At 36.4% G+C, this 72,089-nt stretch overlaps 4 protein-coding genes and 2 non-coding genes across 8 annotated transcripts; all 6 read left to right on the top strand.

Moving 5' to 3' along the window:
• Positions 1-31,576: 31,576 nt before the first annotated feature.
• On the top strand, positions 31,577-35,128 carry LOC142606658 (uncharacterized). 3 transcript variants are annotated; one of them, XR_012839143.1, is made up of 4 exons: positions 32,687-32,753; positions 33,022-33,094; positions 33,906-34,046; positions 34,248-35,128. XR_012839143.1 is itself a non-coding variant. In XM_075777984.1 (3 exons), exons 2-3 carry the CDS (start codon positions 32,669-32,671, stop codon positions 33,096-33,098), a joined length of 162 nt encoding a protein of 53 aa, XP_075634099.1. In that variant the 5' UTR covers positions 31,577-31,689; positions 32,658-32,668. The 3 variants fall into 3 exon arrangements, 1 of the variants encoding a protein (XP_075634099.1); XM_075777984.1 differs by lacking the exons at positions 33,906-34,046; positions 34,248-35,128 and adding an exon at positions 31,577-31,689 and having other exon boundaries at positions 32,658-32,753; positions 33,022-33,098; XR_012839142.1 differs by lacking the exon at positions 34,248-35,128 and having other exon boundaries at positions 33,906-34,225.
• Positions 35,129-39,309: 4,181 nt separating this feature from the next.
• On the top strand, positions 39,310-39,966 carry LOC142605970 (uncharacterized). Its single transcript, XM_075777394.1, has one exon. It carries the CDS (start codon positions 39,310-39,312, stop codon positions 39,964-39,966), a length of 657 nt encoding a protein of 218 aa, XP_075633509.1.
• Positions 39,967-44,631: 4,665 nt separating this feature from the next.
• Positions 44,632-44,714, top strand: LOC142608482 (small nucleolar RNA SNORD25). The gene has a single exon (XR_012839511.1). It is a non-coding gene; the product is annotated as a small nucleolar RNA SNORD25 (small nucleolar RNA).
• A 99-nt stretch (positions 44,715-44,813) lies between these two features.
• LOC142608513 (small nucleolar RNA snoR136) lies at positions 44,814-44,958 on the top strand. The gene has a single exon (XR_012839539.1). It is a non-coding gene; the product is annotated as a small nucleolar RNA snoR136 (small nucleolar RNA).
• Positions 44,959-54,428: 9,470 nt separating this feature from the next.
• Positions 54,429-59,923, top strand: LOC142606592 (glutamine--tRNA ligase). The gene is given in 10 exon segments (XM_075777900.1): positions 54,429-54,525; positions 54,625-54,724; positions 54,800-54,895; positions 55,285-55,385; positions 55,468-55,573; positions 55,706-55,795; positions 55,896-55,946; positions 56,384-58,359; positions 58,712-58,843; positions 59,388-59,923. Coding segments are annotated over 8 exon segments (726 nt in total). The 5' UTR covers positions 54,429-54,442; the 3' UTR covers positions 56,483-58,359; positions 58,712-58,843; positions 59,388-59,923.
• Positions 58,215-59,533, top strand: LOC142605969 (dihydrofolate synthetase-like). The gene is made up of 3 exons (XM_075777393.1): positions 58,215-58,359; positions 58,712-58,843; positions 59,388-59,533. Exons 1-3 carry the CDS (start codon positions 58,215-58,217, stop codon positions 59,531-59,533), a joined length of 423 nt encoding a protein of 140 aa, XP_075633508.1.
• Positions 59,924-72,089: the final 12,166 nt, after the last annotated feature.

Here is a 72,089-nt window from a genome sequence, read left to right as displayed (position 1 = left end):
CTTGGCAGCATCCATAAATCAGATTCCCATCAAGGGTGCTTTCGTAAATCTCATCCCACTAAGCACTCTACAAGCAGCAAGAATTTTGAAGAGGAAAATCCAAGGATGCCCAATGGAAGTGATAGGATTCGAGAGAAGAGGCGAGTACAGCGCAGACCACATTCAACTATGGGTGAAAGTAGGTCCAATAGCCTCCCTAGCCCACTTCCATGTGGTGAAAACGGAAGTTCTGTACTATGTGCTTATGGGAAGACCATGGTTACATAAGCACCGATTAGTCCCCTCTACTTATCATCAGTGCGTGAAGGGAAGGCTGAATAGCAAAATGATACGCATAGTAGCAAACCCATCACCATTTGAGTAGGCAAAAGCTCATTTAGTAGAAACTATGTTTTACGATCAGTGGGCACCATCCGGGGTGAGCTCAGTATCAAAACCGCGAATGTTGGGAAATTCAGACTCCGGTTGATAGAATTAACAAGTTTTAAATCCAAGTTGTCAATTAGATTTATTATGCATAAAACTTGTTAAAACAAACAAACATCAATATCATGTCAAAATCATATGCAGCGGAAAAGTAAATAAGACAAGATATGATGACCTAGGAAAACTAATGAAACCAACTAGTTTTACAGTAAAAAACCTGGGGGGAAACCTTCCAGAAAAGCAATCCACTGTAGTAAAGAGAAGTTTCAAATCTAGTACAAAACCTTTGTCCCTAGACTCTACAATCCCCGTAGATGAACTCACAGCAGAAATCTTCTACCGCTTCAGAACCTCTGAACTCTTCAATATATGAACGCCACCCTATGATGCACGGATCCCAGTACGTGACTAACTCCTTTGTACGAATCACAATACGTGACTTACTCACCAACTTGAGAAAGAAGAATGTTGGCTGCAAAGTTCTTCACTTCATCAACAATGAAGATCAAGGAGCACTTGGTTACAAAACCCTAAGGCGCAAAGACGCAGTAGCTTTTTTTAGAGAGAATAAGGGTTTGGTCACCTTTTGCATATGTTTTCCTTATATTCTCTCATGTGACGACCTCTAAAATAAGCTTTATATATGTCTAGAGTTGTGAGAAAAGAAACCCTACACAAATACATAAACATGGGTCGAAAATCAGATATGGAAATCTGAATTCCCGTAACCTCGATAGATCCTCGATCAATCGAGCAGCTGTCGAGCTTCATTCATGAAATCTCGATAGATAGCTATCTGTCGAGAAGGTGTCGAGCAGCTGTCCGCAGGTTTCCAGCGGGTGTCCAACTATCTGTCCAGTTTTAGTAAACACATTTTCTTCACTTGTTTCTTGGTCCAATCTTCATGGCTTTAATACTAGACTTGAGTAACATGTTCTTTGAAGTATTAAACACATCCTAGATCTACCCAAATACAAGTAAAGTGCATTTTGTCAAAGGATTAGCCAACTACATAAAATATGTCCTTAACAACGAAGAACCTTCGTACCTAGGTGGGAGGACATCCGAGGTGATCTAGAACCTGATCTGAGGAAGTTGCTATCGCAGAAGAAGAAAAGGAAGGAAGCACCCACTGAGGAGTCAGATGACACACCACAATGTGTTAGGGTCCGAGGCCTTGATGACAGGATTGTATACAAATTATGAAGGTACGCGAGGCCCACATGTGATATGCAAGCGGGCTCCAAGCAAGAGTGGCAGCATAAAAGCTTGGTGTGCTACATGGCGCAAGAGGGTTCGGAGGAAGGAATCAGTGAAGAAAGAGGGAAGGAAATTGTGATGGAAAAGGATGTACAGATTAGAAATTAACCTTGGGCCTAACCCACAGGAACCAAGGCCCATCTCAATCAGTTCAAGACTGTCAGAAAAGGAGAAATCAGAATTGATATTGTTGCTGAAAGAATTCAAAGATGTTTTTGCATGCGATTACAACTAAATTCCATGATTGGATCCTGGGCTAGTAGTACACACATTGAATGTGGACCCCGAGGCCAAGCCAGTGGCCCAACCAGCCAGGGTTTTCCACACTAAGATAGAAGAGCAGATAGTTAAGGAGGTGCAAAAACTGCTGGCGCAGGATCTTTAGGCCCTTCCAACACCCACACTGGTTGTTCAACATAGTGCTAATGAAGAAGAAGAACGGGTAGATAAGGTGTTGCGTAGACAAGAATCTCAACAAGGTCTGCCCAAAGGATGAGTTCCCATTACCAAACATGAATTTGCTAATAGATTCTGCGGCGGGGAGCGCCATGTTTTTATTCATGGACGGATTCAGTGAGTATAATCAGATCAGGATGACGCTGAGAGATGCGGAGAAAACTGCTTTTAGAACACCCATAGGCAATTTTTACTATACTATGATGCCTTTTAGGTTAAAAAATGCAGGCGCAACTTACCAACAGACGATGACAACTATATTTCACGATATGATGCACTGAGAATTGGAAGACTATGTGGATGATATAGTCGTGAAGTCAAGGAAGCAAGAAGAGCATGTCCAAACATTGAGAAGAGTATTTGAAAGATATAGATTTTTTAAACTGAGGATGAATCCCCTCAAGTTTGCATTTGGGGTGTCCTCTGGGAAATTCCTAGGTTTCTTGGTTCACAATAGAGGGATAGATGTGGACCCGGCCAAAGCTACGGCCATAGCGACCATGAAATCACTAGCCACAGTGAAGGAATTGAAGAGTTTTTTAGGGAAGGTCTCATACATTCAAAGGTTCATTCCTGGCTTAGCATCAATTATTTCTAATTTTGCCAGATTGCTTAAGAAGGGGCACAGCTTTGAGTGAAGAGAAGCACAGCAGACGGCCTTCAAAATGCTACAGCAGATTATGATGAACCTCTCTACTGTGCAAGCCCCAATCTACAAAAACCATTGCTGCACTACTTAGCTACCAATTTGTATGATATAGGTGCGTTAATCGCCCAAAAGGATGGAGGTGACACAGAGCAACCAGTTTATTACATCAACCGCACCCTGAAGGACGCAGAGATATACTACCCAAGAGTAGAAAGAGCATGCTTGGCCATATTATACACTTCATAAAGGCTACGTCATTATTTCTTGGCCTATGAGGTATGACTGATGACTAAGTCCCATGCAACCAAAGTCTTACTGCGGCAACCAATTCTTTCTAGGAGGATATCCTAGTGTTTACTCTAGTTGTCACAGTACGAACTGAAGGCAGGAACACCCAAAGCAGTAAAGAGCCAGACCATAGTAGAATCGTTGGCGCAGTTTTCAGGGGAAGAAGAATTCCTACTGGACGATGAAGTCCTAAGAGAGGTAGCCATGGCAGAAGAAGTCAGAGAGCAGTGGGTGATGAATTTTGACAGGTCTTCTACCACCCAATCAAGAGGAGTGAGAGTAGTTTTGTATCATGAAGAGGACAAGGTTGTGGCGTTTTCATTCAAATTAGAATTCCCCTATTCAAACAATACGGTGAAATATGAGGTCTATCTAACCGGGCTAGTCACGACCCTTGAAATAGGGGACAAGCATCTAAAAGTTATGGGCGATTTGAACTTGGTAGTCTGCCAGGCCAATGGAAGCTTCTCCTTGAAAGAACCCAGCTTAGCTCCGTACAAAACAATGGCCCAAAAGATGGAAGAAAATTTTTTAACGTTTGAAATAGAGCATGCCCCAAGGAATGAGAACCGATATGCTGATGGGCTGGCCGCGTTAGGCTCACAAATAATGTTTGAAGGAGATAGCACCAGGATAGAAGTCAGCAAGAGGAAGGAGTCTATTGTTGAGATGTTGAAAGAAAGGTTCCAAGAGGAACAATGTGAAGAAGATTGGAGAATTCCTATAAAGGAAGCCTTGATGAAGGAAGAAGATGTGGCAGAATTGAAGGCGCTAAAAGTCTACGCTTTGGTAAAAGGAGGATTATACTGCAGGATGCCAACTGGGGTCCTGTCGAGGTACGTAGGACAAGAAGAGGCCCGAAGAAAGTTGAAAGAAGTATATGATAAGACCTATAGATTCTACTCAGAAGTCAATCTTTACTGCAGACTCCAAAGGGCGGGTTTTTATTGGCTAAGTATGGGCAAAGACGCAAATCAAGTCCAAACCTAATGTGAAGCCTGCCAGCTTGTAGTAAATAGGGGGGAAAGTTACGCTGTATTTGTCAGTGAAGATTGGAGGAGTCCATTCATACAGTACTTGACAGAAGGTATCCTGCCACAAAAGCACAATGAAAAATACAAGCTTAAAAGGTTGGCAACAAGATACTTTTTGCATGACGGAGTCCTTTTCTAAAAAAAATATGATGGAGACCCACTACGATGTTTGGGTTCTGAGGAAGTGAGTGAGATGATGAAGGAAGTACACATAGGAGAGTGTGAGGAACCAAGGGAAGAAAAAGTTGTATAGGTGTCTGCTACAAATGGGTTACTACTGGCCCACCATGAAAAGAGACACAGTAGAATTTGTGAAAAAATGTCACAGTTGCCAAGTGCAAGCTAATTTGATTCACACTCATCCGTAGAACCTACACAGCATGGTCACCCCATGGCCCTTTCACACTTAGGGGTTCAATTTGGTGGGACCACTTAATCCACCATTGCACAGATACATATGGATCACGGTAGCTACAGAGTACTTCACCAAATGGGTAGAGGTAGTGCCACTTCGTAAAGCTACGGGAGAAGCAGTAGTAAACTTCATCAAGGAGAACATAATTGTCAGGTTTGGAGCACCCCATAGGATTATCAATGACAATGACACACCCTTTGTCAACAATGATGTAAGGAAGATGCTGAAGTTCTATCAAGTCAAGCACCACTAGTCATCGTCCTATTACCCTCAAGGGAATGGGCAGGCAAAGGCGATGAACAAGACTCTCATAAAAATTATCAGCGAAATGAGCCAAGAGTATACGGGAGGATGGGCGACGCATCTGCCAGACACTCTTTGAGCTTACACAAATTCACCAAAGTCAGCCATAGGGTTTTCACCCTTCTCTTTAGTCTACGGAATGGAGGTAATAAGCCCAGCAAAATTGATGACTTCCTCTTTAAGGGTTATTTCGATGCAAAAGAATGAAAATGAGAAGGGAGTCTTTGTGGCAGAAAGGTGTGAGGACTTGGAAAGGCTTGAAAAAAAGTAGGGAAAAGGCCTAAAAGCGTAGCCGCAAATACAAACAAAGGATGACTGAAGTCTATGGCAGAATGACTAAAGAAAGAGTGTTTACAGAAGGATAGCTTGTGTTAAAGGCAACAGACCACGTCAGGCGAGGTATGGCACGACCATCTAAGTTTTCACCAAAATGGGAGGGACCCCTTGTGATAAGAGAAGCACATGCAAGCGGGTATTATCGTTTGACCAAGATGGATGGCAGAGATCTAATGGATCCCATCAATGGCAAGCGGCTAAAATGTTATTATGCTTAAAAGAAAGAGTTATGTAGTTATCCCTTTTGTTTAAGAGTCTTATGTTTCCTTTTCCTTCAAGTGACTATGTCACAAGGCAATATTGTAGCATGCTTTTATTTTGAATGTAATGAAAAATTATGAAGTATTAGAAAACATATTGTATTATAGTCATAGCAATAGCAAAAGCAATAGCAAGCGTAGCATCATAGTTACAAACCCAAACTATGGTAATCATATCAGACTTACCAAATAAGTACTATAGGAAAACATAAAATGTACTACAAAGGGGGATGAGGGAAAAAAAACAAAGGGGAAACTACCTAATCAACGAAGCCCAGGAATAAGAGACTAATCTCCAAAGCAGCTAAATCCACCAATGCTAGAAAGAAGGCGCTCACGACGACCCTCCAAGTCCGCCACCTCCTTCCTCAAAGCCTCAATGTGTATATCAATAGCATCAACAGCAGGCTGAACCTTCTTCATAAAAAAGGTTGGGGCAACCTCACGGAGGTGGTCAAGAATGAACTCCATAGCAAAATCCACGCTAACAAGTTCCTGTACCGCAACTCTCCATTGCGGGATCCTCTCGGTGGAAATAGTGTCAACAAAGTTGTGCATGATATTGTTCATCACGCTCCCCAACAACTTCAAAAAGTGCTCCCTAGTGGAACGGCCAAGGCGAAATCCCTGCATAAAGTCACCACGGCTACTATAGACTGCCTCCAAGTGGGAAACACAATCCTCAGGAACTCTGAAGCCAGGGAAGTCAATGTAGGGAGACCCAGAGCCCCAAAAGTCCGCGGGATTGAGGTTATTGACCTCAGACTGATCAAAGCAAGTAAAGAAGGCTGCAACCTCGCTAACAGGGTCTGGAACTATGGCAGAACTGCTGCCCACCTCAAACTGAGAAGGAACAGTGAGAACTGAACCTGATAAGGAACATGCAACGCAGTGTGAGAAACCATGTAGTAAGAAGGACGAACTCATAATGAAGAAATGAAGAAAAGGATGAGAGGAAGAAAGCATACCTTGACTTGTGAGAATGGGGGCTGTGGGAATGGCAAAAACTAGTGCTGGTGCTAAAGGTGTAGCAAAAACTGGTATTGAAGGCGCAATAGAAACGAGTGTTGTAGGTAATACAAAAAGAGTAACCGTAGGCAATGCCATGCCTGCTGCAATCCCTGGTCCCTCAAAAGTCTTTGTGATCAGAAGAATATACGTACAAAATAAATGGAGATTACATCAAGAGGTTACGCAAATAAATATAAAAGGAAGAAAAAGACAATGATAAAGACTGAAGACAAAAAGAAAAAAAAAAACTTAACAAAATACGAGAGATCCATACCCATGGTCTCTACCTAATGCCCACCACCCTCCTCTTCCTCGTCAGAATCAAAGATCCTTTTCTTTACGATGGGTTCGTCATCAGAATCCTCAAGAACTCCTCTAATCCCTCATAAGACAAGTTTGCATTAGGCCCATGTGTAGCAGAGCTAGGAATGAAAGAAGGGGTAATCACCAAAGACAAGCCGTCCTTCACGGCCTGAGATAAATCCGCGAAAGGATCACTCGTGGAGATGACAAGAGGAGTAGAAGGAAAGGCAATCGGAGAGGCAGGTCCCTCTTGGGAAATAGGAGTCTCAGCAGGAATAGGAGCAAGCTCACTAACTCTCTTAGTATGAGTACCCTCATATATGGGTACCAGCTCGGCAGAAGGGGTAGGAGTCTCAGCAAGAACCCCCTGCGCAGTAGTAGGAGTAGCAGAAGTGATGGCATTTGCCACCACATCGGCTCTGTCAAAGAAGCCCTCCATAGGTGTGCCCATGGCAGCAGAAATCTCCCCAGTTGTGGAGTGATAGATAGAGACGGGCTCGGACTCGACCTGAAGAACACGGGCCATAAGAGAAAATAAGAGAGAGAGAGAGAGAGGAATGCATGATAAATGGCGATGCAAATGTACATATATACATATAAAGAGAAGAGGAGAGAGGAACATGACACATAATGATGACACATTGCAATGGGAGACGCATAAAAAAAAAGGGAAAAAGAGAGACATACCTCCACCTCGGAATCATCAAGCAATATAGGACGAGTGGCAAATGTATCCTCTTTGTGCTTAGATTGCAAGAGAAATGAAAAGACAAGAAGAAGTGAATGAGTCAACAAGTATATGGGGTTAGCTGCAAAAAAGCCCTATACGAAAAATAACAAAGATGAAGTAAAATTAGAGATAACATACTCTCCTCTTAGTAGTAGTGGATGCAGGAGGAGGGGATGTCTTCTTCTTGCTGCCTCGAGTCCTGCTAGAAGGAGAAGCATCAGCAGATGGCCGTGGAGCAGCAGGCCTAGACTTGCCTACAGTGGGGCACCTGCTAGAACGAGTACGAGTAGAAGGAGGCAGAGAACTCTCTAAAACTATGTTGCCTATGGGAGGAAGGTCACCCTTGAAAGGCACTATGTTAGAACAGGTCTCAGAGGAGTCATCACCCTTCCTGGCAGACTTGGGTTTGGCGGACTGAGGTGCAAAACTTTTCTTCACAAGCACGAGGGTGTTTGTCACTTTCACTCTCTTCTCCCAACCCATGGGATAATCACCAGCATACCAAACCAGCCTCTTTCCTCCTCAACCCACTCAAAAATGGCAGACCGATTTTGCTTCTTAGCATACGCCACCACAGATTTGGTGGAAACAAGCAACCGGGGGTTTGGAGAGATAACTGCACTAAGGCTATCAAGGGGAATGAGAGAGAACCCATGGCTTCCCAACAACTCCTACTCAAACAAGGTCATCACAGCCTGCAAGTACCCATGCATGGCAGCAGTACAAATACCCTCCCTCTGTGAACCTGGAATGGTGACTGCACTAAAACGCCTACTCCAAAACTCAAAGGTAGTATGCCACAGAAATGGCCGAACAAAAGTAGGGTACTCCATGAGGGCAGAAAAGTCGTCAGGAATATCCTAGTCTAGCCTAAACTACCTCCTCACCCTATCAGCAGAATAGTGCACAAATCTAACACCCTCATCAGCCAAATAAGGCAACTACCCAGCATTAGTGGCCGCCAAGTAAGTGATACCCCTCTCCTTAAAGCCAGTCAATGGGGTAGTGGTCCCAACAATGTCAACAAAGGGACCCATCACAGAATTAGCAAACATGAAACCTATGCCTAAACTCCTATATGCTCTCCAAGAAAACCCAACCTCCTTATCAAAAAACTCAACGATAGGATGCCCAATTGGCTTCAAACCAACCCAACGAAAGGCCGACGGAAAATCAGACTCAAATTGACTGCAAAAATCAGTAATAACTCTCGGGCATGACTGGTACTTCTCCTTGGCAAAGCAAATAGGCCTACACTTTGCCAAATGTCTAGCACAGCACTCATACAACAGATGCTGTAAAATAGTATTATGAACCAAGGAAGTAACTATATGGTAGAAACCTGCCTACTCCTCATCACTCCGCAGGATATCTAACTGAACATACAGATGCCCTAGAAACGTGGGTGCTAATGGCAGACTTACCCTAGCAGATATCTTAATGGCTAACTGAAAATACAAAGGCTTCACAGCATAGTGAGGATGAGAGCCAAAGATGAACTTACAGAGCCAAAATGTGACAAAGGCTGCACAGCGAGTAGCAACAGAAGCGTTGGAGAAGGATCTGAGCCAGTGTGATAACTTCACATTGCCACTCATCCCCTTCCTCAACTTGGCCTCCGCGGCCTGCTCTTCCTCAAAAAGCTCCTAAGTATCGAGGTTAACATCGCAAAAAATGGGCAGAAGCAACTGGTTTGCCACATCCTCTAAATTCACAATAATCTCACCGCAGGAGAGAAAAAAAGGTGTGAGCCGTAGTGCACCATTGGTGGACCAAATGGCAAAGGTTGAAGAGGTCCCTGTAGTTAGACAAGCATCGTGACGAAACAATGGCCTTCAATACACCGGCCCGCTGCAGCGCCTCTATGAAAACATTGTCAAACAACTCTTTGTCCACCCATTCCTTCCTACCCGAAGCGGTGTCTGACTGGAATTCAAAGAGAATGGGCACAGGAAGCACAATGCCTTGACGAATAATGAGATCGGGGGTCAAAGAGGCCAACGGAGCCCAAGAAGTGTCCGTGTTGCGATGGCAAAGAGCAAGCCATACACAGCCCGGCGGCGGTGGCATGTACTCACCAGTGACTTTCGAAAAATGGGCATGGGTACTGTAACATGGGTCTATGAGAGGAGCGCACTCACTATCAGGATCGCATTGTGCCTCATCCTCATCGAAACGGTCCGATTTGGAATAGAAAGCCTCTTCGCCTACACCTCGCATAACAGGATCATCGAAAGCAACCTCTTTTTCCTTACGGGGGGAAGGACTTTAGCTTTTCGCCGGCATCATGATGGAGTTGTTGATAGGAGTGAATGGGTGATAGTGTTTGAAAGAGAAGACACGGTGAAGAAAAGGAAAAGGGGAAAGTTTTGTTTGGAATGTGAAGAGAACCTCTCTTAAGTACCAACGTCATTAACACTGACAAGAAAGGATGTGATGAGTTAGCCATTGGATAAGGGATGGAATTAATGAAGCGGGGGCTGAATTTCAGAATAATTGCTAAACAAGGCAATGCGAAGAGACAACATTGTTCATGGCAAGAAGAAAGAAAGAAATATAATAATAAGGGGCCCACTATTCGAAAAAGCCCACGAAGGAAAAGAAGTAGGGAAGACAACAAGGAGAAAAGAGTCTTTCGTTCGCATATGAACCACAGGAGCTCATCATATGCTTAGGGGGCTAAATGTTAATGCTCATTTTGGGAAAGTCTAGCAGCAGAAAGAAGCCCAATTATATGGGCAAGAAGAGAGTTAATGGATTGAGAGAAAGAAACTCATCAAGCTCGAATGGTAGAAATGATGGGTTTTGGGCCCATAAAGTAAACAAATGGGCCTTGGAAAAGAAAATGAGCCAACGGGAGCCCAAAGGAAGAAGCAGTAAACCCATGGGCATTATGTGATGTAGAAAAATGAGAATGGGCCATACCAGGTCTGATGTAATGAAGTAATAAAGTAAGGGGTTTGTGAAAAGCCCATGAACCCCAAGGATGAAGAATATAGTAATTGGGCTAGGGAAGCCCAAAAGGAGTTAGTAAAAGCCCATGGGAATGTAGAGTTAAAAATGGACCAAAAACGTCCAAGGAAGGAAAATGGGCCGAAGATGCCCAACAAGGAAGAAATGGGCCAAATGAGCCCACAAGCAATTTAATGGGTCCAAGAAGCCCAAAGTAGCATGAGTATGAATCTAATTATCATACTGGGTCATTAAAACCAATTGAGAGAAGAACGTACAGTAGGCCCAAAAGAGGCCCGGCAGACGCAGGTCGAATAACACCACAGCAGGAACGATAGAGTGATATGGCAAAAATGACAATAAAGGTTACAGAAGGAGCAAAGAATGGGCTCAAGAAGGGAGAACCCACAATCAAACAAGGCCCAGCCCTTAAAGGAGCAAGCCAACAAAAAACGGAAAATCAAAAGATAGTTCACACCATAGGAGGCCAAGGATGAGCAGCAAAATGCACAGATGAACCTCCAGACCATGGCAAACGCATAAGCAGCAGTATAGCTTTTGATGTACATAGAAGAGAAGCACACGTAAGGCCTAGGCACTACCAACCTGCACCCAGCCAATACAGGGGTGGTGGGTCATGGGTCAAAGGTAAGAGGGGGTATGGTCTGGCAGTGGGGAGAAAGAGAAAGCCTATTTTGGGGTTCCCGCTCAAACTCTTTTGGGGGAAATGTCTTGCTAAGATGACATACCACCTAAAAGAGGGAGGATGAGCTGGGACCACTAGGTGCATACCATGAGTGATAGCAAGAAAGAATACCCACACTGTGGAGGATAAGAATGCCACGATGAATAAGCAAACAAAACAATTTTCTTTGTCTAGTAATGGGTAGTGGCACAGCCAACACAGGTAAGTGGTGGTGGCTGGGCAGCTGACAAATTAGTGGGTGATCGGGAAGGACACCCAAATCTATACAAAAACAGTTAAAGGCTAAAATGGTAAAAACCAATCAAGGCAGGCAGTGTATATAGGGCTCTTGCTATGCACAGTAGAGGGGACAATCACAACAGTAGGAATCACTAGGAGAAAATCACAGTATCACCATCGCCACAACACTACACAAGTAAACACTAAGAAAGAAAAGAAAAACAAGAACCAGAGAATAAGGAAGAAAAACAGAGAGTGTAGTACAGTAGGCATGCACCAGTAGGCTAATCCCTTCTCTCCCTCTAAAAGGCCTACTCTCTATTGAGGAAAAATAGATACTTTTGGGCACAAGCCATTCAAGTCCGTTTTCTCAAAGTGAGTAACTTTTGTGGCAGGATTCTCCTGAGAGGTTATTCACATTGAGGAAGTGGTTTCCCTCCTTGATCTTAATCCATAACATAATTTAATATGGCAGACTGACTTTTTTTCTTCTTTGATTTGATTACCATTATTAATTCCCTCCTTATTTCTGCCATTCCTTTTATGAGGTGTTCCCTGTTGTTGCGTTCTTCATTTTAATTAAGGATTCTTTATTTACTTTGTCTAACAACAAACGCGTGTCCTTTATTACTTATTATTACATTCTGCCTGTCATAGCTTTGTTGTAATGACTACACTTGCCATGAGCATGTGATCGAAGTTTCTGCCAAAAATGGGGCATAGTTTGTGCACAAGCCAGACCAGGATAAGTTGCAATTGAACCGGTCCTGACTCTCCTACCCAAAATAGTTGGGCCTCAATACAGCAGGAGATAGCCCAGCCCAACATTTCAAAAAATGCCCACCACACCCTCCTTTAAGAATATGGAAATGGAACCAATAATTTAGAAATATACTAAAATAGCGATAATTAGTGTTTATTTAAATTATTGGATACGTGATATAATCCAATTTACTCTGGTTAAACTCAAAAACAAATCAATACTTAGATGATGGATTCATGATGTAATATCCAATCAATAATGGCTTCCCACTATTTAATAATGTTAGATTTATGTTTCTCTTTAGATTAGATATGCTTATGTCGTGTGGAGCAAGTTGAGCCGATAAAAGCAATGTATATATGGGTGGAATCCAGGGAAGGAATCCACTTTTACTTTAGTTTAAATATATAATTAATTAATTGATTAATTAAAATGAAATCTCGATTATGAATTTAAATTAGATTCAATCCAACATTCTTTAGTGGGAGGGTGCCCCTATCAGGTCACGCCCTAGGGGGTAAGCCACATATGGTCGCCCCCGCCCCCCCCCCCCCCTTTTGGTTCATCAAAAAATTAGATTTTAGTTGCATTCCAATTTTGTGTCATGTGTCCTAATTATAATTTTTTTTAAATTCATTTGTGCATATATTAGAAATATAAAAATTCTCATATTTATGGGTTTTTGAATATTCTTAGTTATACCCATGCATATACATGAGTTGTATTTAAATTTTATTTCTTATTAGCATGTAACCCACACTATGTGTGGCTAAAATTCTACATGCACTAAGATTTGCTGATCATTTACCTCAGAGGAAAAAAAAAAAGATTTGTAGATCATATGTTTAGCTATAGTATTTTAATATTTTTAGGTTGTATTTTTTATTTTAATCTCTTTCTACTATAGCTTATATTTTACTTAAACCATGATAATTTCATGTAATTTTTGTTAACATTTATTTTGAATATTCTACCACATAGTTTCAAGGAAGTGTTTTGATCCTAACTAACCTATATATACTTACAATTTGGTTAATAATAAATATTTATAATTTTTTTGTATTAAAATGAAACTTATCAATTGCCCATATAGTGTTTCCAACATATCACATAGTCCATAAAATGCACATATTATCCGAAGATCAACTTTAAGGTAGTTTAGATCACATAGGTATTAATACCCCAAAAAAAAGGTTAGATTAGATGTTTGATTTTTTTTTTAATATGGTTCATTTACTATGAGACTCTTCATTTTTTTTCAACAAATAATTAATTTGGCACAAAAATTAAAAATCTTAATTTAGACACATGGCGTAAAATTGGACCTTAATTGAAATTCAATTTAGAATCTAATTGAATTTTTTCTTGGCTTTAATTTTATCTAAGGCAGTCATTTAGCATTTTACTAGCCTTTTGGTATAGTTTATTTTGGTACGATGATTTGGCTAAGTTGTACTCAGGAAAAAATGTGACCATCACTAAGTTTGCATGCCATGACAGCTCCTTTGAAAAAGTATTAGGATTCTATTTATTTATTTATTTTTCAGATTAAATATTAAAAATATAAAAATGTATCTAGTGCCACATAACTTAAAATTTAAATAATGTGACACTATGTTCATTGTTAGGCCTAAAAGGGTCTATCAAGTTTTAATCCTACTTAACTTCTAAGCCCAATCCTACCTAATGTGCAAGCAAAGGTATTACAATTCTACTTGTATGACAAATGTTGTAACCCTAGTTTAATGTATGGTTATTTTAGAGTTTAACCTACTACAAATATCCTACTATGAGTTCATTCTAATGCATAGAATTTAATAGTATACATGTAGTCATCAAGCGCTTTTTATTGTGGAGGTAGGCCTCTAAAACTGAACTATATTAATATTTTCTCTTCTTCTTTGAATCTCCTTTATTTCATCTTTCATATTTTGTAATACACTTTTTCTTGGTATCAAATGCCTTTTCTAGCATGGCATTAGAGCTTTATTTTGTCTTTTATACAAACATTGTCTAATGACACAAAGTCGAGTCTCCTCAATAATGCCAGAGCAACCTTATTCCATGACTGTACATATCAGACAAAGAAATTAAGTCCCTATAAATGACTTTATCAATCCACTAGCTGGGAATTTAAGCAAGCATGCGCTAGATATGGATAATTTATTTCTTACAATCAATTTAATACTCTGATCTCTCATATAGATTAAGGTAGGTTATTCTGATCTCTCATATAAAGGTGGACTCAATAAGTAAGGTTCACAATTATATAAGAGGAGGATTTAATTTACCGAGTACCCTAAATAATTTCGCCTCTAAATTGCTTGGAGTATTCAATCTTGTGTTATGATTATGTATTATGTAATTATATATAATAGAATTAGATTTCTAAAATACTCCTCTCTATGGGTTGTACAAGACCAAATTAATAGATAGACACATACACCTAAACTCAATTTATGCATCTTGAGAAAGCCGAAACATGTTTTGATGACAACTATGAATTTAATCTGCATTAAGAAGAGTCTTAAAATAGTTTCACCAGTAGTCTTAAGTAACTTACATTGAAAATTTTAAAACAAAACAATGTTACATGTAATGTAATCAGCAGCTTCTTCATGACTGACTTTGCCATCTTTTATGTGAAATCAATAATTGAAGTGGCAATTTGGAAACTGTAGCAATCATCTAGTTTATCACAATTCCAGCACTTAGCACGCGATGACTTGCAATAGTGGTTATGTATGCGACAATTCTTATGAGACACAAGAGTTATTTAATTGCGTGGGAATGCATTATTGTATTGTTTTCATTTTATATCTTTGGCTTTAAAGAGGAATAGATTGAAAACGAAACCATTTTTATTATATATAATGACTTGAGAGGGATGGGAAAAAAAGTTGATAATGTAAGAACGATCACCTCCTTCTAAAGTGTCAATTAAAAGAACAGTTTAGTTTTGTTAGGTCGGCAAGGTCCAATTAGACTCGTTCTGCATTTAGACTAGTCAGACCACTCGGTCTATAATAATACCAATTGCTATTTGCTATAATGGCGTGCGGCGACACGATGACGTTGCGTGTGTTATGTACTTAATAAGTGACACGGAACTGTACAGACCACCAATCTTTCTCATCTTTCTTTTTCTTCTACTTGTCTTTAAGGTCCTTACCCTTAATTTCTTCTCAAAAAAAAAGTCTTTACCCTTAACCATATTTTCCATCTTGTTGACAAAGACATGAAGATGGAGATTCTTCAATTATTATCTCTTTCCAATTCCATGTGATTTCGATGCCAATTTAGTTTTCTTAATTCTTTAATGCTATCTAGTCATAACCCCATTTGCCTTTTTTTAATTCATAGATGACAAATCTTTTTTCTTTCTTTCATCTTTGGAGTAAAAAAAATAGTCCAAAACTTATCTTTGATTGCCAATATTGGGATCCTCTCTTCTATAATATAATAAAGGGAAATGCTAACAGATGCTCTTAGGGTAACGGTTAACAATCCATTTAAAAAAAGTTTTATAAGAAAAAAAAATTTTAATGTTTTGACAACTTTTTTCATTTTCTATAAAAGTAGTGTTAAAACTTTTCTAAAATAAATTATTAACCATTACTCTAAAGGCATTCATTGGCATGACCCTATGATATATTATCTAAAGCATCCCACTAAGAATACATTGATAGTGTCACCTTTTACGGGTTTAGTTGTCTCCTGTCCAGTGCAGTGTGTACCGAGTTTGTTGTTGGAGAGGTTGAAAGTTGAAACGAGGATCAGAAGCATCTTTGTGGGGTTCCAAATGCACAACTCTAGTATGCGTTTGGATTGAAATAAAAAATTAAAATTATTTCACTATTTAACTTATTTTTGTTACTATTCATAGGTCTCATTACACTTTTTGTATTTCAACAAATTTTTACCTTTATTACAGTACTTTCAGCAATAATTTTTTAGTTTCAACAAAATAAGTGATATCTAAACACACCCCTAGTTTTAACTTTTAAGAAGGTAAATGGGCGTTTTTCATTTTTTATTTTTTATTTTTAAATTTCTTACAAAAGTGGGCAAGAGATATTCAAACTATAATTCTCTGACATTAATAAAAAGTTAGTAATTACTAATTCTACTAAACTCAACTGAATTATAAGAATTTTTTTTTGGTGTCAAAAGAGCATAGATAGATTAAGGCTGTGTTTGATTCGGCTATAAATAAACTTGGGAAAATGTTTTACTCCCTTGATGGTGTTTGGGCAAACATGAAAATTTGGTCAAACTGAAAATAAATTCAATTGACCAGAAAATATGGTGACGTGGAGTGTAATATGTTTTACACTTCCTAATTACCTTCGAATCATTTTCCACTCTCTTCACATCGCATATCTGCTAGTCGAAGGAAAAAGAGAGAACTTACCCATAGCTCCACCTCCACTGCAGCCTCATGCCTCCTCTCACTAGACCATCATTGTCGTCATCGTCGTCGCTCACCATTGCTCCACCGTGACCCACCCATGAACTGATCAAACCACCTTGACCCACCCACAAACAAACCAATCAAACCACTGTGCCCACCCACCCACTAACAACAACCACCGTGACTAGATCGGATCACCTTTGCTTCAACAAGGCCTTTAGAACTCACCGCCGATCTCATCGTCATTGCTTCTCTCTCTCTCAAGCTCATCGTCGCTGCTTCTTTTTCTCAACCTCGTTGCCACCGCCGCCGCCTCAACCCTCTATTTTTTTTCTCTCAAATCTCTCTCTATATCACGATCTATTGTTGGGTTTGTGCCATAGAGATTTTCGTTTTGTTTTGTTGTTTCTTTGGGTTTATATATTGGGATTTTTATTATAATATTTGTTTGGAAACTGAGAAAAATGTGAGAAATTGGTAAAAAAAACATTTTTTAGATCATTTTCAAGAACACAAACAAACACATAAAAATATTTTCCAAAAGATTTTTAGAATGTAACCAAACACCTAAAAGCATTTTCCTTTTCCAAAAACATTTTCAATTGAAATTATTTTACACTCTAAAAATATTTTACATTGAACAAAACACAACCTAAGTGAAAGTAGAAATGATTCTGTTTCACACATTTATTGCTCTGTCAAGAGACAGTTGGTCATCTACTACAGTCGGTGGGTAATAAAAAAAAATATAAAGAAGCGAAAAGAGAGGTGTCAAATTTAGCTAATACATTAACACACCGGTTAGTTTCTCCAAAGATATGCCCAATCCAAGTCTTTTGAATGATCTTTAATAGTTTCTTGCAATTAATGAGAAGGGATTCTAATAGAAGGTTAGCAGGGAATTATCCATTAGTTGCACAATAGATAGAGCATCAAGTCCAATAATCAAGCTAGTGTTTCCTGGAGTTGACGCCAAAATCAATCCATCTCAAAAAGCCCACAGTTCAGCTATATGCAGCTAGTGGTAGGCCTAACCTCTAGATAAACCCCTGACCCAATCCTGATTGTTGTTACGGATGAGGCCTCCACCACCGATACTGCCTACGTTTCTAATGGCAGATCCATCCGTGTTGAGAGAGAATCAACTCAAGGGGGGGTTTTGCCAAGACACATGGACAATAGCCTTAGTTTTCATGATCATTGTTACGGATGAGGCCTCCACCACCAATACTGCCTACGTTTCTAATGGCGGATCCATCCGTGTTGAGAGAGAAAATCAACTCAAGGGGGGGTTTTGCCAAGACACATGGACAATAGCCTTAGTTTAAGGGATTATGGACAATAGCCTTTGTTTCGTGAATTATAAGACTTTTTCTTTTCTTTTCTTGAGAAATGAATTATAAGACTCTTGATGTCATATATCTATATATATATATATACACACAATTACCCATGTAATGTACAAAAAAAAGCTTAACATAGTATGAATAACAAAAAAATTTAATAGAATTTAGTTGCGGTAGAATTATAAATGTTTTGAAATTGAGGTAATAAATTTTTTACTAAATTATACTATTTTTTTTGAGAAGGTAAATTAAACTATCTTAACAACTAACAAAATAAACTATTTTAATAATTAATGAGAGAGCCACTAGTGGGCTATAGTTAGTTCAACTAGAAAAGTTTTTTGTAATTGAATAAAAGATTTGAGTTTGTATCTCGCTTAAGCTAAAAATTAATTAGTGTCTTACCTTGATGATAAAATCGTGAAGCAGATGTCATAAGTTGAAATTCTATTGTATCTATCTAGAGAGAGCGAGAGAGAGAGAGAGAAAGCCACTAGATAACAACAATTAAGCTTTGGTTTCTTTTCAAAAAAAATTGATGTTATTTGGCACAATCGCATGATAATTAAATAGGATATCTTTATGATCCAACTTTTGTTTTTTAAATAAAAGAATATGTGTGGTAATCCGACTATGAAATATGTGCGGTAATCCAACTATGAAAGTGCAAGACTGAGAAATGATTTGGGAATAAAATAGATTTTTTTTTTTTTTTTTTAAGTTTCACTCAAGTGAAATTAGGAATGAAAGGATAGTTGAACTTTATGCTGAGAATTTTTAGAGTTACTAAAAAGTTCGCTGGATCAATATCACAAACAAATTAACACAATTATGCACAAAAAAGATTTTTAACTGCTAGTAACTATTTAACAATTTTTTTTAGGAGTTCTCTTCATTAGTGACCTTTAAAAAAATTTTTAATTATTGTTATCTATTCATTGCTTACGTACACAATCATATTCAGTTTTTTACTACGATTTTTACACATATTCCAAAGACCAATGCCATCCAGTTGGCTGAGTGACCCCACTGTAGACTCTAGGATCATCATCACTGTATAATATATATATGCAACAAAACATAATATTTTTTAATAGGGACCATATAAATATGAGATTATTACAATTATGTCACTACCTAGTGAAGTACATTTTGTTCATTATCAATTCTAAACTTTTTTTTTTCACAATCCGATGCTTAGAGTGAAAGGATATAAACCCTAAATCTCTCATCAGGTGCAACAAGGTTCTTGGCAAGTCCAAAACTTAAAAAAGAAGAAGTTATAATAAGTTTAACAATTAATCATAAAATTTAATATAAGTTGGAGCATTATTGCCAACCCCTTTATTGAGCATCATATATTCATATGGATGGTATTGTTATAGGTGTTATGTGTCAGGTTCATATAAGGATAAGATTTTCATTTTTCCTTGTGTGTGTGTGTGTGTGTGTGTGTGTGTGGGGGGGGGGGTTGTTAGGGAAGGCACTCAAGAAGGATGAGAATCATGAGATCGTTACTCATTTTTCTCTTTCTCGGTTTGGTTTGGCTGTTGTGTTTTTGTTTTTATTCTTGTTGTTGTCGTTGTTGTTTTGGGTTTGGCGGACATGCCTGCTGATAGAATGCCGGCCCGATTTGGATTGCTGTATCATTGGGCTTAAAAACCAGGCCTAATGCTTATTTATTCTACATGGTGTAAAAGCCCAGAACATGTCAATAAGAACCTTTTTTTTGTTTTTTTTTTTTTTGCTAAAATATTATGGTAAAATTCAGTTTAAAGCATTCACAATGGAAAATGTCATCCTATCCTATTTTATCATCCCAAAAAATTATTTTATCAATTATATCATACCATTTTACAATACACTCAACATTCCAACTTTTATTTTCCTATTCTACTCATTAAAATAATATATATCACTCATTAAAATAATCTATATATATATATATATATATATATAACCGAAACTTCTAAAACTCTCATAATTTTCCATGTTAGCACAATATTTAAATAAAATTAGCATTTTATTTAAATAAAATTATTTTTATTTAGTTCAAACTTAACTAAGAGTGAAATTCTATCTCTCTAACAAGTCCAACTTAAACTCAAATTCAAACGTTGATAATCTATATAAACACAAAAATTATGATAGGATTAAAAAAAAAAAGACTAACGTTGAAAAAAAAAAAAAACTCACGTTGATAATTGTGAGTTTGGTTTTTGGGTTGAAATTTTTACTAATTTTTTTTTTTCTATTGTACATGGCAGATAAATCATCTATTTTTTTGGAGAAAAACAAAGATGCAACCTATGTCTTTCAGCCTAGGCAACAATAAATTTTTATTTGGTATGTTATATATAAATTTGTTGAATTTGGTTTCGTTTTGAAGTAGAATTTGGAGATTTTATAAATTTTGAAATTTTAAGTCTGGGGGTTTTTGGTATTTGCATCTCAGTAGGTTGATCTTAATTCTTCACTTTAAATGCTTTTTATTTAGGTTCAGGTGATTTTTTTTTTCTTATCAAAAGCAATAATTTTTGGTTGATTAATTATTTGTTTGGATTAATTTCAATTAATTATTTGTTTGGATTCAACATAAAGAAAATGGAATAGGTATTATAATTTTGATATTGTTCCATGTTTTCAAATGTCTATATTGTTATTATTACGAGAAAGTTATATTACTACTCAAATTTGAAATTTGGTGTGTCTTGCTCATATCATGGTCTTTGTTTATATATTTGCAATTTATATTAGTTTTGAGTGTGTGTGTGTATAACTATTGGGAGTTTTGCTTTATTAATTTAAGAACTGTACATTATTTTATAGGCTTCGATAACTATGCACTTATAACTCAATAACGGTCAATATTAGATAACACCTTTAAACTATGGAAAAGTATGAAAGTTAAATATTTCTTCATTTTTTTTATAAAAAAAATGCTAACTAGCAAAATGTCTATTTACTCATTGTTAGATTTTTTTTTTTTTTTCAAAGTCAATAATTTTTCCTTGCATCACACGGGTTAGCGACTAGTATAATATATTCCAATACAACTCTCTCTCTTTCTTCTCCCCCATCTCTCTTCCACTTTATCAATTAAAATATATTATAATTTTTACTAAAGTACTACAGTGTCATCCTAAATGTAGGATGGCACTGTAGCACAATTGCAAAAAATTTTGCAATTGTAAGATTTTACAAGTTCGGCTGCTAGGCTCTTTTTGTGCCTTTATGCTAAATTTTCCCTACTTATACCATTTACAATAGCCAATGGGAATGGTCTTAATATTTACACTTTATTTTAATTTGGTCCCTAATGTTTCAAATGTGTCAAAATAGTTCATAACGTTTTGATATTTGAATCAAATAGTCCTTATTCGTTAAGTGATAGATGTAAAATATTTATATGGCAAACGGTAGTATTAAAATATTACTAATTTTTATGCCACCTATATGCCACAAGGGCTAATTAAAAAAACTATTTTTTTTTAAATTAAGAAACAAAAAAAAGACAATTCTTTTTTTTTTCTTTTCACTTGAATTACATATCTTATTTCAAATCTGAAAAACTTTATTGTCTAAAGACTAAAACTGAACTACTACATTAAAGTCACTAAAGCTTCTTCAATCACAATACAATCCAAATCTAGATACCATCACAGACCAAGTAAGAGCATTAGCATTAGTCTTTGTAAAATATTTCGTCTATTTTAGCATAAAAACCTACTTTTTCTATTTTACATAGTCACTTTTCAAAAACACCCACATCAATTTATCTATTATACACTCCTGTTTTATTTAAATAATATTTTTTATTCATTTTTTATTAATGCTTTACTTATCTAATCTCCACATCTCTCTCTTCCCCACGTCTCTCTCTCAACTCCACCTCTCTTTCCCCTTAACTCTTTGCCTCTCTCGTATCCCAAACCCATACGGTCATACACACGAAGGCAATAGCGGTAGATCCAGCAATAGATTTGGCGGCAGCAGTGGCAGATCTGGCGTTTGTCATTGGGTTTTTCATATGGGTTTCCGTTAGTTTTGATTTTGATTTGATGGTGGATGGGCTTTCTAGTGGTGGTTTTGGTTGATGGGTGGTTCTCTCTTCTTCCTCTTCTTCAAGTGGGCTGTTGTGAAATGGGTTGCGGCGGTGGCAGTGGTGGTGGTCCTGGGTGGTTCTTTTCTTCCTTTTATTCTTCATCTGCGTTATTGTGAAAGTTGGGGAAGACAAGGATTCTGACAAGAGAAGCAATGAGAGAAAAAAAAAAAAGAATAAATTAATGTTATACATAGCTGCATTAACTGTGCATATTTGCACAGCTACTGTAGCAAATGTGTATATTTACACATTTATACATCCACTGATGCAGACAGTTTTGAGACCAAATTGTGTAAATTTCACAACTTTTTCTACTTTAGAAGCACTGATGTGGATGCTCTAATAAAACAAATATACTTCTGTGAGCGACCGCGACCAGACCCGCCCATTTTTCCTCAAACTGGGCCTAGCCAACGCAAACAGGTGGGATCGTGAATCTCAAAATGTCGAGTTCACTGTAAAATGTACTCCCCCCCTAGATTGAGAGTTTTATATGGAGTCGCCATTTATTTAATTTAAATAAAAAAATAAGAAAACCTTCTATATAAAAAATGCTTCTGTTGTATTATTATATATGACAATTCACATCAATTTTGTAACAAAATTGACAATGCTTTTTTGGTCTTAGATACAACCTAAGAAAAGTTAATTACATTGCTTTATTTCCTAGTTACATTCTAAAAAATGTAAAATTGCATATACAAGAGCATAGTCTAGAATCCCTGATCTTGGTTCGGAGGCTAATTTATGAGATGGGAAGGGATTAAGCAAGCATCTCGCCCGGTAAAACCGGTCTCTTAGGTTAAGGTGGCCAATATCATGTCATGTCAAACAAATACAAACAATATGTCATATATACATGTTAATTTGCAAGAATTGTAAACAAATATGTGTTGGAGAATTTGACATAAAGAAAAACAAAAAGTGAAACTTGTTAGATAACAATTTAAATGTAAAGAAAGCATGAAGGTAATGACATGTTCATCCAAGAAATTAATTTAAACAAAGAATTCCTAGCCTAGACATGTTCATCTAAGCATGTGAAGGAAAACAAATACGTCATATTATTTGTCATCAACATAATTGCAAAAGAAAATTTATTTTTAGACCTACCAATTATCCAAGCAATCATGAGAAGAACAAAGAAAATCACCTAGACATGTTCATCCAAGTATTTAAGCGAAAACCATAGTGTTAATTAGACCTGTTCATCAAAGCATTCAAAAAAAAAAAGAGAAACAACTACCTAGACATGTTCATCTAAGCATGTTATGAAAAGCAAATAATAACCTAGAAGTGTTCATCCAAGCATGTAAAGGAAAACAAAGAATTGTCATGCTATTTGTCATCCACACAATTGCAAAGAGAAAAAACAAAACATTTAAGCGTATTTGATCATCTAAGCAATTATGAAAAAAAGTAAAGAAAAATCCCTTAGACATGTTCATCTAGAGAAAATCAAAATACTTATACATGTTCATTTAAGCATTTAAAAAAAGTAAAACAACTACCTAGACATGTTCATCTAAGCATTCAAGAGAAAGTTGTGCTTTAGCCTAGAAGTGTTCATCTAAGCATTCAAGAGAAAATTGTGTATTAGCCTAGAAGTGTTCATCTAAGCATGTAAAAGGAATATCAATGAGACATATAGGCATGTTCATCCAAGCATATCATGAAAGGAACAAATAATGACTTGGAAGTATTTATTCAAGCATGTGCAAAAACTTAAAAAACACAATTAACTACTTACCAGCAATCATAAATTAAAAGGGGAAGTGACCACTTAAAGGGCTAGAGAGAAAGCATGGAAGTACTAAACTACAACCAAAGTCAGAACAATGGTTGCACAACAGCTTTTCTTTTCTGCTTTCTCACTAGCTCTCCAGAGGGAATCAGGTCCAGAAAATGGAAGAGGTCTTCTCCATTTATAGGGGAAGGGATGGCTTAGCTTTCAAGCTAAGTTATTAGCTTTCTTCTGAAGCTAAGGGAGGAGATAAACCTGTTTGGATAAGCTGGAATGGATTTGGTGTTGAACCCCATTTAAATTTTGAAAGGAAGTTGAAAATGATGCTGAACTTGTGTTATCTTCTGCACCTGTTTCATATTTTGGCTCAAACTTTCTGCTCAAACTTCCAATTGATTCGGGATTGGCATTTTTTGAAAGGAAATTCAATTCTCTACAACTTTTCCAGAAATAGAGAACCAAATTTCAACGTTTTCCAGGCCAAAAATGCGATTCAATTTACTGCTAAAATAGTAACGTTTTTTGAGCATTTTTCTGTTTTTTGAAATTTTTCATAGAATGTATCTGTTTCTATTTCAACTTGTTTTTCAAAAGCTTTCTTTTGAAGATAAGGGAGGGGATTAGCCTATTAGATAAGCTTGAACAGATTTGATGTTGATCCCCATTTGAAATTTTGAAAGAAGCTTAAAGATGATGCTCTGAATTTGTGTTATCTTCTGCACCTATTTTGTATTTTAGCTATAACTTTTTGTTCAAAATTTCTTTTGATTCAATATTGGTTTTTTTTTTAAAGGAAATTCAATTCTCTACAACTTTTCCAGAAATAGAGAAAATCAAATTTCAACGTTTTTCTAGCCAAAAATGAGATTCAAGTTTATGCTAAGAATAATGTCTTTTTGAGCTTCTTTTTTAATTTTTTCATGGATCATATCTTTTTCTCTCTCCAATTTTTTTTTAAAAGAGCAAATAAGATGCCATAAAGGAAAATTTTTTTTTTCTTAAAAAAATGAAGTAAAATGAAATCCAATAAAAAAATCACACTTAATTAATTTTAAATTAATTCTTGTGAAAACCAATCAAAATTAAGTGTTTAAAATAGGACGTGATTGGGTCCATAGTATAAGTGAGCCATGATCATTGAAAATTGTTTGTATGATAACTTTTGATCAGGTAGTCCAATCAAAGCCCATGACATACCATTATGATTGTTAAAACATCAACATTTGTTTTGTATCACAAATTTGAAGATCTACCTGTTGGTTAAATGCAAGTTGTAAAATGAGGTGTCTACAACTTCAAGGATGCAAAATCAAATCAATATTCTAAAACCAAGAATTCGGTTAGATCAAAACATAAAACTATATCTTTTGAAACATAAAACTATTCCTTTTGAGAACTTAGCATCATGCTCCTCCTTCCTAGTTCCTTCCATCTTCAATTACTATAGAGAAAGATACCATCTATGGCTCTAGTGAGCGGTGCTCCTCTCCCCACCCAGATCATTTGTCCTTTCTCTCCCTCTTTGGGTCACACATTGTCTCTTAGTAGTTCTGTTTGTCCTTCTCTTGGGTCAGTCTGCCACAAATTGATGGTTAGCTAGGCTTTTTTTCTTTCTTGCGTTGTCTTCGGAACTCAATGGCGCCGTGAAGCCTCTCTATCAAGTCCTTCTAATGGCATTGTGCAATCATGGTGAGGGTTTTGGGTTCTGCGTATTTAGTATTTACGACGCTACTGGGTTGGATCTTGCAGAGCAGAGATGGATTGGAACTTTGTTGGGTTCTTTAGTCTGCTCGCAAAAACTAGTTGTTTGATTTTGTGTTGGTGTTCATTGGGTATTTAGTTAGATTCTTGCTTATAATGTTTCTCTGAGAGATTGTATTGGGTTAAATTTTTTGTTGTAATTGTTATTTTTATTTTCTAGTAATAAAATGCATGCAGATTTCATTGCAAAAAAAATGAAATCAAATTAGTTTTGAATGGGTTTTTTTGATTTGAAATCATATTAGTTTTTTTATTAAGTGAATGAACAAAAAAAAAAATGAATCTTCTTTAATTTAAAGAAAAAGTAGATTTTTTAAAAAAAAATTAAGGCCATGTGGCATATAGGTGGCATTAAAATTAACATTTTAATATCACTGTTAGCCATATAAGTATTTTTCATTCATCACTTAACTGTAAGAACCATTTTGACTCATATATTAAAAAATTGTCGATGACTCTTTTTTCTTGCCACGTGGCATTACTTCATTGAACCCACACCACATCAATATATTATTGATTTTTTTTGGGTAAATCTATTTAAAACCGAAAAGAAGCTCATATCTCATTTAACTACATGAAATGGACTCACATGGCCCACACCATCTTCACTTCAAGAGGTGGATTCATGGTCCACATTTCCTTTCCATCAATTGAGCTCATAACCCACGACATCATCAACATCAATATACGGATCGGGCTCAAGCAATGAATCAAAGCTCATGACCCATATTACCTCTCTAATATTCATGGAAAGCGGCTTCTCCAACAAAAGTACAAAAGCTTATATTTACGCAAAATGACAACAAAGCCCAAGATACGTCATCTCGTCTTCGGCTTATGATCCAAGCTCATGAGTCTCTTTTGAGAAACTTTGGGAGTCGTGGTTTGGAGGGCCAAGAGGCATGTTCAATAAAGCTCCAATAGTTTAAAATTAATAAAAGAAACATATTACTTGGCGTGTCTTTTCCAGCTCCCTGAACTGTAACGAGTCAGTGTGTAGCGGGTAACATATGGTAAGCCTCTCTTATTACATAGCACTTAAAATGATAAAACTCCCCATTACTCTTTTCCTAAAACTTAATATTCATCATATGACAAACACTCAAAAACTCCAGTCATCTAAATGCTAACCCGAATAACTATTCATTCAATCTTCAGCTGTTCCTATATGAATTTGGAAATCTAACCATATTATTTCACATAAAGTACATTACTATTTTCAGCTAAAATTCAACTCAAACACATGGCTAAATATAGTTGACTATCTTTAATCTTTAAATATAAAATATTCATGATATCTTCAATACCCAGCTATCATCTGCCATAATCAGACCAAATATTCCCTTGCCAACTGCCAAACCAGAGCATTAAATGCTCTTCTTGCTCATCAAGATTAAGTCACAACACAATAAGAATTTGACTAGATCTCTGAAGTTTCATTAACTATCAATCAATCATTCTATTATTTATTAAAAATGTATTGTAGTAGAATCATGGACCAAAAATATAAATACCTAAAAGTAGAAACATTTCCAGCAGAACACCAACAGTGTCTTTAGCACTTGACACTTAGCCGAAAATGACATCACCAGTCATTTAATCCTCAATTCTAGTAGTCAGCTGCTATACCCAAAATAGCAAAATATTCTTAAAAGAGATCTTACCATTTTCAGCTAAATCCAATAAATAAATTTTGAATATTCTCTCCAGCAGCTTGAAATCATCCAGCTAGCCTCATCTACTTTAGCTCCGAGCAACAACTATCTTATGACAGCTGTGACAGCTTTTTTCAGACAACTGTCACAGCTTTTTCAGAACAGATGGGACAGCTGACCCAACATTCTTAACATTATTGAATTTTCTTATTTGGCTAAAAACCAAAACCAACCAAAGAAACTATCTTTTTCTTGCTAAAATTATTTTCTTTTTTGTTGGTCTTTCCTCTAGCTGATATTATCCAAAACAGCAAAAACCCCTTAAAGTTGAACATACCATTTTTGGCCAAATCATATGATGGATTTTTCAAAGATTTATTATTGATTGAGACAGATTTTGGATGAGATTCTTTGGTAAGTACCCCCTTAAACCCAGTTATAAATAAAACCCCTCATTAATACACTAAAGCACGCCAATAGAGTTGAACTAACCTTTCATAACTTCTCTATTTTCTCTCGCTCTCTCCAATTATCTTCTTAGCTCTTTAATGAGGTTATGAGTTTTGAAGTTCTTAGTACTCATGTTAGTAACTTAGCTCATAAATACCCCTCATACAATTACTTATAAACACATATCCATCCCCCAGCTGAAAATCCCAACAACATTGCTAAATACACTATTACACACCAACACCATTAATCATCTTATGCTCATTCTCTCACTCTCTATATTTAGAAAATACATCTATCTTACTGCTCATATCTACAAACACCTAAACACATTTTCATACTCTTTTCTTACAAAATTTTTCCTCATAGAAAGCAACACAAGCCATCACTATAATCTTTCCAGTAGCTCTAACACAATTCATTTACCATCTTACATATCTCTCATACTCTCACAAAGTACATATCTCACAAAATACCCACACATATCTCTCATATATCTTACAAATTACATCTCTCACAAATAATACATACATATTCCTCATATATATTACAAACTTATCTCTCACCAAATACCCATACTTATTACTCATACAAATTACAAATATTACATCCCACAAAACATCTAAATCTTTTACTATCTCCATACTTCTCAAGAGATATCAAATACTTATACTAAAAGCCCTTCTCATGGAAGTTATAAACTTCTAATACTAAAGTTCTTCTTCTAGAAGGCACAACTTCTTACAAAAGCCCTTCTCATGAAAGACACGAATCTAACTTACATAAAGTCATTCTCTTAAAAGGTACAAAGACTTCATATTGAAGCCCTTCTCATAACTTCTAATAACTAAAAGAGTATTATCACGGGAAAATTCATTTAAGTGTATGATAAAGGGGACAAACTAAATCAACATCTACACACAGCTGGACATACTCTCTCTCCCTCTAGTTGCACTCATTTTCCCCTTCAATCTTGAAGTCATCAAGGAAAGACTTATTGTGACATACTGTCTCTCCACCGCTGGAGTCATTCTGCTAAAATATTATCAACTCATTGATGCTATACAGCTGGAGTTACAAACCATACAAAGATAATTCACTACATTTCCATATCTCTAAATTTACATTATTGAATAGTTGATAATTTCACCTTTAAATATATATTACTCTATTTCAACTACTACTACAACTATTAATCAAATCTATTATATCAAACACATATTATTTATTTATTCAACCATTATCATGATTCTTAGATTTTGGGCTTTACCCATTTTGTAGGCCTAAGTTCCAGACGCAACTCCCCATACAAATTTGGGTCTAGTAAGGTCACCCCTTCAGCAGACAACATGTGGCTGCGCAACGAAAAACAGCCCCAACAAAGCTTAAGAACTATTTTGACACATTTGAAACATTAAAGACCAAATTGAAATATAGTGTAAACGTTAAGGAATAAATATGTAGTTTACCCAAATATTATTTTCCTCCCTAAAGTTTAGACAAAAAAAATATATATATTTTAGCTTTTTATTTATTTATTGAACTTACTCAAGTCATAATTAATATGGGATAGATGATCCAAAGAGAAAGAAAAAAATTATAGATAATTTTCTATAAAATAATTTTTTCTCATTTATGAATCAATAATGTTACAAACGCAATAAATTTTACAACTCTTTTATGAACTTATTAAAATAGCAAATTGTGATTAGCATGACATTAATTTTAATGGACTACCACTAACATTATAATTAACATGTCACCTTTAAAATTATAAAAATATTGTGAAATTTTAGTGTTATTATGGTTATTGTTTATTATGAATTGATAAGCAATATTGTATCCACAAATTAAACATGAATTGTGTCGGGGTAGGTTTTGCGACAAAGGCCGAGAATGTAGAAATAAGCCCAAAAAATCCCTTTGGTTTCGTTAAATTCGTATGTTGTTGGAAAGTCAAGCCCAAAATTCACAATGCGGGATACACAATGGCTAATGGTGTTTTATGGAAAGAGAAACCAAAACAAAGTGAAACACAAGAAAGTGTGTAAAAATATGACTCAGAATTTTCAACCCGTAGTCAACAAGAGGGGGAAATTAAGGGAGGTCCCAAGTAAGGAAAGGAGAGTTCCCCTGTACTAGCACTTTCACCTCTAGGCTTTCAAATCGTCCAAATACTGGGTAGCTGATTGGGCTTTTGTATCAAAGTTTTGGGTTTTGTAGGGAAAACGTTCTCCTTTCTCTTGTGGGCTAGTGATGAATATTTATATCAAGCTTTAGGGGATGCTTTTGACCATTTTTTAGTTGGGAGGAAGGCCTTTGACCTTTTAGATGATATTTCTATGATTTAGTGTATTATGTTTTATGCTTAGGAGCAGTGGCATAGTCAGGAATTTATCTTTGGAGGGCTATATATATATATATATATATATATATATATATATATATATATATATATATTTTTTTTTTTTTTTTTTTTTTGTATGAAATGTAAAATAGTAATATACAATACTTCATAACTCAATTTTTTCCCTTTTATTTGTTGAGATAATTGTTAAAATACCTATGTGTTCATTTTAAAGATAATTAATGTTTAATTATTGTAATTTGTTGACACATATATTTATAGATTGTATTTTAGTTAAATGAAAATTTTATTTATTTTTAGATTTTCTTAAATATGTATGTATATTATTAGGTATGGGTGGCCAAAATGATAAGGTATTTGAAAACTATCAAATTATTTGAGATATTTTTAAAAAAAATTATTGTTTTAAAAAATTTTGGGGGGGCCCAGGCTCCCCTTGGCCATCAAGTGGTTCCGCCACTACTTATGAGGGGGTTTGGTTGCTTTTTACATGATTTTGGAAACAAAATTGCTTCCTCTGCATGGCTACCGTTTTTGGTCTTTGCAGACCTTGGAAAACTACATTTGGGTGGCTGAGTGGGCTAGGCTATTAAGTTTTTTTTAGACTTAGCTATGCTTTGATGTGGAAAATGGAGTTGTGCTGAAAATTAGGGGCATGGTCAGCTAGAGCATGGAGCCAATTCTAGGGTAGAAATTTTTGATACTAGACCTCCTTCATGGGCCCTAAATGCCCCCAGCATCCCTAGCCCGCTTTGTGGTACATACGGACTAGGCCCATGTAAAGGGATTTCCCAACTATTTGCATGGGCTTGGGCCATGCAACGAAGTAAAATACAATTGATAAGATACATTGATCGAATCTGCTAAGCAATTGAGCTTAGCCGTTCTGTCAAACCATAAAATTTGTTGCCAAAATGACTATTAACAAATTGATAAACACAATAAATTAATCACGTCTCTTTTGTCCACGAGGTATACTATATTTTCTATAACCAAGTGAATAACTTAAACCTTTTTTTCAATGGAGTTAAACTATAAAATTTACGATCTTATTTGTAGCCTTGAACAAATGAATCTAGACTCTATATGTTGATTGATTATATATGTTGTAGATATTTATGTCCCAAAAGTTTCAAATCAATTGTAGGTCCATATAAGTAGAACACGTGAACTTTTTCTTTTTTTGAGAAATTAATTATGAGTTAGTAAAAGATTAGCTTAAAGTTATCTAATATATAATATATAAACTCTTTATTGTATTCAATGTAAACACAAGTTCTATAGTCAAGATTAAAAAACCTTCTCCCCTCTTCCTATGTGTGTGTGTTAAAAATACTTAGAATTCTCAAAAGAAAAAATAGTGAGTTAATCCCTCATTGAAAAATGAGTGTGAATAAAAGAAGTTTAAAGCTTGAGTTATGTATCTAAAAGTTATGTCATTTTTTTTTAAAAATCTTCTCTTCTCTCAAAAAAAAAAAAAATTCTATAGTCAAGATGTAGCCGTGAATTAATTCACAAATGTAGCCGTCAAACTAATTATGAATTGTTACGGCGAGATTTAATGGTAGCCGCCGCTATATTTACTTTAAAAGGCAAAACGACAATGGTAGTACACAACGAAACAAAGCTACAAAAGCCTAAAATCTCTGCTAGGTGTGAGAGGAAAAAAAATAGTGAGTAAACTAAATTGTCGCGTGGAAGAGGTGGACTAAACTAACTGAATAGTTCATTTCAGGTACGAACCCAAACCCTAGCTCCTTGTTTACTGTCTACGGATTTCGATTATGGGTTGCTCCTAAACTAGTTGTAAATTATCCAATTGCTTTTTAGAGAGAGCTGACCATTTCACCAAGAGAAATGGTGAAATCCCAATAAGTTCATTTGTTGGAAATTTTCTCTTTCAATGAATATAATATAAGCTATTGCTCAATAAGCTTAATGAACCCAAACCCAATTATAAAGTAGCTGTAAAAACCATAAAATGGAAGTACTTTGAATTTGCTTGATCTGTTGTGTTGTCTATTATCAAACGGTTGCTGTTGCTAGTTCTTTTAACAATCTCTCTCAGGAAAGGAAACTGAATGGGAATCTAACCAATTAGGCCCAACCATGTAGATAATGTATAGGTTAAGGGATTTTGATAATCCATGATACCATAGCTCACCAGGTTTGGTTTCTGTTGAAGCTCTAGTACCTACACTCCACTCAGTTTCTAGTGCTATAGAAAGCATTGAGATAGCCTGTGATTGATGTTGATGATCAAAATTTATTTCATGGGAGTCTTTGATCATACTGTAAACGTGGATGCAGTTGACAACTGTTGGGTTTTTACGTTGACCCAATTTTGCGCCCTGCCCAGATTTTGTGCACAGAAAAGTTTTAGCAAGCCTGGTGTTGCTGACTTGTACCTCTCTCATCATTTTAGAATCATTAAAAAGACATAGGAAAAAATTCTTTGGGATTTAAGATATCTATTTTATAGACGTCTCTCTCTCTCTCTCTCTCTCACAACAAACAAGACTTTGTCCAACCTTAAACCTAAGCTCTTTTTCCTTTATCCCCACAGATTGTGAAACTTCTAGATTGCAATCAGCTTTTTCCCCCCCTCTAATTTTTTTGTGAAATTTAATTTCTTCAATTTGTTGATTCAATTTTGCTCATGTCTATCTTATTTTGATTCTAGATATATGCCCATTTTTGTAGGTTTCAGAACTATGAACTGGATTCAGCGCAAACTCTATCTTTACAATGTTACTTTTGGGCTCTACATGTTGGATTGGTGGGAGCGTTATCTTTTCAGTATCCTCCATTGCACCATTCTCCTTAAGGATCCAATCTCCTTGATATATGTCTCTAATACCTTATGTCATGGATATTGTTATTTTACATACTATTTTGACATTTGTGAAGCCAATTATGAGCTAAACAAATAGTAGTATAATTTTGTTTTGAGTCAAAATTCAAAACTAAGAGTTAAGGTTAATTTACAGAGTTAATAACTACTGTTGGTTTTATCTGCCACCATTCCATCGTCAACCAGCACTTGTGAATTCCTAAATTGTACCAGATACTTTGATCATCATGTTGATGTGGTTCATTCTTTACAATGGATCACGATATGTAACTGAGTTCTGCAAGAGGTAACTTAAGAACCTTTATTTTTTCTCATGAAGCGATAACTTATATAGCATTTTATTATTGGATATAGTCACTATGTACTTTGTGACGCACTTTTGGACAAGTAAGGATATGAAATATTTTCCATATCATTACTTAGGGGTGTAAGGAATACAGCTTATACTTTAAGCTACACTTTTGAGATATTGGAAAGAGATGGAATTTGTACTAAAACAATCCATTTTTTGATGAACGAAATTTTATAGCACCTCTGCATGCATTCATTTTATACATGGAGATCTCAAAATAACTGCTTCTGAATGGTTCTGCATGTCAAAGTGTTTGGTCATGGGTCCTTTTTGTGTGCTGCTTGTCATGCACATGCATGTGGCATATTTGCCTACCTTTGTTTTCATACATGCTTGAAAGAGCTGATTGCCAAAATTAAAAAAGGAACTTGCAGGTTGTAATTTTAATTGTAGATTGGAGACAATGTTTGGCTGCTTTGTACTGGTATTGTTGCAACGAATAAAACGATGGTGGGATTTGGGCCTTGTTTTCTGGCCTGAACCACAATGTGGTATGTTCTGTTATTAGTCGGCCGACTCAACCCACAATCAGTGTGTATTGTTAATCTACTGCCTGTAGAGCTAATCCTCAATTCTTTTTCTTTTGTTTTTTTATTTTTATTGGCTGACTTGTGTCTGCTATTGAGTCATTGAACCCCATGTTGGAGATTTCTAAATCTCTCTGTCTCTAAAGTAATCTAGTTTACTTATAAATTATGTAAAAAACAAGTGCATTTTCTTAATTTTTCTGTAACTTTTATATCAGGCTTCTAGGGTGAGGACCTGAACTGGAATCAACTTGAAGGATGACAAACAAGGATGTATTGTGGAAGATTTAATGTTGCTGCAGCATATCCCACTCTGATTGGAATCACTTGGGAGTATCTTAAGTTGTAAAGACAACCGTGTATGTCCTCAATGTACTTAATAAAACAAAAAAACTATCCTTTATGTATTTTACACCCTTGTCATAAGGATTTCAGACCATTTTCTATTGTTTTATAGCAGTTTCCCTCTCATAAGGATTTTTAACCGGTTTAGATTGTTGAAAATGTTCTCATGAATAATATTCTTTATTTTTGGTCACTGAATGAAAATACTTCTTTAGGAAAGTGGAAAACAAGCATACATGCATCAACAACAGAAGCATTCCTCCCCAACATTCAGCAACTGAAAATGGGAGCCTATCTACCAAGAGGGAACCTTCAAATTTCAAACTAAAGGCTCACTTAGTCATTTGATGACAGCTTTATTGGCTTCCCTATAACACCGAGAAAAATTACACAAAACAAACTCTTTCACCAGGTTGAATACATCCTCCAAAATAATCTGCAGAAACCATGGTCGCTTGAGGGATATCTGCTGTGTTCAAATTTGCGAGTTGAGGGATATCTGCTGTGTTCAATTTTGCGAGCTAAAATGGACACAACCCGCATAATCTCTATCAGGTTTGTTCCACGAGACCACTCGGTTCTGCTGAAACCACTGTTGTAGTAAATAGTAATGCCCCAATATATAGCTTTTCTTCTCAACTTATATATATTTGTAAGACTGTTTGTTTTCTCCTCCCTAATCCTCTGGCATCTGCCCGGATATTTTCTCTAGTTGCATTTGTCTTTCTTGACTTTCTTCCCAAAAGAAAATGAAGAAAAGCGAAGACCAGGAAAGACCAAACTAGCATTGATCAATATATATTTTTGAGATGTAGCATTAATCAATATTGTTAACGCTTTTCGCAATGCCTCAGCCAAAATATAAAAGCATAAATTTAATAGATAGACCATGAAAGTTGAAATATTATTATTTGAACTTCGAAACACTTACAATAAAACTTTGAGTTGCAAGCTTGGAGTCGATCTAGAATTGAAGGTGAGGAAATGAGAGAGAAAGAAAGAAGGAAGGTTATAAGAGATTTTATTTAGAAAATATTGTCCTGTCTTCTTTCTAGGAGAAATACACTTCTTATTTATTTCTTGGAACTCTCTGTAATATTCATGGTCATTGCTTGTCTTGTTGACTTCTTTAGACTTTGTTGTCATCATTTTGTCTTTAATTTCCTTTTGGTCATGAGAGGCATGATTATCTTTTTGAATCACTTTTAAAGTTACTGTTGACACTATGTTTTGTTTTTGCTCTTTGATAACTTGATCTTTGAATCATTTTGGATGGATGTTTTATTTTTAATCGGTGAATGCATAGCTTACATTTTCAACTTTACTAGATTCTTTTTGCTTTTATACTATAATCTATTAAAAGAACTCGATTAATCGCAAAATATGAAGAGAAATAAGTACATAATGGCAATCTGTTCTTTGATCTATTCAACAACCCTCCGAGATGGGCTTCTACTAGCCGAAGACCTTGGAATTGTTAACTTAATTGTTGAGCTTGACTCCAGTGTAGTGGTTCAAATTTACACTTAATTCCTCATTCAAGGCTCTTATGGAAAACCATCGGATGTGGTGGAATAATTGCTGGCCCTTAATACGGTCCAACACATTTGTAACATCCTAACTTCTTCTTCTTCTTCTTTTTTCTTTTTTTTTGCTCTTGATGATAGCTCTTTATCATCAGACCAAGACACCAATCAATTAACTTATGGCATTCGCTCCTGATGATAGCTCTTTATCATCAAACCAAGACACCAATCAATTTTTGGTGTAGGCGGGGATTGAACTCCAGATCTCTTATACAACCATCAGAGATTTTACTAGTTGAGCTAACTGAAACTTACGTTACATACTAACTTATTAATATCTAATCAACTATCTCCTTATTTAGCCACACAAAAAAAAAAAAAGTAATTTGCTCCAAGGTGGCAAGGACCAAGTACTTATTTTGATTCTTCCAAAAAAAAAGAAGTTCTTATTTTGATGGACTATACTTCCAGTTGCCTGGAATTTTCTTTTAGCCCGTCTTTAATCAAATTTTGAAGGTTGTGTTGTGTAAGGTTGTAGTGGTACAGCATGAAGATTTGGTAAATTTAAAGACGCTAATTTCACTCCTTATTTTGTCCAATTCTATTCTTCTTCTTCTTTTTCTTCTTCTTTTTTTTTTTTTTAAAAAATTATTATTTAGAGTGTCCAATTCTATTGTATATTTGTATTCTTAAAAAGTTCAAAACCAAAAAACCTCTACCTCTACTTCCAGTGGCCCAAATGGGCCAGCTTAAATGGGCACCTAAAGTGAATAAGTTGGACTGGGATTTTCAATTACGGACGCCCTTCCTTTTTGTATAAAGCTCAAGTTTGTCAAAATGAATTTTAATTGAAGAGAGTTTTGTTGGATAAAACTTACATCCATACCAATTTTTGGACGAATTAAGTGTCTGATTTGGCAAAGATTATTTTTGCCAACTTATTTTACTATTCAGCTTATTTTTGCCATTATTTATGAGTTTCACTGCACTTTTTAGTACTATTTATAGGTCTCACTGTACTATTTTAACTAATTTTTACTTTTATCTATAGTACCTTCAGCAAAAAGTTTCTAATTTTAACAATATAAGTGGATCACAAACCGACCCTAAGTTATGTTTAATACTTCCATCAAACCCATTTGACTCATGCTCTGCACATGTTTCTAGTACATAGGTCTCAAAACCGTAGCCAGACTCTGTTAATTGCTTTTATTGATGCATATGCAATTGACTTGAGCACGACACAAATCCTGGAGGGGGCGTGCGGGGGGTTGGGTGGGCCAGTGGGGAATCCAGGAGAGGGGGGGAATAAACAAAAAGGCACATAAAAATAAAAATAAAAATAAAAGGGTAGACAAAACATAAGAAGGAGGAGCAATCGGCGATGTGGAATATTTGCCACTTGTTTTTTTTTTAGTAGTTTTTTGTACAGGCCAATGTTTTTTTGGGCTAAAAATGCTTGAACTTCAGCCAATACGTCTGATATAGTCTGCTTTCTTTAATATTTTTAATGGTACATTTCAGGGGGGGTTTTCTATATCGGTTCATCTACCAATACAAGCTACAAAATTACAAAAAATAAATGCGAAAATACTATTTTGGTTCCTACATTTTGAAACCATTGTCAATTTGGCTCCTACATTTTGGTAGCAATCAATATGGTCCTTGTTATTTTCAACTTCCAGTCAATTTGATACCTATTGTTAACTCATTAACGAAAAATGTTTAGATGACAAACAATTTGCATGATTGGCGACATATGGCTAACATAATAATATTAACCAAATAATTTAACATCAAAAATTCACATAAGCATTTTAATGAAAAATTAAAAAAAAAAAGGACATGTCAGATAAACAAAATCTAAAATAAAAATTAAAAGAAAAAAATTAAAGAATTTTTTTTTTGTTGTAAATCCTCAATTTCTTCTATTTTCTTTTGTATTCTTGCACTTTCTTAGATACCAAACACAGTACCCAGCAACACAACAATCACAAAAAATTCCTCTATATCTTGAACAAATACCAAACACAGAAAACGTAAAGAAACTGCAAAAAACTTGTATAAGAAATAATTCAATAAAATTGTCCAAGCTATGAAAAGACTCATTCCTTAAAACCCAAGCACCGAAAAGATTCAATACAAACTATATAGTACATTATTGAATATTCTGAAGTTGACCCAAATCCTAAAGCATTAAATTGAAACAATTTGAGAAAAGTTTCGATTTTTGTAACGTTACTGGTCTCACTCCAAATAACAGAAGTCATAGAATCATTCCCAATGCCTTGCACTTCGATTAGACAATGCACACCAACAGACAGCCCGAATCAAATTCAAATGGCTTTTTTCCTTCAAATTCTTTGCATCAACGAAATCCACAATGGAGGTTGATTCGCCTTTGTCCTCAGCCCAAGCATGTCGCACCGCCACAGTTTAGCCTTGTTTAATTGTTGGGTTTTCTTGCCATCGTTTGCGGCTGCAACAATCTGAAGTTGCCCTTTCTCTCTTTGACTTTGGGGTGAGGGTTTGTGCAAGTGATGTGGATTTTGTTTTGTTAGGTTGTACTTAAGAATTTGGGTGCATGGTAAGGGGCCAGGGTGAATCTATGTAGCCTAATATTATTGTTTTTCCAGATTGTTGTGTTTCTGGGTAAGCTTTTGGTAGCTAAGAAACTGGAAGAGTACAAAAGAAATCTAAAAAAACTGAGAAATTTTGTTTTGAATTCTTCTTCTTTTTTCAATTAATTTTTTCAGATTTTTTTATTTGACATGGCTTTTTTTATCTTTAAAATGCTTGTGTGGATTATGTTTAATTATTGAGAAATTTTATGTCCACAACATTTTCACAACATTTTTACAACAAATCCCAAGTGGCAGGTTGTTACTAGTTATTATTATTGGGGCAAAAAAGTAATCTTTTTGTTAGGATCAAATTTGAACTAATAACAACTAACCATCTATGATTTGTTATGAAAATGTTGTGGATGTAGCATCTCTCTTAGTTATTTGATTTATATTATTATGTTAGCCACGTGTACATCAATAATACAAACCGCTTGTCACCTAAGTATTTTTCGTTAGTGAGTTAACGGTAAAGACTAAATTGACTGGAAGTTGAAAATAACAAAAACCATGTTGACTGCTACTAAAATGTAGGGACCAAAATGATATTTCCGCCAAAAATAAATGGGTTGCAAGCTTGTGAAAGCTTTCACATTTAGCAACCCCATTTAACTAATATCTTCTTTTTATGGTTGACCACTTGTTTTAAAGGGAATTGACATGTGTTGTTAATTCAATAAACAATGCCTTTGTGATGAGTTTGAAAGAATGATGAGGAATTTTTGGTGGGGGCAAAAAAATCAAGAGTCGAAAATCGCTTGGATTAGTTGGAGAAAGATGTGCAAGCCAAAATCTCTTGGGGGTTTGGGGTTTCGAAATTTGCAAGCTTTCAGTCTTGCCCTTCTAGCTAAGCAAGCTTGAAGAATTCTCACAAATCCAAGTTCACAGGCAGCTCGCATTCTCAAGGCAAAATACTTTCCCTATTGTAATGTGCTTAATGCTAGCTTAGGTAGCAAACCCTCCTATACCTGGAGGAGTATTATAATAGCTTTGAGGTCCTTAGAATGGGCACTCACTAGAGAGTTGGGAATGGTCGAAGGATATTTATCTGGGATGATAAGTGGCTTCCAACCCCCTCAACCTTTAAAGTCATTACCCCCCCCCCTCGGATCACTAATGACTACCCCATGGTCTCCTCTCTCATTAACCCGGTCACCAGGTGGTGGAAGGCCGATTCTGTTAGAGCTCTCTTCCTCCCTTTCGAAGCAGACACTATTCTCAAGATTCCCTTGAGCTTTAATCTGCATGATGACAATATTATTTGCATTGGGAATAGAAAAGGAGAATTTTATGTTAAAAGTGCTTATTTTATTGCTGTCAATCTCCTAGAATCGTCTGAGGCTGTTGAGTGCTCTTCAGGTGACCCTAATTCCGCTCTTTGGAAGAATCTTTGGAAGTTAGAACTCCCAGAAAAATTCAAAATATTTTCTTGGAGAGCTTATTTAAATGGCCTACCAATATTGGTCAATATGCAATTAAGGGGTCTGTGCACAAACTACACTTGCCCGGTCTGTGATGAGGAAGTGGAATGCTTAACACATAGTTTAATCACTTGTGACTTTGCCCTCTCAGTTTTGGCCCTTTGGCAAGACTGCCCTTTTAGTTTGCTGCTGGAAACCCGAGACTTCAAAGATCTTGCATTCCATTTTCTAGCGAATTCCCCACAGCAGCACCTGTTGCTTTTCTTTGCCATTTCCTGGGCAAACTGGGATAATAGGAATCTGCAATTCCATGATGAAGGTCGCCTTCGCCCCTTCAAAATTGGGAGATGGCTCAAAGATTAGTTGATGACTTCCACGGCGCCATCAAGATGGATTTCCCCCCTAAACCTTCCAATTCTACAGGCTGGTCTAGCCCATCTCCTGGAGTGTTTAAAGTAAATGTTGATAGGGCATGTTCCCTTGATATAGGAATGAGTTCAGGGGTTGGGGTGGTCATTAGAGATGTGTTTGGCAGAGTTATTGTTGCTCTTTGTAAGTCTCTGCCTTCGCAGTTCCCAGCAGATTGGACAAAACTTTATGCTTTAGAGCAAGGCATTTTGTTGGTGCAGGAAATGGAACTCTCCCAAGTCAAATTTGAATCTGATGCTCTCTCGGCTATCCATGCTATTAACCAAGGTAATACTAAGGGCGAAGCTAGGCACTTGGTGGAGGGTATTTTGTAGGCCAAAGCTTCTTTCTCTTGTCGCTTTTTCACTCACTTGAAAAGGGACTTCAATAGAGTTGCTCACGAGCTTGCTCAGTTCGCCAAGATCAACCATTGTACTCAAGTTTGGAAAGGTGTTACCCCACCTTTTGTATCTCATCTGCTTTAGATTCTCTCACTGTGTATCCTACTGGTGGCTCTCTGTTGTATTCCTTTTCTTGTTTAATGAAATTGTTTTCCTCTAAAAAAAAAGAAAAAATAAAAATGATGTCATTACTGTAAATTTCAAAACAGTCACTAGAAGTTACAATCACCTATTATCAATTCAACAAGTGTCCTTTAAGCCTGATAGGATAGCAATGCATGGTACCTAACAATAATCGACTAAATAAGAGACTTGGCTCCAAGAGAAAGACCATCCCAAACAATTTTTTTTTTTAGAATACCAAGTGTTTTTAACACACACACGCACACACACATACACACATGGAGAGAGAGGTGAAAGTTTTAAAAAAACCGAAAGTGGAAAGAGCATAACTCTTGAATGCACAGCACTACCATCTCAAACAATTAAGAGAACTTATTGAAGTCATTGTGTTATTGTGATAGCTTAGGCTAATTTGAAATATGTTTGCTTTGAATCAACTTGGTGTAGTGAGATAGCTTAGGCTTTGATATATTTTATGCAAAACTTCGAATAAGTTAGACATTGAATTAGTTTGTTTGCAACCTAATTTAGCCTTTTGAAATCTAAAGGCGACCAAGATAACTTAGAATCGAATTCTTGTTCTAATAAACTTTGAATTTCACATATTATTTTTCATTTTCATTATTACTTGCATTTTCAATAAAAAGTTTTCTTAAGTGAGTCATTTCTGAATCCATTCCATAATCCAAGAAGTCAGATACCGCTTTAAACCATCACTCTGAACCATTACATCAAAATATAACTTCAACCACCTGCAATGAGTACCAAAATAGAAAGAAAAAAAAAAGTTTTTGCTCAAAAAATTGTCTAATATTTTGTTGCTTATCTAATGCTTTTTGAACTAAGATGCATTTGTCCAACACTTTTTGGGAAAAAATACTTCCATTTTTTTTAGAAACTTTATGTTTATTGTTTGGTTAATAAGTAAGTGTAGGTGAGTTTTTTTTGTGTCAATGGGCCGAGGCCTGTCTCACTACACCTAGGCCCGTTTTGCTATGGGTTAAGAAGTTGAGCCTGACCCAAAACTCTAGTAGGACCACGCTATGGGCCAATCTATGCACAAGCCTAGTATCCAAGAATGGAGATAATAGAGAAAAATAAATACATATGTACTTTACTCTGTTGACATTAGCACAATTTCATGGATTTAAAGAGTAAATGTCTTACGACAGAAAGTTAGTTGTAGCAAATGGATTAGTTACAACTGGAACATTCACTTAACGGAACAACTGATACGACAAATATAACAAAGAGACTATAGTAGAGTAATTGGTACCGCAAAAATGACAAAGATACTACGATAGAACAACTGATACAACAAAATATAATAAAGATATTACTGCAGAGCAACTGATACAACAAAATATACTAAAGATGTTGCGATAGAACATTGATACAACAAAATATAATAAAGATCCTACAATAGAGCAACTAATACCACAAAATATACTAAAGATATTGAGACAGAACAACTGATATAGCAAAATATAATAAATTTCTAGTAGGTGAAGTTATTATGTGCAAAAGTTTGTAATGAGAGCGAGATGCTTAATCTTCCAGCAAGAAGTAAACCAAAGAGGACCCGACCCCAACCTGAACAACCTTAGTATTAAGCCATGCCATTAAAGTTGTGCATTATGAAAAATTGGGCTATGCCATTAAAGTTGTACATACTGGGGAATGGGCCTAAATAGCTACTTGTTGCTACTTCTGAGATTTCAAAGAGTGAGTTTACTTAAAATGGAGGAAAAAGATATCCTATTGATGCATGCCTTTTTGCCATGCTTACTCTCTTTTCTTTTCACTTCGCTCTTTCTCTCTTCTTTGTTATTTTTCTTTCCATTCTCTTTATTTTTCCTACCTTCATTCCTCCCCTTTCCCATTTATGGCTACTATTCCTATTTATACGTTGTTAATCTTATGAGATTTCTCTATTTTACCCATAGGACTTCACCAACTTTTTATGGTCTACGGTGGACTCCCCTTCAAAGTTGCCCACCAACCTTTAGGTTGCTCATCCACTACCACTACTTGACATGCCTAGTGTATTCTCTTTATTCCACTACTTGTTACATGACAAATTTCCCTTTTGTTTGATCTTGGTTTAAGCCTTTCTCCTTTGTTTGAATGAATAAGGCCTTGGGGTTTTTCCTTTCCTACCTCATTAGCATGCATCGAGTGGTCCCAACTGTTTATCACCTCTTTTGGGCAAAATGCCATCATCCCAGCAAAGCATTTCCCCTAAAAGAGTCACTAGTTAGGAACTGAAACCCCCCCGCCCCATCAAACCACGCCCTTTGAATCCATTGAACATAGGCCCACTTCCCTTGTATTGACTAAGTACAAGTTGGTGGTGCTCTGGCCGCTGCATGCTTGCTCCACTACTTCTCTATTTTTGTTTTCTTTCATTCCCATGCCATTTCTGTCATTGTAGGTTAGTTTTGTTTTCATCCTGCTGCGTGTCCCTTCTGCCCATGTTTATCCTTTATGAAGAGAACATCGTGGGCTTGCTTTGTCTCCTTTTACCCCTTCCTGAGCTAGTGGGTTCGTTTGGCAGGACTTCTTGCCAGACTAGCCCATGGGGTTTTTATCCCTTTATTTCTTCATTCCTTGAGCATTTATGACCTATTAGCTTTCACTTTACTTTTCTTTTACCCCTCATTGTGCCTGTAGGCCTGCTGACCCATTGAGCTTTACCTTTTTCTTTGGGCTTTCACGTCTCGTTTACCTCGCTTTCACCTCTTATTGCATTTGTGGGCCTATTGGCCCACTAGACTTTATTTTTATCCTTCTTTTTTCTTTGGGATTTTACGGCCTCTTTGCATTGTTTTTACCTCTTATTGTGCCTATGGTCCTGCTTGTTGCCATTTCCTGCAGGAAATGGCAACAAGCAGGCCCACTGGGCTTTATTTATTTCTTCTTTGAGCTTTTATGACCCATTTGTTTCTATTTTGTTTTTCTATTCTTTTCTTCTTTATTTTGCTTGCTATTGGGCATTTCTGCTATTAGGTCATTTTTATCAAAAACGGGTATCAACAGTAAGTAATAACACACACCTAATGAATGCAATTAACTATCTTAATTGATTCTTAAAAAAAAAAACTTAGGCCATGTTTGGTTCCTCTGAAAATAAAGTTTATTTTGTTTTCATTTCTTGCTTTATGTAGGACCCACCAATGAAAAAACTAGTTTGGTTTGTTTTTTGTTCTATTTTCATTTTCAATACCCATAAAAATGTGAGAATGAAAACATATGGAAACAACTCTTTGACATTTTCACTTTCAGCAAAACGAGTTTAGTGACATTTTCATAAAAATACTGAAGATTGTGTTTTTTTTTTTTTTTGTTTCCATATGTTTTGTTCTAAAATTCAAAAAATGGATAAAAAAAAATGAAAATGAAAACAAACTATGAGTTCTTAGGGACCAAACAGGGCCTTAATTACTCCATATTTAAAATTAAAAAAAAAAATTATAAAAGAGAGTGAGAAACATTAAAATGGAAAAGAAAAAGGCCTGACTGCTGAGGGATAAGTTTGTAATTTCCTTGGGATTCAACGAAATTAGGGAAAAAACGAGTGCGTGGAATATCAGCCGCACATATAAAGAGATCATACATCAACCGTCCGATCCCTCCTCCATTCCCTCTATAAAAGCAACCACCAAGTCCAACACCTTACCAAGTCGCCTCTACCCTGTTCGGCAATTAGGGTTTTAACAGAGCTGAGCTTATAGCCCTCTCCTCCGCCTCGCTAGAAATGGTTCTCAAAAACTGCTTTCAAAAGCCCTCAATTTCTCATCCTCTGTTTTTGTTTTTCTAAAGCATGTTTGTTCTGATATAAGAAGGCTTCATTATCTGGTCAGTGTGGATTTACCCATTCCCACATGACTCGTTCCCTTGAAGCGATATCGATCGTGTTGTTTTTGTTTAATTTATCTCTCAACGTATCTTCTTTTGCTTTGGGAGAATACTGAAGCAACTATATCTTATTTATTTTCTATATTTATATCAGACCCTAATATTTCCCCCATATTTTATTTAAATTCAAATTCAAATTCGTTTTTATCAATTATTTTTAAGATGGGAGTCTATTATGAGTTACGGTGATGAGTCTACAGACCTGTAATGATTTGCGGTAATGATCGCAAACTTTATGAACATCTAAGGGACTGAGTTTCATTCTAGTACTCCCAATTTACTGTTTTTTTTTTTCTATACTTTGTTTTGCTTTTTTTTTTTTTTTAAATCATTTGGGTGCTTATTATTAATCTATTTGGAAGGGCTTCATATTCTTTCGATAGCTTAATTTGGCTTACACCAAATTGTGTGTGTGCAGCTATGTTTAATTGAAGCCTAGATATACGTTCTCCTCGCTATCCGGTGCAACCTTTATGTTGTATTTGGACGTTGGAGAACTACATTCTTTGTTTTAATAATATTTTATTTAAATCAAATATTGTGTTATGTTCGCGTCTTTTATAAAGGCATTTCTAATTAGTGGTAAAACCCAATTTTGCAACACAAAATTATTATCTTATATTTAGTACCGTATTATAATTAAATATTTTGGTTAAAACTCATGTGTTTGAAAGGTATGTGGAGAGAATCCGTTGTAGGTTTTGATCTAAACAACAATGGCAAAAAAAGTTTGATTCGAGAACCATATATTTTGACGGTGGAACTAGATTTTGAGTTCAGAATGCAGTGTGGCAATAGTCTGTATGACCATGTAGATTTAGATTTTAAAAAGGCCAATTGTCCAATTCCATTGCTAAAATGAAGAAGCTTCTACTTGGGCTGCTTAATAAAGCCCACCAGCCCATCTAATGGGTAATTTGGACAATTGATTTTTGAAACGGAATGGGTAAAATTGGGCTTAGATTATGTCCTTAATTAACAGGAATTGAAAAAGCTGGGCTTGTCAGACTACTTCTCCAAATCGATCAGAAAGATTCGTACTACCATCATGCTTGATGCTTCTAATAAATTGGACTCAAAATCATCCCAGCCAAGTTCATTGCGTTGCTATTATTGATGCAAATTGATTTGACCTGTACACTGCAATTCTCAATTGCTATAAAGCCCTCCTTTGTTGATAAAGGACCTAACTCAATGTTCAGCCCGCTTAAACAAAAACCCAACTTTTAAACATGCTCATTTACAGTTTTATGCTCCTACATAGCCCATGAAGCCCATCAATTCCTCCTCACCTTCATAATTCAATACCCCTTGGAGCCCATCAATATATTCACATCAAAGGTGGTGCTAAAATAGCAAAAAATTTCACTAACCTTGGATGTGAATGCATAAACAGATAAACTACTGAAAATCTTTTTCATCAATTTTTTTTTCTCTCTCTTGACCTAGGAGAAAGATTATCCAAGATGGGGTTAGTGATAAGTAAATGTGGCAAATTTTGGGAGTTACCGTGAAAGCGTTTGATGGATCATGATTATGTATTTGCTTGGGGAATGTTATTGAACCTGTCACCTATCTATTAAAAGTTTAGAATTTGTTTGTTTAATTTTATTTCAAACGTGAAACATGTGCTGATATCAAACTCACCTTCAAACTTAATTATATGTTCTCAATTAAATTTTTTTAGCATTTCACAAATTCGTGTTCGTAATTAATAATTAAATTACTGTTAAAATTGTTGTTGTTGAAATTATAAGATAATTAAATAAAATATTTCAATGAAGAAATTTGCAAAGTGGTATATTTAATGGAACTATCAAAAGCGCTATACTACTACGAAACTTGTCAGGATTATTTTTATAAGCAATGTCTTTAGCTGTAAATCATACAACTTGTAAACTTAAACAATCAAAAAAACAAGCATTGTCCAAAAAAGAGAAAGGACAAAGGAAATGAAAATGAAAATGTTTTCTGAATGGTGGTTCATCAAAAATTCACATACTTGATATGTTCTATACTCACATTAAAAAATAATTATGTGCACACTTTGTAAACTTCAATGACATATCAATGTTTACAATAGAACATATCAATAATTCTATTGTAAACATTGATATGTTCACACTATGTAAATTTTAATGACCAACAATATATTTTGGCCATGAAAACTCTATAAGCTAAACTATTTTAACTTTTTAAGAGTTAGACTACCGAGATATTTAAGTCTACAACTATTCTATTCTATCATAAGCTTGCCTAAGATTTTTTTTTTTTTTTTTTAAGAAACCAAACAAACCAAACTAAGCAATTTTATTCAAGAAAAGAAAGAAATGTCTTGTAGAAGTGTAGAACATGTTTCATCTAGACTAGTAAAGGAAAAAAAAAAAAAAATCTAACTCTCTTTTCTAAAACATGAGCAACTCCTGCCTCCTAATATGAGAGAAGTGAAAAAACACAGAGAACCACAAAGAAATATAGAAACAGAAAGAGAGAATTTTCATTATCAGAAATCAATGGTGATTGAATGACTTAGATTACAAATAGGTGTAAACTTTACATTATGTACTAACTGAGAAGAAAACTGAATCTGTTACAAATCCTAACAACCTTTCCCACGTACCACGTGCAAGAGCTAATATAACAAACTCAGCCCTTTCAAACTAAAATGACACTGTGCTACTTAAGTGGAACGATTGCGATCCTTAATACACATGTCTGCACTGTTTCTCAAACGGCACCGTTTTCTTCTGCTTCAATTTCTTCAATCTTGCACCTGGTGTTTTTTCAAGAAGGAAGGAATTTGTAAATAACCCCCCGCAATAGACCTCGTGTCTTCTAACAATGTGAGTTAAAACAGAGTGAGAAGGAAGAATCCTCCGCTGTGAGGGATTTAAAAACAACATCCGAGTGAGTCCCCTTCGAAAATAGAATGGCAGAAACCGAGCTCCTGAACAAACTGAGCCGCCCTTCTGGCCACCAATCCAATAGTTCCAAGTAATTCCACAGAAGAGGGCTTGGCAATCTTCCTGGAGAGAGCTGCCATCACCATCACCTCCCCCTTTCCATTTCCCACGACAATCCTGATTCCAGCTTCATCCGCATCATCAAACATGGCTCCATCATAGTTTGTCTTAAATTCATTCGGTGCTGCTGGTTTCTATCTGACATTTGGAGGTTGACGACGACCGAATTTTCTCTGAAAATCTGACAAGTTGCTTCAAATATTTTTTGAGTGGGAAGACAATCCTCTTTAAGCTGAAGTTTGTTTCTTCTGTTCTAAACAAACCACGCTACTACTGCGAAAAGATCCGAGTCGCTACTGTGTTGATGAACCACACTACTAATCAAATCTGAGAAGGAGTTTACCGTTGGATATCCCTGAAAATCTAGCTGAAAGCCAATTGCCAAATGGAGTGATTGTTCTAATCCAGCATTTGTTCCAAGTCTCCAAAAAAAAAAAAAAAGATTTGATTTTAATATAGATTGAATAAAGTTATTTTAAAACCTATCCACCAGTGTGTTCATTTGCCGATCAAAGTTGATAGGACTGGTCAAAACTATGCCAAGCCAACAACTTACGTAGTTTCCAACCAGTTCTCGACCAACGTTGGTGGTTTGGTTGTTAGTCGAGGGTCTTGAAAAATAGTTGATAGCTAATCACACGCCAGTAGCTAGGCCAGTATTTCAATTAGGGGTGGCAATTCGTGTTCGCGTGTCGGATTCGTGTCGTGTCGACTCATACGTATCCGACTATATGGGTCAACACTAACCCGACATGTTTATTAAACGGGTCAAGATTCCTCAACCCTAACACGACCCATTTACTAAACGGGTCAGTCGTGTCGACCTGTTTATCTAATTTTATCAAAATGAAGAAAAGCATTTATGGAAAAACAAGCAAATAAATATTTTAAATATAAAATTCAGAACTAATGAGTAATTATATTACAAATAATCATTCAAACTAAATCATATCTCAATATGATAAATAATCAATCACAATACATCAAAGAAAATAAACTACAACAACTAATAAGTTTATATACTTATAGTTTGAATAGTATATTGGTAAAATTTCATTTAATTAAACGGGTCAGACGGGTCAAACGGGTTCTATAGGTTGAACCCTAACCCAACCCGTTTATCAAACGGGTTCGTCGTGTCAACCCGAATATGACACGAATCCATTAAGCCTCAACCCATAACCTGCTAATTTCGTGTCGTGTCGTGTCGGGTTCGCGGGTCGTGTCCAATTTTGCCACCCCTAATTTCAATATAGAGAGGGCAAGATCAAAAGATAATTAAATTTTTTTTAAAAAAACCCTAAAATATTAATAATAAAATTATAAATAACATTAATTATCATACAAAATCTATTAAAATTTAAACAATTGTAAAATAAATAAGCAATTGTAAAACAACCAATTCATAATTACCAACGATCAAAGCAAGAGATTTATCCATGTAGGCACCAGAAAAAGCAGCCCAAGCCCACTTAGAATAGTGGTTGGATCGGTCCAACTGTGGCCCAAAACAATGAATCTGTAAAAGAGGGAAACAAACAACTAAAAGGGGGCTCCACCCGAGGAGGAAAATAAGTAAGAAAATGGGCCAAATACCACCCTTTTATAAACTTTTTTGCCAAAAAACACTGTTTCCGAAATAAATGGCGATCTACCACTTTTTCTAGTACTCGAGCTCACCAAACTCGAGTACCCCATTTTCTAATTCCACCGTGGCATGGCTAACATGGCATTTGGGATTTAAAAAATGCCACTTCGTACTCGAGTTTCCTAGGCTCGAGTACTGTACAGTGTGGTACCCAAGTCCACTAAACTTGAGTATCAATCTGTGTATTTAAAAATTCAACTTGGTACTCAAGTTTTTTGGACTCGAGTACCATTTCCATTAAACCAGGCCCTGTTACCCACACTTAAACTCTACCCACACTTAGCTTACTCTCTCATCACTCCCTTTCTCAGTCTCCCTCTCACTCTAATTCTCCCACACGCTCTCAATCTCCCTTTTAGTCTCGCTCTCGCTCTCATTCTTAGTCTCCCTCTTGTTCTCGGTCTCCCTCTCAGTCTCGGTCTCGCTCTGTACTCTTCCTCTTGCTCACGCTCTCTACTCTCACTTTCGATCTGCATCTTCACAAGGTATGTCTCCTTATCTCAATATTTGTTTAAGCATTGGGTATTTGTGGGTATATGTGGGTATTTGTGGTGTAATTTTTGAATGTTTTTTGTTGTTGTTGTTTTTGATGAACATTTTCATGTGTTATTAGAGCAATTAGTCATTGTAGGACACAGCCACCAAACGGAAACAATTTATAAAAGAGTATTTGGATTATAAGAAAATTTCTAGTGCCACTACATTTTATTTTGTTTTTCTCTCTTATCATTTGAATTTGCACTGACCACTTAGTGAAAGTTGTTTTAGTTTGGTATATGGCTGACTTTGTTGCTTGGAAATGCCTTTACATTACTAACAAGTTGAGGGCTCCACTTAATGAAATTATATTATTTTGGGTGGATTATTACATTCGGGTTTTAGATTTTTTGGAAATTTTTGTTGTTGCTTGGATCATCAAACATCCATGATTCATTGGACTGTAGTACAAACTAGAAAGACCAAGCTATTTCATTAGGAAACATATGGTCGTGACTTTTGTATGATAATGGTTCACAAAGCACATGCTCTGTGAAATTTGTTGCCCCGAACACTTTTGCTGAGCAAATGCATGCATTTTTACCCAAAAACAATTTATGTTCCCTAAAATTTGTCAATGTGGGAACGATGCACTGTTTTTCTCTATTGCGAAAATAGAATGGAACCTAACATGGTGATGGAGGAAATTTCGCTACAATGTATTTTATGAAGAAAATGTTTTACATTGTCAAATCTATCAATGACAAGTTTACTTTTATAAAAAACCCACAATGTTATTTTGAAAAAGGTTTTGCCAAATCTGAAAGGGCTATTTCCAATGTAGAATATGCTTTAGATCTAAGATGACCTTAATGTAATAATATATGCTTAGAATATATAGAGGATCCATAGCTGAGCCTAAATTTTTTTGGGGCTTGATGTTGTTGAATAATGAGTAGGATGCTTGTACTACTTAACATTCTAAAGTTTAATTCATTTTTTCTTATGATATGAGTGAAGGCTGCATTAGATATATATTATTGCCATTTTCAGTCAAATATGTTTATAATTAAAAATAAATAAATAAGAAGAAGAAGAAGAAGAAGAAAGTTTATGTATTTAAAGTGAATTTTCCCCTGATTGCTGTTGTCACCAAATGCATGATAACCCTTAGACGTTCAAGTAAAAGATGTGTGTTTGGATTGCATAATACCTATTAAAAGATGCATAATACTTTCAACTTCTGATTGTGAACTGCCATACCAATTTCAAAGATCATGCTTGTAGTTTAGACACCTTGCCCATTGTAATGCCATGACTCTGTTTACGTACCAGGCACAAACACATCCAAAACAAATGGCTTCACTTACCCTAATGCAATTCTCTTTATTTTGAATCTGCTTGTAAGGTATATAGCCACTCTCTCTTGAATGAAATTCAAGCTTATAAGAGAAATTTATTAAAGAAAAAGAAAGAAAAAGTAGGAACTCAATTATGTGAATTTTACTCATGTGTCATTCTCCTTAAAAAGTGAATTAGAATTTTTATTCTTTGCATTTGACCTAATGAGCCAGTAGTCACTTAATGGGCCATTAATCACTTAATGGGCCATTAATCACCTTTAATTTATGCCAGATATGGACCCACATCGAACGGGACCCTCTATACAAACTGTCTTGATGAGGCAGGCTGTGCATCATTCAAGTTTGCTTTGGGATGCTCCTTTGGAAGGTGAGGTATGCACTTGTCCAAAATCGTAGTCAATATATGTAGTAGAAAGATTTTTGGAATTTAAGTTTGAAGCATAATTATTATGTGCTTAGTGAATGCTATTATTAATACTAAGCTGCTCTATTTGCAGGAAGTGCCAGGTCTACTGACTTGTCGTCACCGAGAGAAAGGTCTGTTTGAAGGTGGGTTAGAAAGGTCACCGATATGGGCTACTTTGGGTCCCACATATGGACCTTGACCATGCACTGATCACGGTCTTAGTGGAGAGATGGCGGCCAGAGACGCACTCATTCCACTTGCCCTATGGTAAGATGACCATCACGCTACAAGACATAGATGTCATAATGGGGGTACCTGTACATGGCTTGCTGGTGGTGGGATTTACCCATATGGACAATTGGCGTGACTTCTGCATCAATTTGCTAGGTACCCCCCTCCATCAGACAGACCAGTCGGTATGAAAAAGAACACTGCAGTGTTGGAAGAGCCGAGGATAAAAGCCAAATGGCTCGAGGAGCAGTTTAGCAACCCTCTCCCTGTTGACGCCACTGAGGTGCGTGTACAGCAGTATGCTCGGTTTTACATACTCCAAATGTTGAGTAGTATGTTGTTTATGGACAAGTCTGGCGAACGGCTCTCAATCATGTAACTACAATTTTTCAATCCAATCAGCAACGGAAATAATTATAGTTAGGGTAGTGCAGCACTAAGTTGGCTATATAGACACCTTTGTAAGGCATCAGAGAAGACAGCCAATCAAATTGGCGGTGCATTGCTGTTAGTGCAGTTATGGGCGTGGGCGAGGTTTCCACACATATGTCCTGTGATGAGGCATCCACACTAGGCACTGCCCCCAGGTCCACTTGCTATCAGGTATGTAGGATCTTAGCTAATTACCGTTTTACATTTCTGCATTAACTTTTTTCGCATGGGAATCATGTAAGTAACTAATATAAAGGTTGTGCCTGTGTTTTTTGCTAGATGGAAAGGAGCTAAGATAACAATTGAACATCCAATGCACGTCCTACGCGCCTATCGTGTGTCGCTTGCTTCGCTACGGCCAAATCAGGTATCGACCTTTACAAGTGGGAACCGCTTTGGCATGTAGTTGTTGTACTTACAATTCGCTTTGGAATGAATAAACCTAATACCTTTCAGAGTAAACATTGTTGCCATGTATTGTTCACATTCGTTACACATTTTTTCTAATTATATTGTTAATATGGTTGTTTGCATCTGTTGGATCATTGTAGATTGTCTAGGAGTCATATAGAGTATATTTGGATTCCTTGGCCACATATTGTACGGCAGGCTAAGACATATGGAGGTCCATCGTGCTACTCATACATTTTTGGGTGGTTGAAGGCCATCACCCCAAACGTGTTCTTCGACAGTTTAGGATGAAGCAAGACGTACCAGTCAATGTCGATTCCTCAATTGAACTCTACAAGATAACACTCCAGGGCAAGCATGAAAAAAACTAGGTTAAAGAACATGCAACACATATTGCTAGATGGGCTGTGCACGCCACAATTTCCGAAGCACCGCCCTTTCATGGGGTAATGAGCTACAATGACAAGTATATGGTGTGGTATTGTCCCATCACTGTTCGGCATATTACAAAAGAGTCCTCGTACTGGGCCACTTTGGTAAGTTTACAAAGACTATTCTATTATAAATGTACCTCGCTTCGCATAATTTAGTTCAACCTTCTAACACTACTCTTGTATACTTGTGACAGGTTGAATCACAGTTGAGGATTATGGCGAAGTGCGAACCAGGGTCCGAGATCTACACCAAATGTATTAATGCCTTGCAATCTGTTGAAGAGATCAGTCGATTGACCTTGGACGATGCACGCACTGCGGGTAACACAAGTGAACCGGCTGTAGGGCGTGGTCGGTAAACAGGTGGACGTCAAGGGCATGGAAGCCGTCAATCTAGCCAGCGTCATACATCTAGTCGGCGTCCCACAACTGGTTGCCGTCACACATCTGGTGGGCGTCACACACCCGTGCATGACCACACCATGGAAAAGGCAAGTCAGACAACAGATGAGATATGTTTGGACACTAGTTATGACATGGGCTCCATGGCACATGATGATGCGGGTCCATCCCATACGTTTTCCCATGGGGAGACATGTCAGTCCCCATCCATAGTTCGTGATGATACCTGCCCACCCACATCCTCTACTACATCTCCGTTGCCCACCACCCATACATCTCCCCCACCGACTACCGGCATTGCCCCCGCAGATGTACATGGTAGAAATGAGATGAGATTCATGCCCACCCCTAGGCTACCCACCCCTAGTGCCATCCAGACAGAGATACCCACCCCCCCACCAGAGGCTTCACACAGTGAGGATCGGGGGCTACCCACCCCTGGTGCCATCCAGACAGAGATACCCACCCCCCCACCAGAGGCTTCACACATTGAGGATCGACAGCGAAGGCCGCAATGGACACGGACACATCCTCCTGACTGTGGGACTGGACATGGTACTATAAATCGATTTAATCCCGATTACATATACATCTCTTTATGGTGAAATGATTTGAATATTAGTATTTGCTTGTGCTGTTTTTAGGCAAGGTGAGACCAATCAAGGAACCAGTGAGAAGAAGAAAATGAGGATGATTTTCGATGGTCAATTCGCAAAGGCTTTTGACTAGACCTTGTGACTGCCCTACCCCTTCCACAGGTATGTAGCTAGTTTTCTGTACGTTTATGCTTTGAATATAGCAAGATTGGAATTCTACTTCTTCTTGGGTTCTTGTGCAAAATTTGCTTGAAAAGAATTCATTCTTCTGTAGGTATTCTTATTTGTATTTTCTGTTTTCTATGGGGCTCTGCTGCTTACACACACACACACACACAAGAAAAACAAGAACTAAAGGATCACATATAATTAAAAAAAATTTATGGGGTTCTCTTATCTGGGTTGTCTTGTAATGGTTTGTTGTTTACAACTTGGGGTTCTCGTTTCTGGGGTTCTCTTATCATGCTAATGAGTTATCCCTAGAGTAATTGAATATTGTATACTTTTGCAGTTAAACCGATTGGTAACAGACAAGTGGGTTGATGGGTGGGATGACCCTCGCCTCATGACTCTAGCTGGTTTACATCGTAGGGGTGTAACTCCAACTGCAATTAATGCATTTGTTAGGGGAGTTGGGATCACAAGAAGGTATGCTTTTGTTCAGGGTGTGTATTGGGCATTGATTAAAATAAAGTGCATGATCTATGTCCCGTTGTTATCATTAATATGCCTTTTCTTGTGCTACAGTGACAATAGTATAATAAATTTGGATCGCCTCGAGTATCACATAAGAGAAGAACCAAACAAAGCAGCACCCCGTACAATGGTCGTGCTACATCCGCTCAAGGTTTGTATCTTGTTTTGAGCTATCTCTAGAATATTTTCCCACTCATGTTGCAACTTGTCCTTTATTTGTTTCAAGGTTGTTATTACAAATCTCGGAGCTGACTCAATAATAAATCTCGATGCAAAGAGATGGCCTGATGCTCAAACAGATGATGCATCTGCTTTTTACAAGGTAACTGTGGATTTCTTCATCTCTTTCTTTCAAGGCTAAAATTATAGTTCTATTCTTTTTAGTATAATAATACTGTTTCAGTGCTGCTATGTGGAATTTGACCAATCAGCTAGGAAACTTAATATTCTTTTTGCATCCTTAACTCATATTGGCTCTAGAATATTTGGCTCATTGTGGCAACTGTACTTATGATATTACTGCCATAATTTATGCTTGGTCTTCAACAAAATCGGCTAATATTAATTATGAGAATAACTTTACTCTTTTTATGTACATATCACATTTTCTACTTTAATTGCGAAGTTCATGTTAATTAAGAACCATATTTTGCTCCATGTGTTCAATTTATAATCTGTTAGTGGTTCTGCTTTTTACTGCTTCTACCTTAGGTTCCCTTTTCGAATATTATATAAATTGAAAATTCTGACTTCCGGATGAAAGATTAAAAGGATTACTATGGGCTTGCTCCGGGTACATCTGTCCTTCTCAGGTATGCAACTATTGTAAAGTCATCTCTGCCAGTCATTTTGCAGATCTGCGCTATATACTGAGAATTCTTTTTGTTGGTGCAGATATGCGTTCCCCATAAAGTGCACTGAAGTTATCCTAGCTGATGATAAGGAAACTATTCTAGAGATCCAAGCTGAGTATGATCCTGTAAAGAAGACAAAGCCTAAGGTTCATTGTTGTGCTGGATTTCCTGTTCGATATGTGAACCTTCATTTGAGCACTACAAAATTAATTTGGTGTTGGGTGAATGCTTTGGTCAATTTTATTTCATTTTTTCTTGTCAAATTAAATATTATGCAGGGAGTTCTTCATTGGGTGGTTCCACCTTCTCCTGGGGTTGATCCACTCATGGTGGAGGTCAGATTGTTTGACAAATTGTTCCTTTCAGAGGTTGGCAAACATCAACTATCTAACGGTTTCATATTTCCCTCTTTATCTTTTTTTTTATATTTGAAATAAATTCTTACCTGTGTTTTTATTGTTGAATCAGAACCCTGCTGAACTTGATGATTGGCTTGCTGATCTGAACCCACAGTCCAAAGTGGTGCATATGCGGATATGCCACATCCTTGCTGCAGAATGCTGCAGTTGGGGACCAATTTCAGTTTGAAAGGCTTGGTAGACTCCAGAACCCTTTCACCTCTATTTATATATTGAATATTTTGATGACTTATTTGTAAAATATAAACAAAGGTGCACTTGCATGGCATAGATTTTATTGTGCATCAAGCTATAACTTAAGCACCTTAGTAAAATACGAATCCTCCACTTTCCAGTACCTGTGAGATATATTCTTTAAACTAATATTTTTCTTCCAAAATTTACCCAACTGCTGTTATCATTTCACAAAGTTAGCATTTTTGTCCTTCATTAAAGCTTTTAAGAAGCTAACCCAATGTATCATATATTCTACTCAAACCAACTGTTGTATCATATATTGCTTTCCTATCTGATTGTATGTGTTTTATATCTGCCATTTCAGGTTATTTTGTGGTCGATAGAGATTCTACTCCTGGAAAGCTCGTCTTCAATCGGACAGTAACTCTAAGAGACAACTATAGCAAGGGTGGTAAGTAGGTTTGTGAAAATGGAAAGCACAAGTAAGATGTAAAGTGGCAAAAGCAGGAACTACAATACTTGGACTATTTTGTGTATAAAGTACTTACTAAATTATTTTATATATTTTTTCCTGGATGAGTGTATTCAAATTTTTCACACTACATCAAATATATCATATGGTTAGTGAGGTCCATGCAGTGCATATGTGGGAAAATACATTGAAATCTGTTCTTAGTCCACCGGAATGTCGTCTTTAGCCCTTTCATCTTTTCATTATGTTGTAACCACTCACCATGTATAAGAGTTCTTTGTTGATAAAACTGGTTTCTGCTTATAGGAATCCTAATTCCTTTATATACGCCAAAATAATGCGTGGCACAATTCCTTTTGGAACCAAAATTCACTTTCTTGCTTGCTCCCATTTCATATTTCTTAACCTAATTGAAAACGGGAGTGGGTTATATTTTGGAAATAGTAATGCTGAAGAAAACATTTTTCACAGTTGCTGAAGTGGTTAACTTTAGAGAAAAAGTGGTGGGTTAGTCTTCAGCAAATGCGAAAAAAATTGAATAAGTACTTAGTAGCCATTACTGTTCTGAGAACAGATTTCAATGAGCTTCCCAACCTTCCTAATAGATACCAGAAACTGGCTGTTTTTTGAAGCTGTAGGAGATATTCTTCTCCATAGTACCACTAGACTTTCTAATACTGACACAACTAAGTCAATGTCATAAGAGTGCCCCCCAGAGGTTGACGGCAAGGGAAAGAGCAATCATTCAATGTTTCCTCCTCAAATTGCAGACTAGATCTCCTTATGAGTTATGTCTTTGTCATTGGAGAAGCTCCTAGATAATTTGCTATGCTGAGAAGCCTTAGCATAAAGCCAACTGAAACTGATCCCTATCTCCAGGAATCATGCTTACTATAGTTTCAAGAACTCTTCTATTCTTTTCCATAAGCTCTTCAGTTCAAGACACTGAACTCTCTGGAGGTCTATTCTTTGTAGTGTCTAGTAGCCAACGACTAGCATAGACATGTAAAGCTTCACCGATAAGCTGTGGTGATAGCATGTATGTTGATCTGATGGCAGTAATCAGACAACGGAACAGGTCTATGTCAAGGTCGGATATATCCTCAGTCCACCAATCCTTTGGGACAGAATGGTGATGTTTTTTGGAGTAACCGGGTCTAGTATAGGTGTAGGACCATGCCACCCGCACAGAGTCATCAGTTTTAAGCAAGGATTTGTATCTAAAATATAATTCTTAAAATTTACATCTTAGGATCAATCTCTCATGAAAATAAAAAGAAATTTAGAAGAAAAAGTCTTCACCTTTGCTGGGGGTGTGAGGATTTTCTCAACAATTGAATCAATGCACTTTCTGGTGATTCCATAAGTCTCAGACCACTCAGGTAACTTAGATGTGTTCTGGAGTGTGATGATAGAGTCCTTCCAGCCTTCAAGAATGCATGACATGATAGTCTTAGCCCTTAGGTTGTCTTTCATGTTAGCCATTTGGGACTTTTACTGCTTTCCCATAAATGCTAACCCCCTGTGATTAGTAGAAGATTACCTCTTTCTCTTGGCTTGTTTATAAGTTCGGAGTTTCTTTGTGGGAAGCAAAACCTTATGGTGTGAGCCAAGCACTGGTGAAAAGAAAAATAGTGCACCTGGCTCAAAAAAAAAAAAAAAAAAAATTGGTTTATAATTTTTTTGAGCAATCTTTAATCAAGTCCCTTTAATACTTTTATGGATACTCTAGGATGGAGAATTTCAGATGGATCTATTAGGGCTGGTTTAGAGTGTACATTCTTGCTTGGAAGAAGTCAAATTCTAACATCAAAAGAAACTGAGGCACTAGGACTACATGGAACAACGATATTGCTGGATGGAGGTTTGATTCTCATGCTCGCTTTGTTACTCATTTCACCATTCTGAATGAATTGAGTTGAATATTTAACCTGTAAGTTTTACTTATAGTTACCATACAGTGTTTCACTTTTTTGCATGTCGATATTGTCCTGAGGACATTGTTTTTTACTCTAGTTATATATTTATTTTGACTTTGCAGTTGTCATATTCTTTTGAATGTTTGCAAAATTTTGTGGGTGTTGTAGGAGGAATGTTATAGATTCAAAGAATTTTAGTTATACTGTTTGCACCAGACGACAAAAGCCAATCCTTATAACAAATTAATTATCAAAAAGAAAACAAAACTCTTAAGAGTTCTTTTGAATGTTTTCCAGCCCACACCAAAGAATCTGCTAATGCTTTGGTGAAGACAATAAAGATGACATTTGGAGAGGCACCATTGGCTCTTATGGTTGCAATGGCAAGTGACAAAGACCATGTTGGATTTGCAAGAGGGTTTCTTTCAGGTATAGTCCCTTGTTGGATTTTGTTGTCTGTTACTAAAAATGACTTTATTACTAATGTTGGAGGGTATAATGAGAACATGAATTGTTTTTATGTTATCAGAACCCCATCTCCCCTTCCCACAAAAAGTAACGTTCTTATGTCAAGATGTGGTGGCTCCATCTATTATTTTGTGGGTACCAAGTGAAGCCCCCAAGGCTTAATTTACAGGAGGACAAGAACTCAAATTTATTAAAAATTTCAGTTCTAAAACATTTTAAATAATTCTAAAAGAAGCCTTAACTTTATGTGCATGCCTTTGCTATATGGTCTATTTGGATTAAGTGGTCTTAGAAAAAAGTGACTTTAGTACATGTTCTTCTGGCCCTTCTGGGTGGGTGGTGAATGAAGAATCCTAGTTGTTTGTACCTTCTTATCTTATTCGCTGTGTAGCGTTTAACACAAATTAACCTGAAATGTGTTGTGGTGGTAGGCCAACACAAATAAGCAGTTTTGTGGAGCCTTGGAGAGTCCTGATTTAGACTTTACCACATTTTCTTTTTTCAGGTGGAGAATTAGAAGCAGTCCTTCTGACTGAAGCTGACATTGTTGGAGGCAACTCTCGAACAACTTCAGCTTCTTTATTAAGAGATTGTTGGATCCAAGCTTCCAAAGAATTGGGCATTGATATTGTCCATGATGGCACGACATAATCCAGGGAAGTGTTCAATAATCTATTAGTGTGCTCTGCAAGCAAATTAGAAAATGGAACCATATTAGCTGCTGAAAGTTCATTAATGGCTTCATTGAAGGCTACAAATCAGATCCTAAGAGAAAGAACAGATAATCAGTCAGGCATTATTGTAGTCACTGGATCTCTGCATATAGTTTCAATGGTATTAGCTGCTCTCAGTGGTTAAGGCAGATTATCTATGATGTTGCTTTGAGTAACGGTTTCTATAGCAGATTTTGCTGACGGAAAATTGTAGTAGGTGCAACCCCGTTTAATTTGAGTGGGAAAGAATGATCTTATAAATTACATCAGCTTCACCTTCACTATGGATTTTTTTATTTCAATATTTAGAGTTTTTGAAGTTTCAAAAGTTCGAATTCTTGTGAATCCTGTTATGTCTTTATAGCTATTTGTTAAACATTATTTTGGTTACTTGGGTCCTAGAAGAGTCTTTGTAGCTAGGGCTGGACAGGGCAGCCAACTAGGTCACCAATGCAGTTAGATTGTTCATCCAAAAATACTTAGGAATATGTTGAGATTTTGCATACCACAAGAACATGGTTGTTAAAATCTCAATTCAGATTTTAGAATTTTCAATTCCTACAATCTTAGAATTGTTAAACAATTCAGATTGCACTAGGATTCATAGGATCTAGATCCAAATTGTGATTAGTTGCATTAGGATTCTATTTATGATTAGTTGTGAGTTGTGGAATTTGTGTTAAAAAATATAAAAATTTTATTCTATTTGGACTAAACTCTTCAGTTTTGGCCTAAAAAGTAAAAATAAAATAAACATTAAAAATTATAGATATGAGCCCTCAATAAGCAATATGAAAAGCATTTAATGCTTTTTAGCATGTGTAGCAAATCCAGAATTTGTGAAATATATATATATAAATTAGTTTATTCTTTTATTAAAATAAGTTGGTAAATTACTGGGTCCCTCTTTTGAAGTTTTACAAAATGACACTCCCTTCCAATATGAACATAATGAAACTCATCCCTTGTACAATGGAGGTTGTTTAGAAAATAATAATATTTTCAAGTCCCACCAAAAACAATGATGTTGGAATTCCTAAACCCGGCCCAAAATAATGGATATTTGTATAGAGCATGTTCGTATGCTTTTGCTCCGATGGCATTTGAGACGTCTTGTTGTAATAATAACGTTGTATAAGTCTCTTTCCCACAATTTTTTTTTCTTCCATTTTTCATTGGTTTCCGATTTTACATCATCTTGGATCATGAGAGGCCATTTGTTTAAATTTGACATTCAAGATCTAATCGTGTAACTTCAAATATAATGAGCATGGATTGGAGGTAATTAATCACATTACATAAAGTATCTGTTTGGATACGGATTAAATTTGCTACGTCTAGCGTTTTCACGTTTTCTTCCCCCCCTTTTTTTTTTCTTCTCTGCTACTGCACGCGTCAGGGACAGATGCTACTGTTCATGCTACTGTAGCATGAACAGTAGCCGCATATGTTGACTTTTCAACCCTTTTCAGCTCCTTTTCACCTTTTAACCGACAAATGACATTGTATATTACTGTTCAATACTATTCATGTATTGTTTATGGGACCCACAAACACTTTATTCAGAAAAAAAATATTAAAAATGGGACCCACAATACTATTCACACATTAAAAAATTATTTTGCTACAGTGTTTTCAGTTTTCAGCAATAAGTTTTATCCAAACGGACCCAAAGTGCAGTGCATACGAGGTTTTTTGTTTTTGGGGTTTTTTTTTTTTTTGGTACAGTGCGTACAAGCTTGGTAGAACCAGAGCAGAGCAGAGTGCTTAAGTTTGTAAGATACAATTTAAAGTGGTACATATATTTATTGAAAATGACATCCATTTATTCATACTTCTATAAACTCGAGAGTACCAAAAAACAAGGAAAAAAAACAAACAAACAAAAAAAAACCTCTATAAACTCGAGACTTGCATTAAAAAAAAAAACAATAAAAAAAAAACCTCGAGAGTACTACTCTAGATGATTTTTAAGTAAAAACCCAAGCCATACTTGAGTTTACTGGACTCGAGTACCGGTAACACAGTACTCGAGTTCTATAAACTCAAGTACTAATCTGTATGATTTGTGCACATTTTATTATTATACCCGAGCCATTCTCGAGCTTACTGGACTCGGGTACTTCTAACACAGTACTCGAGTTCTTTAAACTCGAGTACCAAGTTTCATACTTATTACATACACCTACTTCCTAGCAGCAACCACTACAACCACTACAATGAATGCATAATGAATAGTACTTGATTTCAAGGAACTCGAGTACCTATTCACAAAATGTACCCCTTCAGCTTTCAGCTATTTTTAGTAGGGATCTTTGTTACTCATTTTCAGTTCCAACTCCATGTGACGAGTCAGAACGCTATGTGGATGTAGAAGGTACTGGTAGTTGGGTCACCATCTGCAAGTCTTTGAGTCTCAGTGTCAGTTCTCCATCCAAGACCAACGTGTTGTCCATTTAACCTTTGGGTCAACCCTGCTGTGACCAGTACATAGAGGTAATAGTTAAATGCTTAGTTTTAGTTTGCATGTGGTTCGTATGAGATTTTTATGCATGAGGTGTCTTTGTACCCCCTAGTTTTTCAATATTAACTATGTACAACTGCTGATATTTACACATTTGAATTTAAGTTTCAAGAGCTTGTCTTCATGGACATAAAATTCAAAAGTAATCAAAAATTTCAACAAAATGCTGAACCCATGAATGATATTTTCTGACATACCAAATAGGACTATTATATTTTAGTTAATAAAATAGATTTCTTTTTATGTTGCACCAACTGCATTTTTTTTTTAAATTTAATCCGCCATATGTAGTGAGCAATAATGTATGAGTTTTTTGCGCCTATTCACAATTTTTATATGTTAGAAATAGTTGCAATTGGTGTTTTAATTAACTCAACTAATATAATATTTTATACTCAAATAAGAAATTTTTTATGTTTGGATTTTATCTGCACCAAAATATAAAAACTTAGTTAACTTGATGGTGAAAGGCATGCAATTACTGTGTAAGACACCATAAATTTTGAACCCTATCATATCCCCAACAAAAAAACAAACATTAATTCCAAATTTTTGTAGTCAATTTTTAATAAACTTACATTCTATTTACTTTATTTTAATCTTACTTAACCATGTCTATAATAAAAGTCTTGGCCTAATAGTAAAGAATAAACTCATGGAATAAGGCATATAGATTTTAAACCGTAATGTATCTATAATAATAATAAAAAATAATAATAATAATAATAATAACACTAATAAATTGCAATTGTACTCATCTTTAATAATAACTCATAACACAATGTTGTTTTAACTTGACTTTTATTTTTTAATTTAAAAAGTAAATATGATTGTATTTGAATTGTTCGTTTGATTATGGTTCTTAATTATGTCAAAACACTAATAATTTTTTTTAGACGTGATTTTATTTTAAAAACCATTATTTGACAATAAGAGATTTTATAATTTTTTTTATGAGAGAAATTTTATAAATTGAGTTAACTAGAACCCACAACTCAATATACTATTAATTGTTATTATAAATTCAATTATTCAATTATTTATATGTATATGATTGAGTTTGAATATAAATTGTATTTATCATACGCCAAATTTATGCAAGTGGTTATAGATTATGACAACTTTTAAATTGTTAATAACAAGTCAGTGATGAATTTTCACTTTTTCTATGTGTACTACGAAGGAGAGATGTATTATCATGAGTTGCGTGGGTTGTCATACCAAGGCTCGAACCAAAAGTAAAAATGTGTTAGGGTGAAGCGTGGGATAGGCCTTATGAAATTGCAACGAAGAATATTGAAGGTGATGGGGTTAGACCACTCTAGGCATAACATTTCCATCGTGTATCGAGAACCTCAACGGGTTCCGAGCACCTCAACGGGTTCTAGGCACCCATGTTTTCTACAATTCACTACAATTATTGAGAGGTGCCCAAGTGAAGATGATGTGGGAAATTGTTGAACAAATGGTGGTGAAAGGATTCGTTGCTTCGGATTTCTATGTCACTGTTGAGCCCACCATAGTAGAGGCTGGAGAGGGTTCACAACATACTGTTTTGGATGGAATTGTAGATGAGCACATTCAGTCAATACCATTACAGTCTTATCAAGGGTGTGCAGAAAACACAGGAGATGGGTATGGCAGTGAACCGTGGCAGAAATTTCCCCATGCTTCACACATTAAGGAGGAGCAAGGGCCCCAAGAAGTGCATGAAGGACTTAATTTATCTCATGATGAGCTGCATGGGGGCAAATCCGAAAATGAAGATGATCACGGACTTGGTGATGATGCAACCCATATTGATGTTACTAGGGATGACTTCGAGGAGCTCCTAGATACCATGGGTGAACATGAGGATGTTGATCACATCGAGGATGTGGTTGTAGAAGAGAATAGAGACACATGCCCTGGTCCTGATCCTACGCCGGAATGGTTCACCAAAAACACTTGGGATAATATGTTTAATCCATCACCGGTTATGCAAGCGGAAGTATCAAGTTGGACGCCTGGGGAGCAGCCAATGAAAGGAATGGTATTTGCGACTAAATTGGCGGTGCGACATGCGTTGACTTGGTACGCACTACAAGAGAATTTTAGGTTCAAAACTGAGCATTCAGACTCAGAGAGGCTTATGGTGAGTTGTGAGGATGATTCCTATCCATGGTCAGTCCGTGCAATTTGTTGCAAAGGAGACAATGTCTGGAAGATCGCAAAATGCGAGGGCCCCCACACGTGCGACAAAATTTAGAATGCTCATGATGGTCGGATGATTGATTCAGTGTTCCTAGCATACGTACTTGAGCTCTATATACAAGAAGACTCCATGTATAAGATAAAGAACTTACGCCACGTTGCTTTGGCGTACTTAAAACACGAAGTATCTCACTACAACGTATTCTTTAACTTGCATTCCTTTTTTCAATACAATGTAGAGACATCAGTCTTCATGGAAGTATAAGCATGATATTTTTTCCCAAAACCCATGAATACCTGATGTTATGAAAACTGAAATTGAAAAAAACAAAAAGAAAAAGGAATAAAGAGAAAGAAATATTATCTTCATCTTATAGCCTTACAAGTCTTGATTTGTTTTCTTCAACTATAATTATTTAACTTGTATTCATTTCTAACGTAATCATTATGGTTCATATACAAGGTTTGGGATGCCAAACAAAAGCCCGTTGCAGCTATATACGGGGATTTTAAGGAGTCTTATGCAGAGTTGCCGCATTTTTTGGCAGGACTTAAGGATGCAAGTCCAGGTACAAAGTATAAGTTACTAGTGGACGATAATCATGAACGGGGAGCTTGTACATTCAATTCTATATTTTGGGCGTTTCGTCCATGTATTATTGGGTTCAAGAACTGTAGGCCTATGATTAGCATTGATGCAACCCACCTCTATGGAAAATATAAAGGGATATTGATGATTGCAATGGCGACAGATGCTAATAATAAGATTTATCCACTAGCCTTCGCCGTTGTCGAGAGCGAGAGCACAGATACTTGGGGTTGGCTCTTGGCTTGTATAAGAAGGTATGTTACTGACCAAAGACACCTGTATGTCATATCTGACAGACACCTTGGGATACTAGAGACACTAATCGAGACTTTTTGTAGCCTCCCATGACAGAACATCGTTATTGCCTTTGTCATCTATGCAGTAACGTCAACACTAGATGGAACAATGAAACTTCAAAGAATCTAGTATGGAGGGCAGCAAGTGCTACCCAAGAGCGAAAGTTCAATGCCACCGTCGATTTAACTAAGAATGTGAACCGGGATGCGCACCAATATCTGAAGGATGTGCCCAAAAAGAAATGGCTCTAACTTTTGACAAGGGTTACCGCTATGGGACGATGACTACAAACATCTTCGAGTGCTTCAATGGTGCTCTAAAGGGTGCTTGTAGCCTGCCCATTATGGCAATGGTGCAATACACATGGTTCAAACTGAATGCTTATTTCGATGATCGTCGCAATAAGAGCATAGAGCAGTTGAATTCAGAAAAAAAAAATGGTGTAAATATGCCTTGGATATCTTCATGAGAAATAAGGAGAAGGCAGAGTATCACAGGGTGACGAGATTGAGCGTGCAACAACAATCATATCAAGTAGATACACCGCATAATCCAGGGACTGCTGGACATGGAGATCACACACATGGAGTTAATCTGCTGTAAAGAACTTGCACATGTTAGAAATGGAAACTGTATAAGATACCATGTTCACATATCATTGCAGTTTGTATTAGGTATCGACATGATGCAGAGTAGTACATTGACCTATGCTATAGCGTGGATGCACTGGTCCGGAGTTATGCTCCCGTTTTCCTTGCATTGAAAGATAGATTATCATGGCCGGATCCTAAAGAAACTCGAAGGGTCCTCCCTAACCCCCAACTGATCCAAGAGAAAGGTCGCCCTGTCTCAACACGAATCAAGAATGAGATGGACGAGGGCAGGAAATGGCCTAGAACCACACCATGGAAGGAGGGGGGGAGGAAGGTGCAGTGCGGGTTGTGTGACCAAGAGGGGCATAACCGAAGAACATGCCCTAAGTGGAACGAGGCCCCGACGAGTGATGGTCTCGCAGACTAGGTACGCTAAGTTTGAACCATGGCATCCTTCTAATTCTTGAACGTGAAGAGTACAAATTTTTTTTGACTACTGTAAATGTACATGCATCTTTTATCTAAAATGGCTTACTTCTGAGAAATTTTTGTTTGAATTTTAGATTATTTATCTTACCATGTAAAAAAAAATTTCCCAAACTTTTTAATTCATTATTGTCTTATCAAAAGGTGACCAAAGTTCCTGATCACGGCCTAATTTGAAATTTTCTATGGTGCTTACTGCCAGTGACAATAACTCAAATGTTAACTTTGAATTTCAGGTGGACCACTTCCTGTTAGTCAGCCTTCTGGTGGGATAAGCTTTAGTTCATCTCCCTCCCCATCATTTGGCCAGTTAGCTGCAAATCCTTTCTCTTCCTCAATGCCTTCCAATCCATTTGCACCAAAAAATTCCAGCATTGGTGGTTTAAATTTTGCAAGCTCAGCTCCTCAGTTCAGTTCTTCACCTTTTAGTGCATCAACTTCATCCAGCCTTTTTGGATCAGCATCATTATCAACAACGACAAATACATTTGGTCTTAATTCATCTCCATCTATATTTGGTCGACCATCTCTCTTTAATTCTGGTTCAGCTCAGACAACAAATCCAGCATTTACTAGTAACACTCAGTCATCCCCTTTATTCCAATCATCTCCACCAATCGGGCAGACGAGCTCCACATTTGGACAATCTTCATTTGGGCAGACTACAAATTCACCCTTTGGTCAAGGACTCGGTCCTTCCTCCACAGGATTTAACACCTTTTCAAGCACTTCATCGCTTAGTTTCAGTCAAACAAATGTGAGTAATTCTTTAAATTATTTGAATGCCTTTTTATTATGTCATTTTTTGAGCTTCTTGTTCCAAATGTTTTACTTAGGAATTTGTGCGAAGTACTTATTTTTCAAATTTGTTTTCAAACTTTTTACTTTGTTATGTAAAATATGCCTGAGTAGGAGCTGAAGAAGCTAATAATATTTTTTTCTTTGAAACTTATAAGTTATACCAGTCTTTATAGACCATGATTACTACCTTTTTAAAAAAAAAAATAATAATAAATTAAGGTAGCCGGTGACAATTCATTGATTTGTATCTGACTACTCTTGCTGTTGTATGTAATATGTTGCACATGCAATTATTTTATGACTACTCTAGTCTAAGTTCTTATTTATACAGCCTCCTGTCTCTGTGAACATGTAATTTTGTGCTCCTGTCGTCAGTGTTGAATTTTGATGCTTTAGGTAATATTGATTCTTGAGCAATATATTTTTTTAACTGTGTCTTCACCTGTAGCCCCCTTTTTCAATGCCTTTTCAACCGGCTCAGCCTGATCAGACAGCTAGCACTTTTAACCTTAGTAATTATGGTCAGACACAACCAGGTAACTTCAATTTGTACTGTTTTTCTACGTTAATTTTTTCTAAATAATAGACCTGAAGGTTTTTGTTTGATGGTATGCTAACTTAATTGCTTTTCTGCCTTTGTAGCTAGTGGAAGTATCTTTGCTGGATCATCAAGCACTTTGGGTCAAAGTAACATTGAACAATTGTATGCCACTTATGTAGTTACTGCTTTATGCATTTACTATCATTGAAAATCCATGCATACAAAGCACATGGATTTGTGTCATACACGCATCCACACCCAATAACACTTGTGTTTCCATTCAGATTAGAGAGAAGTGTTTGATTGATACAACCCAAATTCAGCTTACATGAATTTTAAAGTGGCAGAGATTTTAGGATGAAGAAAACTGTATTTGGTGAAGCTGCTTTAAAAAAAATAAAAAATTTGAAGTCTCATATGTCACCTAAATACTGATATGACTGGTTTGGGTAATTATTTATTTGGGTTTGGTTAATGGCTGCCCTTAGGGCATTTGTTAATGGACTATTTTAGGATAGTTTTGATTCCACTTTTATGGGAAATATAAAAAGTTGTAAAGAAAAATTAGCTTCTTTTTTCTTTTCCCATTAAAAGTTTCTAAAAATATTTTTTAAATGAAAAATAAAAATGAAAACATAATATATTATTGTGGAAAGTATTAATTATTTTCGTAGGTTATTTTGGTAGGTTGTGTACTTCTCAAATACTAGCTGAGTTTTGTAAAATAAGGAAAAATGGATGCTGGATTCGGGATAGTGGCTGCTAAATATTTCAAGACATAACACTAGTGAGTAGTGACTGAGAATTAAGAGAGCACAGATGCTAAGAAGGCCCTAAAATTGACTACAAATTGATAATGTTGTTCATAAATAATTGTATCATGCCAAGTTCAATCGATGGATTAAAGAATTTTCCTACAAATGACTCGAGTTTCATTTAGTATTAATTTGAAGTTAGTTGTAACTTTGAAATTGTTTGTTGCAAATCTGCAATTGTTAAAATGGTGGTCACTTTGATTGTTTCAATATAAGCTATCTTTAGTTATGCAGGAAACCTTGTGCATTGTTTCATGGGTCTTGTGACTCTTGTCCATCGAGCAGATTCAACCCATTTGCATGAAGTTCTGGCTTCATTCACCAAAATCAACTTATAAACAAAAAAAAAAATGTTCACTAAAAAATCAAATGGATTTTAAGAGTGTATAATAAGTGAGAACTTCATGCAAATGGACGTAAAGATTTTAAGTGCATGATTTTTAACACTCCAGAAATTGGGGCCAACACAGATTAATACTCGAGTTTCATGGACTCACAGTACCCGAGTCCATGAAACTCGAGTATTAATCGGCATGATGCTCTCAACAAATTTGCGCCAACACAGATTGATACTCGAGCTTCATGGACTCGGGTACTACTAACACAATACCCGAGTCCATGAAACTCGAGTATCAATTGGCATGATGCACACAAGAGATTGCGGCCAACCCAGATTGATACCCGAGTTTAGTGGACTCGGGTACCACACTATACAGTACTCGAGTCCAGGAAACTCGAGTGCGAAGTGGTATTTTTCAAATCTCAAATGCCATGTCAGCCATGCCACGGTGGAACTAGAAAATAGGGTACTCGAGTTTGGTGAGCTCGAGTACTAGAAAAAGTGGTAGATTACCATTTATTTCGAAAACAATGTTTTTTGACTAAAAAGTTTATGAAAGGGTGGTATTTGGCCATTTTGGCCAAGAAAAGGCTTATATTCTTAATTGGATGAACCACTTTTTCCAATGAAGCTAGCTCGAGGAGGCCACATTTACATAAGAAATATTATTGTTCGCTGTTTTTACTCCTAGTGTTCTTCTCATTTCTTCTCTATATCTTGCTACATGTGTCTCCCCTCCTTTCTCTGTAAAACCTTCTTTTCTTATATACTTCTCATTTCCTCATATCTCAACCATCCATCCCTACCTATCTAGTCTCCTCTCATGACACTTGTCTCTTTCTACATCTAAAGAAGGTGGTGAAAGGAGTCTGCTTAGCTATGACTTGCACTGTTCAAGACACTTCCTCATCAATGCAACTGATAAAGTTGTTGCCCACCATTTAATGAGAAGGCAACAGGCTACTCTAAACTAGAAACTTTCCCTATGATCTCTAATTCTCTCTCATCAGATCCCTCCTCCCACTTGGAACGCCTTAAAGTCCTTTTGACTCAACCCTTCCTCTCCCCAGGTAACCTTCCTCCTCGGGCCCATGGCATCCCCCCACCAATACGGCAACTCTTCAACTTTATCCTCAGTCCTCGGGCACCCACAATCTATATACATAAAATTTAGAGGGTTTTAATATCTTAAAATAAATTGAGAAAGTAAAATTCAACTTTTCTTTCTAGATTCTTCTAATTATTTAAATTTTGGATTTATGGTAAAAACTCAAATTTTGAAACTATGAAAAAGTAAGAGATGGAGGATAAAAAATAATAATAATGGAAATTTTACTACTTTAGTACCACCATCAGTGGCGGTTTTAGAAATTTTTTTTAAGGTGGTCACTAGAAAATTTAAATTATAAAAAATCTAATAAAACGATAACTTGAATATTTGCTACAACTACGAGTCAAGTCACTAAGGAGAGAAAAATTCTTGTAACTGCAAAGTCAAAAAGAGTATAACTGTTGTCAGCATCAAGGAGAACTCATAACCGCAATATATTTGTACCATTCTTGAAGAAAAAAATGAAATTAGAGATTATTTTTATTGAATTTGTTGAACGAGTTACAAATTTTATCTTTTTGTTTTATAATAGGATTTTTGTTTAATAGTTTGTTCACTTGTTATTGTTTGGTCTTGTCTTGTTTTTGTTTAGTTTATGTTTGTTGTTGATGATGTTGAAAATCGTCAGTAAGCTACACGATCCTCACATGTTTCAAGCAAGACCTGCGCAACACAAAGAGAAGAAGAAGACCCTATGAAGAGTAACGATGTGGTACCAGCCAAATACTCTTCGACGGTCAAGTTAGAGAATTTTCACAACTCTAGAGTGCTAGAGTTGGGGTAAATTGTGCGTACCTTGGTCTCTGAGGGTTTTGGGTTTTTATAGTAGTGTGGAACCGACCTTGGTTTTTTGGCGAAGAGGAATATTTTCTTACAGAGAAGATCCTTATAAATGTGCATATGTTACGGGATCCTTTCCATATAGAGATTCTATTGACTAGAGTTAATCGTGGAGCACAATTCATTTCCATTTGAAGTTCCTTAAGGACCAATTAAATCACGTGAGTGTCGTGGGCTTTGCCATCGTCCACTTTGTACCCTTATACCTCCTTGTACGTCCAACACGGGTAATCCGTCCACTTACTAAACGAGTCGTCGTGTTGCCTCCTCTCTTTATCTGTCAACCCAGTGCAGTCGTTCATGGTAGTTTCTGTAAAATCTGATCGTATATATTAATTTTATCCTCTTCAACAGCCCTCTCACTCTATGTGTCCATCGCCATGTTTCCTAGACGAACTCGTAGAGTGACGGTTTAACACAACTTTTTTTAGGAAATGTGTCCTAATTTGACAGGCTAGCCTGGTGCCATTAATGCAGTAGGGGCACGTGGCATGTTCCTAGTGGTTAATTGCTCATACCGAAGCATCCTTTCGTCTTCCGTGCCGTTCCCTTTATATATATCTGTTGCTCACCCTTCTCATTTTTACTTTCCATAAATTTTCAAAGCCAAAGCGATACCGTCTGCTTTCCATTTTTGCACTGCCTTTTTTGTCTCTTCTTGGTGACCGTTCACTAGTTGTGCCCGTCTGCTACGTTGTGTCCGTCTCTTCTTTGAAACGTCAACTGGTAAGCATCCATTGCCTCTTACTTATATTTAATTTCATCCTTTAGTTTAAATATTGTTAGTCCATCGTCTTTATAAACCTATAGAGTCTTAAGGGTTTACCCGTCACTTATAAGTGACAAATGTCTAATAAGGCATTGAGTGATTAATCATGGGTCCGCGAAGGAGTGGGCTACGATGAGGTGTACCTGTCTGGTCATGATGACCCTGGCACATCTCATGGTGAAAGGGATCCGCCTGCCAATTCTCTCCTTTAGGGGAGGATGAGGATGTGGACGTGGTCGGATCAAAGGGAGATTCAAGTGGTAATTCAAATAGTTTCAATGTTATCTACGTTGATCCTCCCATCAAGTTTGTCGTAGGTCCAGATGGCCTTAGGGAGTTCATTCTTCTTCCATTGTGGACGATGAATGATTTTAATTCATCCATCAAGCAAAGACATTTTGAAACCTTTAAGGAGAGGTACCAGATCCCTGCCAGTATACCCATCTGTCTACCTCGTAAGCTTGAAAAATGCTACTATGATGGCGTCAAGGATGTTGGGTTATATGAGCAGATATTAAAGCGGGACTTCAGTATCCCCTAAGTGCTCTTCACCGTCACCTTCTTCAGTACCTCAGAGTTGCTGTCACCCAAATCT

The sequence above is a fragment of the Castanea sativa genome, chromosome 8, assembly GCF_040712315.1.
Source record: "Castanea sativa cultivar Marrone di Chiusa Pesio chromosome 8, ASM4071231v1".
NCBI lineage: Eukaryota > Viridiplantae > Streptophyta > Magnoliopsida > Fagales > Fagaceae > Castanea > Castanea sativa.
Note: the sequence above shows the minus strand (reverse complement) of the source record. Positions and strands in the feature narration are given on the sequence as shown.

What these genes read in the sequence shown, in the direction of transcription:
- LOC142606658 (XM_075777984.1), top strand. Translation starts at nt 32,669, where the DNA reads ATGAACTGGATTCAGCGCAAACTCTATCTTTACAATGTTACTTTTGGG. An exon ending in GTGGGAGCGTTATCTTTTCA is followed by an intron (nt 32,754 to 33,021) that starts GTATCCTCCATT and finishes AAATTGTACCAG; the next exon opens with ATACTTTGATCATCATGTTG.
- LOC142605970 (XM_075777394.1), top strand. Translation starts at nt 39,310, where the DNA reads ATGGTCTCCTCTCTCATTAACCCGGTCACCAGGTGGTGGAAGGCCGAT.
- LOC142605969 (XM_075777393.1), top strand. Translation starts at nt 58,215, where the DNA reads ATGGATACTCTAGGATGGAGAATTTCAGATGGATCTATTAGGGCTGGT. An exon ending in AACGATATTGCTGGATGGAG is followed by an intron (nt 58,360 to 58,711) that starts GTTTGATTCTCA and finishes AATGTTTTCCAG; the next exon opens with CCCACACCAAAGAATCTGCT. An exon ending in TGCAAGAGGGTTTCTTTCAG is followed by an intron (nt 58,844 to 59,387) that starts GTATAGTCCCTT and finishes TTCTTTTTTCAG; the next exon opens with GTGGAGAATTAGAAGCAGTC.